Raw genomic sequence first — 72089 nt, forward strand, 5'->3', positions numbered from 1 at the left:
AAAAAATTATTTTTAATTTGCAACCTGATGGAGGTCAGTATAGATGGACTAATAGACCAAGTCACACACACTGCTAGAAGCCCAAATATTTTTTCAGAGCTAGATGCAGAAAAAAATTATTTTTAATTTGCAACCTGATGGAGGTCAGTATAGATGGACTAATAGACCAAGTCCCACACACTGCTAGAAGCCCAAATATTTTTTCAGAGCTAGATGCAGAAAAAAATTATTTTTAATTTGCAACCTGATGGAGGTCAGTATAGATGGACTAATAGACCAAGTCCCACACACCGCTAGAAGCCCAAATATTTTTTCAGAGCTAGATGCAGAAAAAAATTATATTCAATTTGCAACCTGCTGGACGTCAGTATAGAAGGACTAATAGAACAAGTCCCACACACTGCTAGAAGCCCAAATATTTTTTCAGAGCTAAATGAAGAAAAAAATTATTTTTAATTTGCAACCTGATGGAGGTCAGTATAGATGGACTAATAGACCAAGTCCCACACACTGCTAGAAGCCCAAATATTTTTTCAGAGCTAGATGCAGAAAAAAAATATTTTTAATTTGCAACCTGATGGAGGTCAGTATAGATGGACTAATAGACCAAGTCCCACACACTGCTAGAAGCCCAAATATTTTTTCAGAGCTAGATGCAGAAAAAAATTATATTCAGTTTGCAACCTGATGGAGGTCAGTATAGATGGACTAATAGAATGATGCTATGCCCAAAAGATTTTACTTCACTAGGTGCAGTAAAAAAATTGGTATTCTATACACAGGTGGTATATCTTGCAACACAGATAGGCTACTCCACTGACTAACACACTCTGCAATAGGCCAAAAAGGATTAGCTTTGCTAGATTCAGCCAAATGCTGTGAAAAAAAACTTGCACAGCACTGGCACAGACCTGCCTGGCAAAAACTGATAGGAACTGATGTAACCTAGTCCTGAAAAGGACTCCAATTACAATTAGTCTTTACTCCCACAATCTATCTATTTAAGAGCACAGACCTGCCTGATAAAAGTCGTAGGAAATGCTGTAACCTAGTCCTTAAAAGGACTGCAATCACAACTATTCCCTACTCCCAAGCTATCTGTATATTTGTGCGAAAATTGGCTTGAAATTAACAAGGTATAGCGCACACAGCAACAGCGGTGCCGTCTAACACGCAGCTGCAGCAGTGAGAAAATGGTGGCGACGGGGAAAATGGCTTGGTCTTATAGGGCAAGGACATGTGACATACACTGCCAATCACACATGCCCTTGCTTGTGTGAAAAAAAGCACTTCGCTCCGTGTGTGCGCTGCTGATAGGCTGACAGATTGCACCTCCCCACTGCAAATGCGGGAAAGAGAAAAAAAAATGGAGATCTTCATTGTTCCTGCAGAGATCCATCCCCTGCCCCTCCCCCCGCCCCGCTGTACACTCAAACTGCGTATTAACATTAATTTTCATCATTACTGAGAAAAAATCCAGTTATGATTTTGGTGCACGAACAGTTATCGAACATAACCTCGAACAGCCGAATTTTTCTCAAATTGTTCGTGTTCGCCGACCGGCTCGAACACCGCCCAAAACAGCTCGAATTTGAGATTGGCGAACAGTTCGAGTAGAACAACGCTCATCTCTAGTTGCCAGTACAACCGGTAGGTCTTCCAGAGTCTGGAATTTTTTTAAAGACTCTGCTGATAACCCCAAAAAGGCAATTTGTACCACCTGCCATGCCAGCATCAGCAGGGGTGACACAACTAACAGCCTGACCACCACCAGCATGATCAGGCACATGGCAGCAAAGCACCCGACTTTGTGGGGCGAACCCCAGGGTCCACGACCAGTGTCAGCGGGTGTCACCACTGCTTCTTCCGCTGTTGTACGTGTAATAGAAACCCCTGTTGTGACTGCAAGGCAATCCCCTGTCCATATTGCATGCAAAGATGCCCCCTCCTCTCAGTCTTCACTTGCTATGGCAGTTTCTCAAGAAACAGCATCAAAGTCCACGTCCCACCACAGCGTTCGATTGTCCATATCCCAGAGCTTTGAATGAAAGCACAAATTCACAGCCAACGACCCACAGGCCACTGTCCTGAATTCGCACATTTCACGACTGCTTGCGTTGGAAATGCTGCCTTTTAGGCAGGTGGAGACGGAATCCTTCCGCAACCTTATGGCGGTGGCCGTCCCTCGGTACTCGGTCCCCAGCCGACACTATTTTGCCCGGTGTGCCATCCCCGTTCTACACAAGCACGTGTCACAAAACATCTGCCTTGCCCTCAGCAATGCAGTTACTGGGAGAGTCCGCCTGACAACGGACAAGTGGACAAGTGCTTGTGGCCAGGAACGGTACAACTCCATGACGGCACACTGGGTAAACATAGTGTAAGCTGGGACCCAGTTGAAGCTTTTGGATGGAACAAATCCTCCCCACACCGAGGATTGCGGGCCCTATGTCAGTCAGAGTTGCCCCCACAGTGTACAGCTCCTGCGCGTCATCCTCCTCCTCCTCCTCATTTTCAGCCTCCATCTCAGATATCACCACATCAGTTACAAGCTGGATGCACTGCAGTATTGCCTCAGCCAAGCGGCAACAGGCTGTGCTGAAACTCATAAGCTTAGGTGATAAATATCACACTGCTTGTGAGTTGTGGACAGCTTTGAAAGAGCAGGCATATCTGTGGCTGAGACCGCTGAACCTACATCCAGGTATGGTCGTGTGTGACAATGGCTGTAACCTGGTGGCGGCTCTGAGGCGAGGTGAGATCACACACGTACCATGCCTGGCTCATGTGCTTAACCTCGTGGTTCAGCGGTTTCTTAAATCTTACCGCGAGTTGCCAGATCTGCTCATCAAAGTACGTCGCCTGTCAGCTCATTTTCGGAAGTCGGCTACAGCTTCCGCCGCCCTTGCTATGTTGCAGCAGCGTTTGCAGCTTCCGGCACACCCACTGGTGTGTGATGTCCCCACAAGTTGGAATGCTACCTGTGGAACCCCAGGGGTCTGGTTTCCACAGTAATGTAATGTTATGTCTGAGAGCAGGTGGGAGGTCCTTTGGTCAGGGATCCTGTGCATGCCACACCTCCTGCCCAGTCTTGGGAGGGGAAGAACTTCCCCTATATAAACCCGGGGCTGAAGCAGGGTTAGCAGTCAAGGAGAGTAGAGACAAGAAACAGCAGAAGCAATACTACTACGAGTCAGGGGCTGGCAGCTGCAGAGCTCGCCCTGACTGAGAAGCTTTCTTACCGGACCCGGCGTCCGAGGCTGTGGGGACTAACTCTTACCCAGCAGCAGAAGCCGACCGGCAGGGGATTTCAGGTCCTCAGGCCCAGAAACCCGAAGGCACGGTCACACGCGTGGGACCAGCACCGCCATCGTGGAGCGGAAGCCATTAGAAGGCCCCGAGTCACCGGCCATACGGGTGAGCACCACACGGTACACTCAGGGACGTGGGCTACTTATATCCACTTCTAGCAAGGTAGCCAGAAGAGTACAGTCAGTTTGGGAGGCCTACAACTCCGCCTGGCCAGGGGAGATCCCATCTGCTCAAGGACTGACCAGGCCCCGTTCACTAGCAAGTACTCCGGGAGGGTCTATCGTTGTTACCAGTAAAGACCCTGAATTACACCGCACCGTCTCTGAGTGGTTCCTGCTACCCCCATAATCCACATCTGCTGCCCTGAGGCCATACCCCTCCCGTTGGGGGTTATACCATCTACGCTGCACCATCCATCCACCGGCCTCAGCGGACTGTCCTGCAGCGGCAGCTCCATAGCTGCATTCAACGGGTGGCGTAGTCGTCCTACATCTACCGCTGTTACATCGCCGCTCAGTTTGACTCCCTGGGCACGGACCGGGTCACCGCCACGAGACTACAACCCTCAAGAGATCCGGCTCCGGGTAAGCTCCCGCGTGCGCAACGCAGCGCGACACAGGCCCAGGGGCGCGTCACTACCCTCCACATGTTGAGCAGATTTGTGAGCAGAAGAGAGCAGTTGTGGAGTACCAGCTGCAACAAAGCCGTCGATATTCAGGTCAGACTCCACACATAAGACCTCAGGAGTGGACCTGGATGTCTGACATATGTACCATCCTGACAAACTTTGAGGAGTCCACCAAGATGGTGAGTGGCGATGATGCTATCATTAGCATCAGCATCCCACTTGTCTGTCTTTTGTAACGCACTCTGCAGAGAATTAAAGAGGAGGCAATGCAGCCAGAGTATGATGAGATCGATCAAGAACCCGTAATGGGCGATTACACACAGCCCAGCCTCATCTCATCCCAACGTGTATTGGGGGACAATGAGGGAGAGGAGGAGGAGGAAGAACAGGAGCTGGTATCATGCGCTGTAGACGGTAGTACCTGTACAACTGTCATACAGTTGGTTCAGCGTGGGTGGCCTGAGGACACGGGGGAGGAGGAGGAGAGCATGGTCAGTCGTCATCTTGGTCAGGACACGGAAGTCTTGCCCGTTACCAGTCTGGCACGCATGGCTGACTTTATGTTACGCTGCCTTAACCGTGACCCTCGCACTGTCAAAATGTTGGGTGACAGTCATTACTGGTTGGTGACACTTTTAGATCCTCGCTAAAAGGAGAACTTTCACTCTCTCTTATTCCTGAGGTGGAGAGGTCTACAAAAATGGGGCAGTACCAGAAGGCCCTTGCTGCAGAATTGTTAAAAAAATTCCCAGCGCTAGCGGCAGAGGTCACAGTTCGTTGCCCAACCAAGGCGTACAGGCGAGATAGACGCAACTCCAATCCAGCAGAGTCAGGGGAACACTGTCAACATTCTGGGACAGTTTTCTGAGACCTGCCCAGCTTACAGGCCCTGATGCATGGGGTACTCTCACAAGTAGTGGAAAGTTTCAAAAGATGGTGAGGGAGTACCTTGCCGACCGTACCAGCGTCCTCCGTGATTCCTCTGTGCCTTTTAATTATTGGGTATCCAAGCTGGACACTTGGAATGAACTCGCTCTGTACACTTTGGAGGTCCTGGCCTGCCCTGCAGCTAGCGTGTTATCGGAGCGTGTTTTTAGTGACGCTGGGGGAATTATAACTGATAAGCGCCTGTCAACCGACAATGCTGACAATCTGACCCTTATCAAAATGAACAAGGGCTGGATTAAGCCAGACTTCTCATCATCACCAAATGACAGCAAAGTAACATAAAGTAAAATGCACTGTGTTATTTCGGGAGGTGTATTCCCATGCACCGCTTCACACCCACACATGGGTATACGCTTCATAATTTTGGCTGTATTTTGCTCTTCTCCTTATCCTCAGCCTCCACCACCACTATACCACCAGGGTGACCGTGGTCCGTGTTGCTGGCATTACAAGCTCCTCCGTCCTAATTTTTGGCAGCTTTTGCTAGGAAGGCATATGCAAAGACTATGGGAGACAAACTCCCCAATAATGGGAATAATGTTTTTAATATGCTGTACTACATGGCTCTTGTAAGGGGCATGAAAACCGTCTTGTTAAGCTACTGCGACCTCCACCACTTTTCCAAGGGGCATTGATATTGTCTTTTTATTCCACCTCGACCTACACGTTTCTTCCAAGAGGCATTTAAACCGTCTTGTTAAACTACTGCGACCTCCACTTCTCCTCCAAGGGGCATTAAAACCGTCTTGCTAAGCTACTGCAACCTCCACGTCTCTTCCAAGGGGCATTAAAACCATCTTGTTAAGCTACTGCGACCTCCACGTCTCTTCCAAGGGGCATTAAAACCGTCTTGTTAAGCTACTGCAACCTCCACGTCTCTTCCAAGGGGCATTAAAACCGTCTTGTTAAGCTACTGCGACCTCCACGTCTCTTCCAAGGGGCATTAAAAAAGTCTTGATAAGCTACTGCGACCTCCACGTCTCTTCCAAGGGGCATTAAAACCATCTTGTTAAGCTACTGCGACCTCCACCACTTTTCACAAGGGCATTGATATAGTCTTTTTATTCCACTGCGACCTCCACGTTTCTTCCAAGGGGCATTAAAACCATGTTGTTAAGCTACTGCGATCTCCACTTCTCTTCCAAGGGGCATTAAAACCGTCTTGTTAAGCTACTGCGACCTCCGCCACTTTTCCCAGGGGCATTGATATTGTCTTTGTATTCCACTGCGACCTCCACGTTTCTTCCAAGGGGCATTAAAACCTTCTTGTTAAGCTACTATGACCTTCACTTCTCTTCCAAGGAGCATTAAAACCGTCTTGTTAAGCTACTGCGACCTCCACGTCTCTTCCAAGGGGCATTAAAACCGTCTTGTTAAGCTACTGCGACCTCCAAGTCTCTTCCAAGGGGCATTAAAACCATCTTTTTAAGCTACTGCGACCTCCACGTCTCTTCCAAGGGGCATTAAAACAGTCATGTTAAGCTACTGCGACCTCCACCACCTTTACCAGGGGCATTGATATTGTCTTTTTATTCCACTGCGACCTCCACGTTTCTTCCAAGGGGCATTAAAACCATCTTGTTAAGCGACTGCGACCTCCACTTCTCTTCCAAGGGGCATTAAAACCGTCTAGTTAGGCTACTGCAACCTCCACGTCTCTTCCAAGGGGCATTAAAACCATCTTGTTAAGCTACTGCGACCTCCATGTCTCTTCCAAGGGGCATTAAAACTGTCTTGTAAAGCTACTGCGACCTCCACCACTTTTCACAGGGGCATTGATATAGTTTTTTTATTCCACTGCGACCTCCACGTTTCTTCCAAGGGGCATTAAAACCATCTTGTTAAGCTACTGCGACCTCCACTTCTCTTCCAAGGGGCATTAAAACCATCTTGTTAAGCTACTGCGACCTCCACGTCTCTTCCAAGGGGCATTAAAACCATCTTGTTAAGTTACTGGGACCTCCACGTCTCTTCCAAGGGGCATTAGAACCGCCTTGTTAAGCTACTGCGACCTCCACGTCTCTTCCAAGGGGCATTAAAACCATCTTGTTAAGCCACTGCGACCTCCACCACTTTTCCAAGGGCATTGATATTGTCTTTTTATTCCACTGCGATCTCCACGTTTCTTCCAATGGGCATTGCATTTCCTCCTAATTTTAGTCAGCTTTTGCTTTTCAATGCATAGGCGAACACTAAGGGAGACCCTCTCCCCAATAATGGGTAGAAGGTTTTTAGTATGCTGTAGTCCACGTCTGTTTCAAGGGGCATTGCAGTTCCTCATAATTTTTGGAAAGCCTTCCATTCACTGCTTAGGCCAACAGTGCACAGGAGACCCAGTTGCTATAAATGGAAAAAACGGTTTAGTTAAGGCCATCTAACCTCCATGTCACTTCCAAGGGGCATTGGAGTGCCTCAAAATTTTTGGTAGGCATTGCACTCACTGCATGCCCTATAACTTTGTAGCCTAACCACTACTTTTGGTACAGAAACATATCCTACAAGACATGTGTGGTTCACTGGCGTGATATTGATGTGAATTGTCCCTGTTCCTCCTGCTCTTTCTCCTTTGCCACCACCTCATCCATCATTCATCACCTGAAGCTTTGTTTTAACAGTAGTCATAGAACTGGGAGTAGCAGGAAAGCAACCAGCAATCCTCGGAGGAGGTAGGATATGCGCCTAAACGCTGAGCACCTCAGGTCTAGCCGCTACTACACATATGCGCTTGCATTCCAAGAAAACAAAGCAGACGCTAGCTTCTATCATCATCATCATGCTCCTCACCTTGGCACTCTCAACTCCCCTGATGGAGAAGCCAGGGCCCACCGGAGGAGTCTGGTTCTCTGGTGGGCTCGTCCAATGCTGCCCTAAAGCAAGCCAGGCTAAGAAAAGTGTGTGGGAACTTCCAAGGAGAAATAGAGGCAGCTGGGGAACATTTATGGACACCCGGCCGCCCCCAGGCGGCTGGGGACCGTGTGTGGACACCCGGCCGCGGGGCGGCTGAGGACCGAGTATGGATACCTCGCTGCCGAAGCAGCCATGAGGTAGTGGCAAACTTCGGCCTCCTCCAAACTAAAAGGCCCCATTTCAAGTGCAAGCTAGCAGTATGGTATTGCAGCCTGGGGTTGGGTGGGTGGCAGGTTGCACACTTACGCTTGCATTCCAAGAAAACAAAGCAGATGCTAACTTCTATCATCATCATCATGCTCCTCACCTTGGCACTCTCAACTCCCCTGATGGAGAAGCCAGGGCCCACCGGAGGAGTCTGGTTCTCTGGTGGGCTCGTCCAATGCTGCCCTAAAGCAGGCCAGGCTAAGAAAAGTGTGGGGGAACTTCCAAAGAGAAAAAGGGGGCGGCTGGGGACCGTTTATGGACACCCGGCCACCCCCAGGTGCCTGGGGACCGAGCGTGGACACCCCGCCACCGGGCGGCTGGGGACTGAGTATGGATACCTCGCTGCCGAAGCAGCCATGAGGTAGTGGTAAGCTTTGGCCTCCTCCAAACTAAAAGGCCCCATTTCAAGTGCAAGCTAGCAGTATGGTATTTCAACCAGGGGGTGGGTGGGTGGCAGGCTGCATACTTGCGCTTGCATTGTAAGGAATGGGTGAGATACAATTGAACACTGCCCTGGGATAAGGAATTGCATGGGGATAGTTGCAAGTCTGCATCTTCTGATGCAGAAAGGATCACTTCTGATGGGCACACTTTTAGGCAGTGACCTGGGTGTCAGAGATGCTTCCAGGGGTCTTCCCCATGCTGTTCCCATGTCTTTTCAGCACTGTATGCATGTGTCACACAGCACATGGCCAGATAAGATTGTAAAATGTTAAAATGACATTTCCCGGTGAATGCATTTGTCACGGTTGAAAGCAATACAAAAGTGCAAAAACGCATAAAAAATGCTACTTGTGAACATAGCCCAAGGTGTGGAGAAGTATTTTTGTTTTTGGTTATTTATTTTACCTTATACACAAGTCTTTACCATGGAAAGGAAGTTCCCTAACATATTTCACAGGAAAACCGTTTCAGTTTAGTTTTTGAGCGTTTTATTGTGAGCCCGTAAAAGTGGTTTAATACCTCTGACCACGTTGTTGACAGCATTGACCTGGGGGTCAGAAATGCTTCCTGGGTCAATGCCTATGCTGTCCCCATGTCTTTTGAGCACTGTCACTATCGTTTTGGGCACTTTTTAGGCTTTCTACAGACTGCCGGGGGTGCCGCCGCAAAAATTCTTCGGTCTCCTATAAACTAATATTGGACTCGTTGCTCGGGTCGAGCACCCGAGTATCACGGTGAGCTCAGCCCGAGCTTCGAGCACCTGAGCATTTTAGTGCTCTCTCAACACTACTCATCACCCTTCCAGATGCATATCAAATTGTAAGCCTCTCTAAGGTCAAGAAAACCATTTAGCCCCTTTCAACTAATTACATAGTTATGGGATGAGTAAAAGTGTGTAAGTATTCTAAACTGTGATTTTGTTCAGTTTTTTGGAGTCAAGGCAAGGACAGAAACCAACATCTTTCTTTTTTACAAAGAAAAATCCAGCAGCTACAGGGAAGGAAGAAGGAAATGACTCGCCCAGGGGGAGATATGGGGGACTCGGTACCCAGGCCTTGACCTTCTGTGGGATGTCACGGCAATCAGCTCCCGGGCCCGTACTATGGGGTCACTCTTTAAAAGGGGGTTTGTTAACAGTTTTTGTTTCGTGATGCCACCTGTGGTTCCCGGTAATGAGTACCGACGCTGCTGCAGACCTCCGGGGGTGATGGGATGGCAGCTGGGATGTTTCTGCTCCCCACAGGCGGAGCGGGCCCCCAGGGCAGAGTAGTTGATGGAAAGGATGCCGGTGAGAGGTGGTTCGGTCGGGTCAGGGGGAATGACGGACACGCACACAGCGGATTCTCTTCAGTACCTTTACTGGTGTAATGGCAGGTATGGTCCAGGCTACCTATTAGGAGGGTGCACTTCAGGACTCTCCCCGGTGAGTGGGTAGTAGGCCTCCTGGTACATTTCTTCCTTTCTCTAAAGCTTTTGGCCAGCCTGGAACTAGGCCTAGCTTCTATGCTGTTTCACTCTCTCACCTGTCTGCTTGTAGTAGAACTTTTCTTTGGCTACCACTATCCATGGATGCTGGGGCCTTCATGGTTCCTAGTTCTGTAAAATGATGGTAGCTTCAGGTTGACCAGGGATCTGGAATCCTCCTGGTATTCCGGTTGTCCCTACTGGGTGTAGAGGACCCTGTAGGCGCAGACCCGGTGTCCGGCTTGTGTCCTGGGGTGAGCTTCAGATGCTCCTCTTCCCCCTTAACTCCTCTCTTCTCTCTCCTTGCCTCAGCCACACTCGGGGCCCTCAACACAGCAGCAGAAGTGCTGCTCCTTCACTTATCTCAGTGTCAGCACACTCTCACTAGCTAACTCCACCCTCCAGTATATATCCCTAACAGGGCTCCCTCTGGTGGTATGAGGAGGAAGGGTGGAGGTGTCTGTTATGTAATGAGGGCCTCTGGTGTAGAAGTCCATCCATGCAACCTTTTGGGTTCTGTGGTACCTGTGGGTAGCAGGGTGCCACAGAAAGATTTTTTCATGGTGGTACGGTCAGGCCCAAACAAATTGTAAAGGTGCGCTTTAGGTAATTTAGCACCAACGACAAGATTTATAGCACAGTCATAAGGCTGAAGGGGAGGTAATTAGTGTTGAGAGAACATGCTCGACACTGCTCGGTACTCGTCCGTGCATCACGCTACTCGGGATGTTCGGCGAGCACCGAGCATTTCCGGGTTCCTCGGGCGGGAGATCGGGTCTCCGCCCTGCATGTTTGTCTCTCTTTACAGAGCCAATGAACATGCAGGGATTGCCGGCCAGTCACTGTAATGCTGCAGCCATGTTGGTTGTGGGCATTACAGTGATTGGCTGGCCGCACAGCGTCACCTCGAGTATTTAAAACGGTGCGCCGCCATCTTGGACACAGTCGCTCCGGATTAGACAGTGTAGGGACAGCGCTGCTGATTTAGGGAGAGATATAAACTGCGAAATAGTTAGTGTAGGGTCTGGAAAGGCTGCCAGAACAAACAAACAGTCCTTTTCAGGACTAATATCCATCCCAGATACCAGGCAGGCAGGCAGTATAGGAGACACAGTGGTTATACCAGCAAACGCTGCATTACAGTCCTGTGTGTTCCTGTTGCTGAAATTGCTGGACTTAGCACCAGGTGTCGGGGGCCAGGAAAAATCCTTTTTTTTCCATCTAAATCCTCCTTTTTTTTTCCTCCTTCACACTGTACAAATACCTGTCTTATTAACCTTTTGGTGTGTCCCCCCTGCTCCCCCCCCAAAAAAAAAGCGTGTCTCTGATTTTTCAGACACAAATATAACTGTTGAAAATAGTCTGGTGTAGGCTAGAGAAATAGAAGTGTTGTTTTGCACTTCCACGGTTCGAACCTCTGTATTATCCATTTTGGGCCATTTGTATCTAAAAAAAAAACAGTTTGAGTGTGTCGCTCACTGTTCAGCCGCAAATATCTCTATTTAAAAAAGTGTGGTATACCCCAGTAAACAATAACTGTGGTTTTGCCATCCCACAGTAAAAAATCTCTATTATTCAGGTTTTGGTAGTTTTTTCCGTAAAGAAAAACAGTAGTGTCTCCTGACTGTTGTGACACAAAAATATATCTGTTGAAAATAGTCTTGTGTAGGCCCGACATCCCAGTGTGGTTTCGCAGTTCCACGGGTCAAATCACTGTACTATCCAGTTTTGGGCCTTTGGTATCTAAAAAAAAAGCAGTTTGAGTGTGTCGCTCACTGTTCAGCCGCAAATATCTCTATTTAAAAAAGTGTGGTATACCCCAGTAAACAATAACTGTGGTTTTGCCATCCCACAGTAAAAAATCTCTATTATTCAGGTTTTGGTAGTTTTTTCCGTAAAGAAAAACAGTAGTGTCTCCTGACTGTTGTGACACAAAAATATATCTGTTGAAAATAGTCTTATGTAGGCCCGACATCCCAGTGTGGTTTCGCAGTTCCACGGGTCAAATCGCTGTACTATCCAGTTTTGGGCCTTTGGTATCTAAAAAAAAGCAGTTTGAGTGTGTCGCTCACTGTTCAGCCGCAAATATCTCTATTTAAAAAGGTGTGGTATACCCCAGTAAACAATAACTGTGGTTTTGCCATCCCACGGTAAAAAAATCTCTATTATTCAGGTTTGGTAGTTTTTTCCGTAAAGAAAAACAGTAGTGTCTCCTGACTGTTGTGACACAAAAATATATCTGTTGAAAATAGTCTTGTGTATGCCCGACATCCCAGTGTGGTTTCGCAGTTCCACGGGTCAAATCACTGTACTATCCAGTTTTGGGCCTTTGGTATCTAAAAAAAAAGCAGTTTGAGTGTGTCGCTCACTGTTCAGCCGCAAATATCTCTATTTAAAAACTGTGGTATACCCCAGTAAACAATAACTGTGGTTTTGCCATCCCACAGTAAAAAATCTCTATTATTCAGGTTTTGGTAGTTTTTTCCGTAAAGAAAAACAGTAGTGTCTCCTGACTGTTGTGACACAAAAATATATCTGTTGAAAATAGTCTTGTGTAGGCCCGACATCCCAGTGTGGTTTCGCAGTTCCACGGGTCAAATCACTGTACTATCCAGTTTTGGGCCTTTGGTATCTAAAAAAAAAGCAGTTTGAGTGTGTCGCTCACTGTTCAGCCGCAAATATCTCTATTTAAAAAAGTGTGGTATACCCCAGTAAACAATAACTGTGGTTTTGCCATCCCACAGTAAAAAATCTCTATTATTCAGGTTTTGGTAGTTTTTTCCGTAAAGAAAAACAGTAGTGTCTCCTGACTGTTGTGACACAAAAATATATCTGTTGAAAATAGTCTTATGTAGGCCCGACATCCCAGTGTGGTTTCGCAGTTCCACGGGTCAAATCGCTGTACTATCCAGTTTTGGGCCTTTGGTATCTAAAAAAAAGCAGTTTGAGTGTGTCGCTCACTGTTCAGCCGCAAATATCTCTATTTAAAAAGGTGTGGTATACCCCAGTAAACAATAACTGTGGTTTTGCCATCCCACGGTAAAAAAATCTCTATTATTCAGGTTTGGTAGTTTTTTCCGTAAAGAAAAACAGTAGTGTCTCCTGACTGTTGTGACACAAAAATATATCTGTTGAAAATAGTCTTGTGTATGCCCGACATCCCAGTGTGGTTTCGCAGTTCCACGGGTCAAATCACTGTACTATCCAGTTTTGGGCCTTTGGTATCTAAAAAAAAAGCAGTTTGAGTGTGTCGCTCACTGTTCAGCCGCAAATATCTCTATTTAAAAACTGTGGTATACCCCAGTAAACAATAACTGTGGTTTTGCCATCCCACAGTAAAAAATCTCTATTATTCAGGTTTTGGTAGTTTTTTCCGTAAAGAAAAACAGTAGTGTCTCCTGACTGTTGTGACACAAAAATATATCTGTTGAAAATAGTCTTGTGTAGGCCCGACATCCCAGTGTGGTTTCGCAGTTCCACGGGTCAAATCGCTGTACTATCCAGTTTTGGGCCTTTGGTATCTAAAAAAAAAGCAGTTTGAGTGTGTCGCTCACTGTTCAGCCGCAAATATCTCTATTTAAAAAAGTGTGGTATACCCCAGTAAACAATAACTGTGGTTTTGCCATCCCACGGTAAAAAATCTCTATTATTCAGGTTTGGTAGTTTTTTCCGTAAAGAAAAACAGTAGTGTCTCCTGACTGTTGTGACACAAAAATATATCTGTTGAAAATAGTCTTGTGTAGGCCCGACATCCCAGTGTGGTTTCGCAGTTCCACGGGTCAAATCACTGTACTATCCAGTTTTCGGCCTTTGGTATCTAAAAAAAAAGCAGTTTGAGTGTGTCGCTCACTGTTCAGCCGCAAATATCTCTATTTAAAAAAGTGTGGTATACCCCAGTAAACAATAACTGTGGTTTTGCCATCCCACAGTAAAAAATCTCTATTATTCAGGTTTTGGTAGTTTTTTCCGTAAAGAAAAACAGTAGTGTCTCCTGACTGTTGTGACACAAAAATATATCTGTTGAAAATAGTCTTGTGTAGGCCCGACATCCCAGTGTGGTTTCGCAGTTCCCCGGGTCAAATCGCTGTACTATCCAGTTTTGGGCCTTTGGTATCTAAAAAAAAGCAGTTTGAGTGTGTCGCTCACTGTTCAGCCGCAAATATCTCTATTTAAAAAGGTGTGGTATACCCCAGTAAACAATAACTGTGGTTTTGCCATCCCACGGTAAAAAAATCTCTATTATTCAGGTTTGGTAGTTTTTTCCGTAAAGAAAAACAGTAGTGTCTCCTGACTGTTGTGACACAAAAATATATCTGTTGAAAATAGTCTTGTGTATGCCCGACATCCCAGTGTGGTTTCGCAGTTCCACGGGTCAAATCACTGTACTATCCAGTTTTGGGCCTTTGGTATCTAAAAAAAAAGCAGTTTGAGTGTGTCGCTCACTGTTCAGCCGCAAATATCTCTATTTAAAAACTGTGGTATACCCCAGTAAACAAAAACTGTGGTTTTGCCATCCCACAGTAAAAAATCTCTATTATTCAGGTTTTGGTAGTTTTTTCCGTAAAGAAAAACAGTAGTGTCTCCTGACTGTTGTGACACAAAAATATATCTGTTGAAAATAGTCTTGTGTAGGCCCGACATCCCAGTGTGGTTTCGCAGTTCCACGGGTCAAATCGCTGTACTATCCAGTTTTGGGCCTTTGGTATCTAAAAAAAAAGCAGTTTGAGTGTGTCGCTCACTGTTCAGCCGCAAATATCTCTATTTAAAAAAGTGTGGTATACCCCAGTAAACAATAACTGTGGTTTTGCCATCCCACGGTAAAAAATCTCTATTATTCAGGTTTGGTAGTTTTTTCCGTAAAGAAAAACAGTAGTGTCTCCTGACTGTTGTGACACAAAAATATATCTGTTGAAAATAGTCTTGTGTAGGCCCGACATCCCAGTGTGGTTTCGCAGTTCCACGGGTCAAATCACTGTACTATCCAGTTTTCGGCCTTTGGTATCTAAAAAAAAAGCAGTTTGAGTGTGTCGCTCACTGTTCAGCCGCAAATATCTCTATTTAAAAAAGTGTGGTATACCCCAGTAAACAATAACTGTGGTTTTGCCATCCCACAGTAAAAAATCTCTATTATTCAGGTTTTGGTAGTTTTTTCCGTAAAGAAAAACAGTAGTGTCTCCTGACTGTTGTGACACAAAAATATATCTGTTGAAAATAGTCTTGTGTAGGCCCGACATCCCAGTGTGGTTTCGCAGTTCCCCGGGTCAAATCGCTGTACTATCCAGTTTTGGGCCTTTGGTATCTAAAAAAAAAGCAGTTTGAGTGTGTCGCTCACTGTTCAGCCGCAAATATCTCTATTTAAAAAAGTGTGGTATACCCCAGTAAACAATAACTGTGGTTTTCCTCTTCCACGGTTCTAATCTACTCTTTATTACCCTATTTCCATTGATAGTGCAAGTGTAAGCTATTTTACTTCATTTACAAGGCAAGGCGCGTGGCAAGGGACGTGGAAGTGGACTTTCTGGTGATGGTTCGTGCAGAGGACGGGGCCGTGGCCAAGGTGAAAATGTGCCACAACCAACAGCCACATCTTCTCGCTCCCACTTCTTGACCGAATTACTAGGAAAGCACAGAACAACACCAGTATTGAGAACTGATCAGTGTGAACAGGTTATTAATTGGATAGCAGACATACTTCCAGTTACCTGGGCACCACCACCTCCAGTCTGTCTTCCACACGGTCAACTCTTAGTAGCCGTGAGTCTCGACCGCATACTCCTCCTCACCCTGATGCTCCTTCCTTCCACCATGCCGAGTGTCGTCAGACAGCAAGTGATCCCACACTTGGACACTCTGAAGAGCTGTTCACTGGTCCATTTCCATATTTGGGCCCCTCGCCTGATACGCTTGAAGTGGTGGAAGAGGAGATCCCATGTTGCGATGCAAATATTTGAACAGCCACGGCCACAGGAAGTCGACGTTGGCAATCTGTCACAAGAGGTGGACGATGACGAGACACAATTGCCAGGAAGTGAGGAGGAGGATCATGGTGCGCAAGTGGAAGAGGAGGAGGTGGTGGATGATCTAGTAACTGACCCAACGAGGCAGGAGGACACGCAGAGTGAGGCCAACAGCACACAGGGGGAGGGAGGCAGAGTACCCCTACAGGCAGGAAGAAGCAGTGTGGTGGCCGCAGACAGAAGGCAGGCAACCGTTCCCCGTAACACCAACACGAGGGACATTGCCAGTACAAGCGCTAGGTCTTTCAGAGTCTGGAATTTTTTTAAAGCCTCTGCTGATAACCCCAAAAAGGTCATATGTTCCCCTGCCTTGCCAGCATCAGCAGGGGTGACAAAACTACCAGCCTGACCACCATCAGCATGATCATACACATGGCAGCAAAGCACCCGAATTTGTGGGGCGAAACCCAGTGTCCACGACCAGTGTCAGCGGGCGTCACCACTGCTTCTTCCACTGTTGTGCGTGCAATAGAACCCCCTGTTGTGTGTGCAAGGCAATCCCCTGTCCATACTGCATGTAACTCAGTCTTCACTTGTTATGGCAGTTTCTCAAGAAACAGCATCAACGTCCACGTCCACGTCCCACCGCAGCGTTCAATTGTCCATATCCCAGACCTTTGAACGAAAGCGGAAATTCGCAGCTAACGCCCCACAGGCCACAGTCCTAAATTCGCACATTTCAAGACTGCTTGCATTGGAAATGCTGCCTTTTAGGCTGGTGGAGACGGAATCCTTCCGCAATCTTATGGCGGTGGCCGTCCCTCGGTACTCGGTCCCCAGCCGACACTATGTTGCCCGGTGTGCCATCCCCGCACTACACAAGCACGTGTCCCAAAGCATCTGCCGTGCCCTCAACAACGCAGTTACTGGGAGAGTCCACCTGACAACGGACACGTGGACAAGTGCTTGTGGCCAGGGACGGTACATCTCTCTGACGGCACACTGGGTAAACATAGTGGAAGCCGGGAGCCAGTCGGACCTTGGGACGGAACACATCCTCCCCACACCGAGGATTGCGGGCCCTATGTCAGTCAGAGTTGCCCCCACAGTGTACAGCTCCTGCGCATCCTCCTCCTCCTCCTTCTCCTCATGTTCAGCCTCCATCTCAGATATCTCCACATCAGTTACAAGCTGGAAGCATTGCAGTACTGCCTCCGCCAAGCGGCAACAGGCTGTGCTGAAACTCATAAGCTTAGGTGATAAACCTCACACTGCTTGTGAGTTGTGGACAGCTGTGAAAGAGCAGGCAGATCTGTGGCTGAGACCGCTGAACATACATCCCGGCATCGTCGTGTGTGACAATGGCCGTAACCTGGTGGCGAGGTGAGATCACACACGTACCATGCCTGGCTCATGTGCTTAACCTCGTGGTTCAGCGGTTTCTTAAATCGTACACCGAGTTGCCAGATCTGCTCATGAAAGTACGCCGCCTGTCAGCTCATTTTCGCAAATCGGCTACAGCTTCCGCCGCCTTTGCTGTGTTGCAGTAGCGTTTGCAGCTTCCAACACACCGACTGGTGTGTGATGTCCCCACACGTTGGAACTCTACCCTCCACATGTTGCAAAGAATTTGTGAGCAGAAGAGAGCAGTTGTGGAGTACCAGCTGCAACAAGGCCGTCGATATTCAGGTCAGACTCCACACATAAGACCTCAGGAGTGGACCTGGATGTCTGACATATGTACCATCCTGACAAACTTTGAGGAGGCCACCAAGATGGTGAGTGGCGATGACACCATCATTAGTGTCAGCATCCCACTTGTCTGTCTTTTGCAACGCTCTGCAGAGAATTAAAGAGGAGGCATTGCAGCCAGAGTATGATGAGATGGATCAAGAAGCCGTAGCGGGCCCAGCCTCATCTCATCCCAACGCCATTGGGGGACAATGAGGGAGAGGAGGAGGAGGAGGAGGAAGAACAGGAGCTGCTATCATGCGTTATAGACGGTAGTACCTGTACAAGTGTCATACCGTCGGTTCAGCGTGGGTGGCCTGAGGACAGGGGGGAGGAGGGAGAGGAGGAGGAGGAGGAGAGCATGGTCAGTCGTCATCTTGGTGAGGACACGGAAATCTTGCCCGTTACCAGTCTGGCACGCATGGCTGACTTTATGTTACGCTGCCTTAACAGTGACCCTCGCGTTGTCAAAATGTTGGGTGACAGTCATTACTGGTTGGTGATACTTGTAGACCCCCGCTACAAGGAGAACTTTCACTCTCTTATTCCTGAGGTGGAGAGGTCTACAAAAATGGGGCAATACCAGAAGGCCCTTGCTGCAGATCTCTTAAAAAAATTCCCATCTGAACACGCTAGCGGCAGAGGTCACAGTTCGTTGCCCAACCAAGGCGTACAGGCGAGAGAGATGCAACTCCAATCCAGCAGAGGCAGGGGAACACTGTCAACGTTCTGGGACAGTTTTCTGACACCCGCCCAGCTTACAGGCCCTGAGGCGCGGGGTACTCTCACAAGGAGTGGAAAGTTTCAAAAGATGGTGAGGGAGTACCTTGCCGATCGTACCAGCGTCCTCCGTGATTCCTCTGTGCCTTTTAATTATTGGGTATCCAAGCTGGACACTTGGAATGAATTCGCTCTGTACGCCTTGGAGGTCCTGGCCTGCCCTGCCGCTAGCGTGTTATCGGAGCGTGTTTTTAGTGCCGCTGGGGGAATTATAACTGATAAGGGCACTCGCCTGTCAACTGACAATGCTGACAAGCTGACCCTTATCAAAATGAACAAGGGCTGGATTGGGCCAGACTTCTCATCACCACCAAATGACAGCAGAGTAACATAAAGTCAAATCCACTGTGCTATTTCGGGAGGTGTATTCACATGCACCGCTTCACACCCACACATGGGTATACGCTTCCTCGTTTCGGCTGTTTAATCTTCTTCTCCTTATCCTCAGCCTCCACCACCACTATACCACCAGGGTGCCAGCATTGCAGGTTCCTCCATCCTTATTTTTGGCAGCTTTTGCTTGCAAGGCATAAGCAAATACTATGGGACACCCACTCCCCAATAATGGGACTTATGTTTGTAATATGCTGTACTGCATGGCTCTTGTAAGGGGCATTGCTAGTTGCTCCGTCCTAATTTTTGGCAGCTTTTGCTGGGAAAGCATAAGCAAATACTATGGGACACCCACTCCCCAATAATGGGACTTATGTTTGTAATATGCTGTACTGCATGGCTCTTGTAAGGGGCATTGCAAGTTGCTCCGTCCTAATTTTTGGCAGCTTTTGCTGGGAAAGCATAAGCAAATACTATGGGACACCCACTCCCCAATAATGGGACTTATGTTTGTAATATGCTGTACTGCATGGCTCTTGTAAGGGGCATTGCAAGTTGCTCCGTCCTAATTTTTGGCAACTTTTGCTTGGAAAGCATAAGCAAATACCATGGGACACCTACTCCCCAATAATGGGACTTATGTTTGTAATATGCTGTACTGCATGTGACGCGCCCCCAGGGCCGTGTGTACACGTGTGTGGGATACCTGGTGCCGGGTCTCTGGGGTCTGTAGTCTCTGTGGTGGTGACCCGGTCCCGTGGCTCAGGCTGGTCAAACCAGTGGCAGTCTTTCTTAGGTTTTGAGGTTAATTGTCTGACTGCGCCGCCCGTGGATTGCGGTCAGGGAGTACCACCGCTGCGAGGCAGACCGCTGAGGCTGGTGTTGTGTGCGCAGCATAGAATGGGATAACTCCCCTCGGGAGGAGTATAGCCTCAGGGCAGTGAGTGTGGATGATGGGGGTGATGGTGCACGAGCGCAGCAGGAATGACTCAGAGTCTTTGCAGTGCAGTTCAGGGTCTTTACTGATGATTATAAGGTAGACCCTCCCAGGAGTACTGGCTAGCATAAGAGGCCTGGTCAGTCTGTGAGCAAGCAGGAGTTCCCCTGGCCAGGTGGAGTTGTAGGCCTCCCCGTCTGTCTGCACTCTTCCTGGCTACCTTGCTGTAAGCGGGTAGAAGTAGCCCACGTCCCTGAGTGTACCGTGTAGTGCTCACCCGTATGGCTGGTGACTTGGGGCCTTCTGTTAGCCTCCGCTCCACGACGGCGGTGCTGGTCCCTTGCTTGTGACTGAGCCTTCGGGCTTCTATGGCCAGAGGACCTGATATCCCCTGCCGGCTGATTTCTGCTGCTGGATATATAATTACTAACAGCTTCGGACTCCTGTGTCCGGTTCCTATTGTCTTCTGCCAGGGCGAGCTCTCCTCAGCTTCCAGCCCCTGGTCTTTAGCTCCTAGCTCCTACAGAGCTCCTTGCTGTTACTTTCCCTTGCTCTCACTCTGACTCTGACTGTTCTCTGACTCACTCAACCCCGCCCCAGATCCAGTTTATAAGGGCAGTATTCTCCCCTCCCAGGATTGGGGCAGGAGGATGTTGCATGTTTAAGGTATCCTGACCAGGAAACCTCCCACTTGCTCTCCGACGTAATATCTCTATTACTGTGGTGACCAGACCCCTGGGGTGCCACACATGGCTCTTGTAAGGGGCATTGCAGTTCCTCATAATTTTTGGAAAGCCTTCCATTCACTGCTTAGGCCAACAGTGCACGGGAGACCCAGTTGCTATAAATGGAAAAAAAGGTTTAGTTAAAGCCCTCTGACCTCCATGTCATTTCCAAGGGGCATTGGAGTGGCTCGAAATTTTTGGTAGGCATTGCACTCACTGTATGCCCTATAACTGTGTAGCCGAACCGCTCCTTTTGTTACAGAAACATATCCTACAAGACATATCTGGTTGACTGGCCTGATATTGGTGTGAATGGTCCCTGTTCCTCCTGCTCTTTCTTCTTTGACACTACCTCATCCATCATTTATCACCTGAAGCTTTGTTTTAACGGGAGTCATAGAACTTGGATAGTAGCAGGAAAACATCCAGCAATCCTCGGAGGAGGTAGGATATGCGCCAAAACGCTGACCACCTCAGGCCTAGCCGCTACTACATACATGCGCTTGCATTACAACAAAACAAAGCAGATGCTAACTTCTATCTTCCTCATCATGCTCCTGACCTTGGCACTCTCAACTCCCCTGATGGAGAAGCCAGGGGCAACTGGAGGAGTCTGATAGTCCGGTGGGCTCGGCCAATGCTGCCCTAAAGCAAGCCAGGCTAAGAAAAGTGTGGGAAAGGTTACCGGGACAAATAGGGGTGGCTGGGGACCAAGTATGGACACCCGGCCACCCCCTGGAGGCTGGGGAGCAAGCGAGGACACCCGGCCACCAGGCGGCTGGGGACTGAGTATGGATACCAGGCCGCCGACACAGCCATGGCGTGGTGGCCAGATTCCGCCTCCACATGCCTAAAAGGCCCAATTTAAAGTGCAAGCAAGCAAGCAGTATGGTATTGCAGCCTGGGGGTGGGTGGGTGGCGGGCTGCATACTTGAGTTTGTATTGCAAGGAATGGGAGAGGTACAATTGAACACTGCCCTGGGACTAGAACTTGCATGGGGATAGTTGCAAGTTTGCATCTTCTGATGCGGTAAGGATCACTTATGATGGGCACACTTTTAGACAGTGACCTGAGAGTCAGAGATGCTTCCAGGGGTCTTCCCCATGCTGTTCCCTTGTCTTTTCAGCACTTTATGCATGTGTCACACAGCACATGGCCAGATAAGGTTGTAAAATGTTAAAATGACATTTCACGGTGAATGCATTTGTCATAGTTGAAAGCAATGCAAAAGTGCAAAAACGCATAAAAAATGCTACTTGTGAACATAGCCGAAGGTGTGGAGGAGTATTTTTGGTTTGGGTCATTTATTTCAACTTATACACAAGTCTTTTCCCTGGAAAGGATGTTCCTTAACATATTTCACAGGAAAAAAGTTTCACTTTCGTTTTTGAACATTTTATTGTGAGCCCGTAAAAGTGGCTTAATACCTCTGACCACGTTGTTGACAGCAGTGACCTGGGGGTCAGAAATGCTTCCTGGGGCGATCCCCATGCTGTCCCCATGTCATTTGAGCACTGTTACTATCGTTTTCGGCACTTGTTAGGCTTTTAAAAGACTGCCGGGGGTGCCACCGCAAAAATGCTCGAGTCTCCCATAGACTAACATTGGGCTCGTTGCTCGGGTCGAGCACCCGAGTATCACGGCGAGCTCGGCCCAAGCTTCGAGCACCCGAGCATTTTAGTGCTCGCTCAACACTAGAGGTAATGTCTCTCCTTCTCTTTCCGAAAACACATCTCCGAAGTCTTTGAGGTACCCTGGCAGACCCTCCAGACTAGCCGAGGATTTTAGTTCAGAACTGAGACATTTCTTATAACAATCGAGGCTCCACTTAATCTTGTTCTGACACCAATCAATAACAGAATTGTGAAGAAGCAGCATGGAAGTCGAAGAACCAAGCAAGCATGTAATATATCCAAGACAAAACAGGAGTTGGATTCAGATTGAAGTGCTCCCACTTGAAGCGTGAATTCCACTATTAACCATTTAACAAACTTCTGAAGTAGTGGTGTTTTGTCAATCGCAAAAATTTGAATGGGTTTTTCGAAACTAACTGTCCCTAATCCAAATTTCAGAAGCAGTCCTGAATCAATAAAGTTAGCTGCAGACCCGCAATCTATGAAAGCGAATTCTGGCAATACCTTGTTCTTGAAGGACATAACCATATAAACCAGAACATTATCAAAGGAAAAAAGTTACCTTTTCTCCACAGCTCGAAAACTGGCAACTGCAACTTTCATCTTCAAAAACTCCACCTTCAGTAAGTGGATCTACTACGGAGAAGTATAATAGGCATCCTGCTGCTCACCACATCTTTCACGGATTCTGTGGTCCATCCATATGACCTGAGTCATGGCCTTTGCCAGAGAACAAGGGAATCATGAAGAACCAGAGGGTCCTTAAGCATCTCAGAAAGACCTTTGCTGAACTGGCACCAGAAAGCTGCATCATTCCTTATGTGACAAGCAGAAGTAGTCCTGTTGCTTCAGCTTCAGAAGCATCCAGTAACTATTATGAGTAACACAAGCACAGGAGACAGGAAGTGTTGTGCTCCAGAAGCATCCAGCAGCTAGAGGGGTTTACAAAGTCACAGGAGACAGGGAGTGTTTTAGCAGAGCCCCAGGGGGATTGTGGGGAAGCTATTTACTGTCTGGCTGGAGCCGATAAGACACGTAGTGTGTGATCTGTATCATTGAAGGAAAGGGAACAGAATTCAGGTCAGGAGTGAAGCTAAACACAGGTCAGATAGATTCCCTGAGCTAACAGTGTGGAGTATTATCAGGCAGAAAGATAAGGACTGGAAGGAATCGTGTCATAGGGATCTTCCCCCTCATCAAACCCTCCCCCCCTCCATCTCTAGGCAGGATAAAGATTGCTGTGTTCTATTGAGTCCTTGTGAAGGAAAAGCCTGTGGTTGTGTTTGCATAGAAGTGTACTGCTAAGAGATCTAATCTGTGCTTAATTATGCTACTGAAGAGACTTAGTTTACGGTGCCTTCTTTATTAAACTGTACTGTAATGAAGATTGTTGCTGTAATATCCCTGAATTGCACTGGCTGTGCTTCGGATTAAATTCCACTGTTAAACTGTTTAAAAGACTCTTGTCAGATGTGTCTGGTCAGCAACTGAATCTACTGTGTGCCTGAGAGAAGCTGCAGCCTATGGTCGCCCTGAGTAACGGTTACCCCAGGATTCCGACGAATTCATGAAACCCGTCTCGCCCTATCTGAACCTAGTGGCATGCGTGTAACACATAGAACTTCAGTGGACCATTGTCGGAACTCTGTGCAGTAGTCCTCAGCAGTGCAGCCCCTTTGTGCTAGGTTAATGATCTTTGCCTCATTGACATGGATCCTGTCAGGAATTTCATAGATCAAACCTAAAGTGTCAAAAAAGGCTTCAACAGAAAACCATTCTGAGACTTGTGAGGACAAAGAAAATGCCCAGGTCTGAGGGCCCCTTTACAGTAGAGACATGATTATCACACCTGCTGGAACTCATCCCCTGAAGACTGAGGTCACAGGATAAAAAATGGCCTACCGCTCTCCCTGAACAAACTTAACTGTTTTTTCTCTCCTGAAAATGTATCAGGGAAGGCCGTTAAAGGTTCGGGAGAGATCAACTGTACATCAGAAGGAACCAATATCACAACCAGTGCTGCCAAAGGAGGGCTATAGGAAGTTTTCATTAAACTAATTATCTGACCCTGCAACTGATAGTGCCACAATTCAAGATTCTGGAATTTCTTAGCGAGATCCTGAATCATTTGCATTAGATTTGCCACCTGGTCACTGAGCATATAAACTGAATCCATACTAGTGAAAAAGACAAATGTATGGCCAGTTGTAATGTTACGCTAGTCACTACTTACAGACACGCCGTGAGATGGGGAAGTGATGGAGTACATTTTAAACAGAGGGGTAAAGCAAAGGCACAGTCAAATCACAGTCTCAGGTCACAATTCCAAGAAGGTAGATGATCAAGACAAAGGGGTTAAGCAAATGGATGGTCAATGGAAAATATAAGGGTGGTTAACAAAGATCAAAATACTAGAACTCAAAGCACAGAGCAAACACACACCAAACTGAGCAGAGCTACAAATGGCAGAGATAAGAGGCAGACAGCCAGATAAATAGCCTGGGAATCATTCCAAACAGGAGACACCTTTAGGAAACTCAGCACATCCTGGCCCTGATTGTGCACCTAGATTGTCACTCACTACATTTACAGCTCAGCACACCCTTGCCCCAGATTAGATGGCTGAGCTGCCACTCACCACAATGAGAGGAGAAATCGTGACACAGTAGTTATAAATGTTAAAGAGAGTCTGTCAGCACAAAATGACAGATCAAACCAAGCTCAGCACCTTGTAGGAGACATAGCTCTTATAAAAATTGATTTTACTGTCACGACACAGCTGTCGGGTGACCAGGGATCGGAGCTCCTACCCTGACCCTAACACTAGGGGGCGCCCTAGCTTGCCCAATTCCACGGGACACCTCTGAAGGTGAGGATGCCATGGCCTCCTCCCTCTCCCTAACTCCTGAGATAGTCCTCCGCTTGATCTCTTCCCCCACCCAGGGAAGATGGGTGCTACTGTGCACCGAAGTACACCCATCCGACAAACAGGGCAACACAGTCTGGGGTAAACAGAAAAACTCCAGGCACAAAAAATATTCTTCCACATATAACAGAGAGAAGCACCGAGGTGTGAAGGAAGGAGTAATTAACCTAAATGGAGGAGGATAAGGAATAACCACGCATGCAAACCAGGCAACAGTCACAAGTTATTCCTCCAACACTCCTTGTCATAGATCTCCTCACTCTCCTTAGCAATGCAGTAAATTCAAGCTCTGACAAGGAACGGAGTCAGAGCCCAGATTATAAAGGGAGAGGGAGAAGTGGTTAACCAAGCTCAGCTGTGAACACAGGGAAACACAAGATGGCTGCTTAACCCCTATTCTGTCAATAGAAACCAACACATTTAAAATAAAGAAGTGCTTCTTCTCACAGCAGCAGTAGGAGTCATCCGACGTCTTCTGGCTCCAAACTGTCGCGGTAACCCCATGACATGTACATTTAGTGTTTAAATCAATGGCTGAGTTTGCCAAAATTTGTTCTTTACTCAAATATGTTATTGAGATGTTCAGTGCATGTTGGGTGTGAGCAAGTAGTTCAGTAATTAAAAGAAATGAGCAGATCATTCTCTAGCCATTTTCTTCCTCGAAGATGCCTCATACTTACAATGCATGTCAAAAGCAAGGTTCATGAGACACTCAGAAGATGTCGGGCTTATTTTTCAGCATTTTGCCATCATTTTTGTTTAAAAAATTGCTAGCGGTTTCTTCATTGTTGGATGAAGTTAAAAAAAAATTATCAGGAAAGAGACAGTAAAAAGACACCCCCAAAAACACTGGAAAAAGCACTCAGAAAAACACAAAAAAAGACACTTCAGGAAAAAATAACACAAGCGTCTTGAAACATTTCACCACTTTATCTTGATGAAAAAAATATTGTTTGCACATACTCTAAAAGCAACTTGTTTATAGAAAGATCATACAGTTTCCAGGTGAATGTATAATCCCATGACTCTATATGTTAAGATGAGGACTCATCACCTGATAATTCTTACTCACAAGCTTTGCAAATTATATAAAGAGCTCAAGAGCCAGTGTAGAGAGAAACAACTCATCCGTGAAACAAGATTACACAATGGATTCCTGTAAATACAAGATCTACCATGAAGATAGTTTTGATGCCAGACAAAATCTAGAAGATTACTTTTCAAATAAATCTGGAATGGTTTTTGGAGACGATTCCATAATATTTCCCCTTGAAAATCTTACAAAAACGTTCACAGAGGGTATGTATTTTATGAATCTTTCTACATTTAATTAGTTTTAAACATTGTTAAATAATGCAAATTTGGAAAAAAAATTTTTTTAGAAGTTTGGGTGAAAACAAGTAGCAATCACCTTACCGAGGAATCATAACAAAACTCTGGTAATTGAACATGATGAAGGTGTAGGGTCTCTGGAAAAAGTAATGGAACCCTGGAAAACATATTAAGGATGAAAAAATGTAAAATTACAATAGTAGGTGCAATTATTTACAAATCTAATGTAAGGATACACAGACACAGAATGTTTCACAAAAATCCACTTCTACATTGGCAAGAGAACTTGCATGAGGATCAGATTCACGATAATCTTGAAGTGTAACTGCAGCTTTACAGTCAGATAAACACCTTAAAGACCAGGCGATGTTTTGCTTTTGCTTTTTACATGCCATATATGTGTGTATATGTGTATATATGGCTCCAATGAAGCCAACCACAGGCTAGTCTTTATAAGAGCACCATCATGACAGGAGCAGGGGTCTTCATCAGAACCCCAGCTGTCATGGTAGCCCATTGGTTGGGGGGCTGATACTCACATGGAACAGTGCGACCCCTGCCATTTATATTCTACTGTAAGAGATTAACAACTTAACAAATGTGGATGGAGCTTGACTCCACTCGCTACTTTTAGAAGCAGATGATGGCTGAAAATCATCGCTCATCATCTGCCAGGAATGGAGCAGGCACATTTACTGAGCCTATTTAATACACTCACTCCCAACAAGTGCAGTACCTGTACGGTGCTAGTCGTTACTTGGGGTACTACAAGGGAGATGCTTTGTGATCTGCTAATTTTAAGATACTGTCTGACAAGCTGATAAGTAGAAAATGACAAAAGAAGAGCATTTCTTAATTGTTGTTAAAGGGAATGTGCCATCAGAAGATAAGTTGACCTATTGTTTCAATAAGGTTTCTGTGTTAAATGTATCTGTTTTTCAATTTTTGACAAAAAAAGTATCGCTGCAAATAATAATTAGCCAATCACATCAATAATACATTATAATCTAAAAATCAGACTTTGAAGTGACCGTCCATATAGGAGAAAGGAGGCATAAATCAGAATGTAGAAGTTTATAACAGCAAGATCTTAAGAACGCAGTTATCTCCTTCTTTCCTTTTTGATGATTGGATTTACCACCAGCCATGGGTCACTGCTAAAAAAAATTCAGTGTGCACCTACAAATTCAAACTTGGGAAGGAGAAATGACACAAAGCTCTTTATGGACAACTTACACCATTTTAATGAATAGGTGATAATATGGGCACAATTAATAAGCAAGATTTTTATCCTTTGGCAGGGAGTCTCCAAAGCCTTTAAGACTTTTGTAGACCTTTTAAGGCAAGTAATAAAATTCAAAAACACCTAAATGCTATTAGATCCTAAAATGAAAATTTTAACCCCTTTCTGACATATGTGGTAATAGTACGTCCTTGTGCCCTGGATCTATTGGGCCAGGGACGTACTATTACACAGAATGTGAATGCGCACGCACACAAGCTGTGCGTTCGCTGCCGGGTGTCAACTGATTGTCACAGCTAACACCTCGTGCTATGTGCTAGGAGCGGTGTCCCGTGCTGTCTGTGGGGGGTCCCGGTGGTTGTCATGGTGACCCAATGTCATCATGACGACATCCGGGTCACGAGACAGCAGGAAGTTAGGTAGATCGTGCTTAGTGACCGGTCTACCTGACTTGTGTGCACAGGGCTGCAGCCTGCATAGCATAGAGATGCTGCAGCAACATCTCTATGCTATACAGGCGATCTGGGTTAAAAAAATTAATGTCCCACAGTGGGACAAAGTGTAAAAGTAAAAAAAAGATTCACAAAGTGAAAAAAAATTAAAAAAATGTAAACATATTTAAAAAAATGAAAAAATAATCCCAAAAAAATAAAAATATACTGTACCGATAAATAAATATTTTAATGGAAAAAAAAAACAATAAAAGTACACATATTTGGTATCACGCATCCGGAACGACCTGACCTATAAAACTGTCCCACTTGTTAATCCCTTTAGTGAACACAGTAAAAAAAATAAAACTAAGCAAAAATCGATGCTTAATCATCATACCGCCAAACAAAAAATGGAGTAAAACGTGATCAAAAAGACAAACATAAATAAAAATGGTAGCGCTGAAAACGTCATCTTGTCCCCCAAAAAACAAGCCGCCATACAGCTCCATCAGCTGAAATAAAAAAGTTATAGCTCTCAAAATAAAAAGGTACAAAAAAATTATTTTTTCTATTAAATAATTTTTATTGTGTAAAAGAGCCAAAACATAAAAAAACTATCTAAATGTCATACCGCTGTAAATATAGTGACCCGAAGAATAAAGCTGACTTATCAATTTTACCACACGCAGAATGGCATAAAAAAAAATTCAGAATTGTTGTTTTTTGTTTATTCTGCCTCAAAAAAATCAGAATAGAAAGCAATCAAAAACTGTCACATGCCCAAAAATGGTACCAATATACCAACTTGTCCCGCAAAAAACAAGCCATCACATGACTCTGTAAGCCGAAAAATGGAAAAATTATAGCTCTCAAAATATGGCTATGCAAAAACTAGTGTTTGCAAAGAAAAGGTTTTTTAGTGTATGACAGCTGTCAATCATATAAACCCGATATCAATCTGGTATCGTTGTAATCGCATCGACCCGAAGAATAAAGTAAAGTAATCTAATCACTTATACCGCATGAGGAAAGGCGTAAAAAATAAACTCTGGGGTTATGGTTGGGCTAGGGTTAGGGTTGGGCTAGGGTTAGAGTTATGCTAGAGTTGGGGTTGTGCTAGGATTAGGGTTGGGCTAGGGTTAGGGTTGTGCTATGGTTAGAGTTGTGCTAGGGTTAGGGTTGTGCTAGGGTTAGGGTTGTGCTATGGTTAGAGTTGGGCTAGGGTTAGGGTTGTGCTAGGGTTAGGGCTAGGGTTGGGTTATGGTTAGGGTTAAGGTTGGGCTAGGATTAGGGTTGTGCTAGGATTAGGGTTGGGCTAGGGTTAGGGTTGTGCTATGCTTAGGGTTGTGCTAGGCTTAGAGTTTTGTTAGGGTTAGGGTTGTTTTAGGGTTAGGGTTGTGTTAGGGTTAGGATTGTGCTAGGGTTAAGGTTAGGATTGTGCTAGGGTTAGGGTTGTGCTAGGGTTAGGGTTTGGGTTAAAGTTGTGCTAGGGTTGGGGTTGTGTTGGGGTTGGGATTTTTTCAAAAGTAAAGAAAAAAAAATGATGACAATATGGTGACTAGTGTTGAGCGCACGTGCGGGGTGAGGACACAAGCATGTCACTCAAACACCCGCGATAATTGATGCATACCCAAGTACCCAATGCAAGTTCAAGTAGCGAGCAATTGCACTCAAGACTAATGACAACTTCTTCAATATGATGACCTAATGTTATCAAATTCTGTGTCGTACTTTTGGGTTCAAAATGTTCACTATACCCCTTGATAAAATCCTTGAGGGGTCTAGTTTCCAAAATGGTGTCATTTGTGGGGGTTTTTCACTGTTTAGGCACATCAGGGGTTCTCAAAGCGCAACATGGCGTCTGCTAATTATTCCAGCAAATTTTACATTCAAAAAGTCAAATGGCGCTCCTTCCCTTCCGAACCCTGCTGTGCGCCCAAACAGTGGTTTTCCCCCACATATGGGGTATCTGCTTACTCAGGAGAAATTGCACAACTAATTGCATGGTGCAATTTCTCTTGTTACCCTTATGAAAATGCAAAATTGGAGGCTGAAAAACATTTTTGTTGGAAAAATGTGAAAATTTTATTTTTATGGCTCAATGTTATAAACTTCTGTGAAGCACCTGGGGGTTCAATGTGCTCACCCCACATCTAGATAAGTTCCATGAGTGGTGTCATTTCCAAAATGATGTCACTTGTGGGGGGTTTCCACTGTTTAGGCACATCAGGGGCTCCCCAAACGTAACATGGCATTCGCTAATTATTCATGCAAAGTTTACATTCAAAAAGTCAAATGGCGCTCCTTTCCTTCCGAAACCTGCCGTGCGCACAAACAGTGGTTTTCCCCCACATATGGGGTATTGGCATGCTCAGGACGAGGAGCTCAACAAATTTTGAGGTCCATATTTTCCTGTTACCCATACAAAAATAAAAAAATTGGGGTCTAAATTAACATTGCTGTGAAAAAAGTTAAATGTTCATTTTTTTCTTCCACATTCCAAAAATTCCTGTGAAGCACCTGAAGGGTAGATAAACTTCTTAAACGTGGTTTTGAGCACCGTGAGGTGTGCAGTTTTTAGAATGGTGTCACTTTTGGGTATTTTCTGTTATTAAGGCCCCTCAAAGTCACTTCAAATATAATGTGGTCCATAAAAAAATGGTTTTGTAAAATTTGTTGGAAAAATTAGAAATCGCTGGTCAACTTTTAACGCTTATAACTTCCTAACAAAAAATATTTTGGTTCTAAAACTGTACTGATATAAAGTAGACATGTGGGAAATGTTATTTATCAACTATTTTGTGCGACATATCTCTCTGATTTAAGGGCATGAAAATTCAAATTTTGAAAATTGTGAAATTTTCTGAATTTTCACCAAATTTCTGATTTTTTCACAAATAAACGCAACACATATCAAAGAAATTTTATGACTATCATGAAGTACAATATATCATGAAAAAACAGTCTCAGAATCAGTTGGATCCGTTGAAGCATTCCAGAGTTATTACCTCATAAAGTGACAGTGGTCAGAATTGTAAAAATTGGCTCGGTCATTAACATACAAACCACCCTCGGGGGGGAAAAGAGGTTAAAAACCAAATGAAAGTTTTACTTTTTTAGATTAAAATGCATAAATAATTAAGGTATATCAAACTGTTTGTAAGACAAAACTAAGCATGGGCAGGGCGGGAAGTGGCAATGCCCACCTGTATAATTCTTAACCATTCGTTCCCAACTAGAAAAAATGGTGAACTAGAAGGTGAGCTTTTTTTTTTACACCTTACAGTTATTAAACTTTGAGATCTTGGGAGACACAGAACATTAGGAACATTCAATTTTCAGAAAATAACGTTGATGACAATTACATTTCCTTGCCAAGTTCAAACAAACTACCAAATTTAAATTTTGGAAGATTCATTCATCACTAGATGATATGACAAGAGAAAAATTCCTTTACATCATAGAATCATAAAGACAGATTTTAAGAAGACAATCTGCACAAAATAAGTATCCTTGAATGCAGGCAGGACTCAGAAGTGTAATTTTCCTTTTTACATATAGGGAAGTGTTAAGACTGAAGCGCTAACTCAGAAAATGAGGGGAATAAATCAACTGAACTCTCAAAATAAATGTCAAACCTGAATCATTGCTCAATATGCCCCCAGGCTTCGGACTATTAAAAATCATTAATGTTGAGCGAGCATGCTAGACACTGCTCGGTACTCGCCCGAGCATCTCACTACTCGGGATGTTCGGCAAACACCGAGCATTTTCGGATTACTCGGGCGGGAGCTCGGGTCTCCGCCCTGCATGTTCTTTACAGAGCCAATGAACATGCAGGGATTTCCAGCCAGTCACTGTAATGCCGCAGCCATGTTGCTTGTGGGCATTACAGTGATTGGCTGGCCGCACAGCGTCACCTCAAGTATTTAAAACCGGGCGCCACTATCTTGGACACAGGCGCTCAGATCAGACAATGTAGGGAGAGTGCTGCTGAGCTAGGGAGATATTTATACTGCGAAATAGGTAGTGTAGGGTCTTTAAAGCCTGAAAAATCAAACAAACAGTCCTTCTCAGAACTAATATCCATCCCAGATACCAGGCAGGAAAGCAGGCAGGCTGTATAGGAGACGAAGTGGTTATACCAACAAACACTGCATTACAGTCCTGTGTGGTGCTGCTGCTCAAATTGCTTTACTTAGCCCCAGGTCTCAGGGGCCAGGAAAAATCCTTTTTTTTTTTTAATAAATTCTCTTTTTTTTTTTTCCTCGTCATACTGTACAAATACCTGTCTTATTAACCTTTTGGTATTTCTCCCACCCACAAAAAAAATTGAGTGTGTCTGTGAGTGTTCAGACACAAATATATCTGTTTAAAAGAGTCTGGTTTCTGCCAGATAACTAGAACTGTGGTTTTGCAGTTCCACCATTCAAATCTCTGTATTATCCACTTTTTTGCCTTTTTTCCATAAAAAAAACATTTTGAGTGTCTGGCTGACTGTTCAGACACAAATATATCTATTTAAAAAAGTCTGGTATATGCCAGGAAATTAGAACTGTGGTTTTCCTCTTCCATGGTTCAAATCTGGGTGTAATCCACCTTTTTGCCTTTTTTACATTAAAAAAAACAGTTTGAGTGTCTCGCTGACTGTTCAGACACAAATATATCTGTTTAAAAGATACTGGTGTAGGCCAGAGAACTAGAACTGTGGTTTTCCTCTTCCATGCTTCAAATCTGGGTGTAATCCACCTTTTTGCCTTTTTTCAATAAAAAAAACAGTTTGAGTGTCTCACTGACTGTTCAGACACAAATATATCTGTTTAAACAATTCTGGTGTAGGCCAGATAACTAGAACTGTGGTTTTCCTCTTCCACGGTTCAAATCTGGGTGTAATCCACCTTTTTGCCTTTTTTTTTAATTAAACAAAAACAGTTTCAGTGTCTTGCTGATTGTTCAGAAACAAATATATCTGGTTAAAAGATTCTGGTGTAGGCCAGAGAAATAGAACTGTGGTTTTCCTCTTCCACTGTTCAAATCTGGGTGTAATCCACCTTTTTGCCTTTTTTACTTAAAAAAAACAGTTTGAGTGTCTCGTTGACTGTTCAGACACAAATATATCTGTTTAAAATATTCTGGTGTAGGCCAGAGAACTAGAACTGTGGTTTTCCTCTTCCACGGTTCTAATCTCCTTTTTATTACCCTTTTGCCATTGATAGTGCGAGAGTAAGCTATTTTACTTCATTTACAATGGGCAAGGCGCATGGCAAGGGACGTGGAACTGGACGTTCTGGTGATGGTGCATGCAGAGGACTGGGCCGTGGCCAAGGTGAAAATGTGCCACAATTAACAGCCACATCTTCTCGCTCCCAGTTCTTGACCGAATTACTAGGGAAGCACACAACAACACCACTATTGTGAACTGATCAGTGTGAACAGGTTATTAATTGGATAGCAGATAATACTTCCAGTCACCTGGGCACCATCACCTCCAGTCTGTCTTCCATACGGTCAAGTCTTAGTAGCCGTGAGTCTCGACCACATACTCCTCCTCACCTTGATGCTCCTTCCTCCCACCATGCCGAGTGTCATCAGACAGCAACTGATCCCACAGTTGGACACTCTGAAGAGCTGTTCATTGGTTCATTTCCATATTTGGGCCCCTCGCATGCTCCGCTTGAAGTGGTGGAAGAGGAGATCCCATGTAGCGATAGCCAAATATTTAAACAGCCACGGCCACAGAAAGGCGACGCTGGCAATTTGTCACAAGAGGTGGATGATGACAAGACACAATTGCCACGTAGTGAGGAGGAGGACCGTGGTGCGGAAGTGGAAGAGGAGGAGGTGGTGGATGATCTAGTAACTGATCCAACTTGGCAGGAGGACACGCAGAGCAAGGCCAGCAGCACACAGGTGGAGGGAGGCAGAGTACCCCAACAGGCAGGAAGAAGCAGTGTGGTGGCCGCACACAGAAGGCGGGCAACCGTTCCCCGTAACACCAACACGAGGGACCTTGCCAGTACAACCGGTAGGTCTTCCAGAGTCTGGAATTTTTTTAAATACTCTGCTGATAACCCCAAAAAGGTGATCTGTACCACCTGCCAGGCCAACATCAGCAGGGGTGACAAAGCTACCAGCCTGACCACCACCAGCATGATCAAGCACCAGACTTTGTTGCGCGAACCCCAGGGTCCACGACCAGTGTCAGCGGGTGTCACCACTGCTTCTTCCACTGTTTTGCGTGTAAGAGAACCCCAGGTTGTGCGTGCAAGGCAATCCCCTGTCCATACTGCATGAAAAGATGCCCCCTCCTCTCAGTCATCTCTTGTTATGGCAGTTTCTCAAGAAACAGCATCAACGTCCACGTCCACGTTCAACCACAGAGTTCAATTGTCCATATCCCAGACCTTTGAACGAAAGCGCAAATTCGCAGCCAATGCCCCTCAGGCCACAGTCCTAAATTCGCACATTTCACCTCTGCTTGCATTGGAAATGCTGCCTTTTAGGCTGGTGAAAACGGAATCCTTCCGCAACCTTATGGTGGTGGCCATCCCTCGGTACTCAGTCCCCAGCCAACACTATTTTGCCCGGTGTGCCATCCCCGCATTATACAAGCACGTGTCCTAAAACATCTGCCATGCCCTCAACAACGCAGTTACTGGGAGAGTCCACTTAACAACGGACATGTGGACAAGTGCTTGTGGCTAGGGACGGTACATCTCCCTGACGGGACACTGGGTAAACATAGTGGAAGCCGGGAGCCAGTCGGACCTTGGGACGGAACACATCCTCCCCACACTGAGGATTGCGGGCCCTATGTCAATCAGAGTTGCCCCCACAGAGTACAGCTCCTGCGCATCATCCTCCTCCTCCTCATTTTCAGCCTCCATCTCAGATATCACCACATGAGTTACAAGCTGGAAGCACTGCAGTACTGCCTCAGCCAAGCGGCAACAGGCTGTGCTGAAACTCATAAGCTTAGGTGATAATCCTCACACTGCTTGTGAGTTGTGGACAGCTGTCAAAGAGCAGGCAGATCTGTGGCTGAGACCGCTGAACCTACATCCAGGAATCGTCGTGCGTGACAATGGCCGGAACCTGGTGGCAGCTCTGAGGCGAGGCAACATCACACACGTACCATGCCTGGCTCATGTGCTTAACCTCGTGGTTCAGTGGTTTCTTAAATCGTACCCCGAGTTGCCAGATCTGCTCGTCAAATTACGCCGCCTGTCAGCTCATTTTCGCAAGTCGGCTACAGCTTCCGCCGCCCTTGCTGTGTTGCAGCAGCGTTTGCAGCATCTGGTACACCGACTGGTGTGTGAAGTCCCCACACGTTGGAACTCTACCCTCCACATGTTGCTAAGGATTTGTGAGCAGAAGAGAGCAGTTGTGGAGCACCAGCTGCAACAAAGCCGTCGATATTCAAGTCAGACTCCACACGTAAGACCTCAGGAGTGGACCTGGATGTCTGACATATGTACCATCCTGACAAACTTTGAGGAGTCCACCAAGATGGTGGGTGGTGATGACGCCATCATTAGCGTCAGCATCCCTCTTGTCTATCTTTTGCAACACTCTCTGCAGAGAACTAAAGAGGAGGCATTGCAGCCAGAGTATGATGAGATGGATCAAGAAGCCGTAGCGGACAATTACACACAGCCCAGCCTCATCTCATCCCAACGTGTATTGGGGGAGAAAGAGGGAGAGGAGGAGGAGGAGGAGGAAGAACAGGAGCTTGTATCATGCACTGTAGACGGTAGTACCTGTACAACTGTCATACCGTTGGTTCAGCGTGGGTGGCCTGAGGACAGGGGGGAGGAGGAGGAGGAGAGCATGGTCAGTCGTCATCTTGGTGAGGACACGGAAGTCTTGCCCATTACCAGTCTGGCAAGCATGGCTGACTTTATGTTACGCTGCCTTAACCGTGACCCTCACGTTGTCAAAATGTTGGGTGACAGTCATTACTGGTTGGTGACACTTTTAGACCCCAGCGACAAGGAGAACTTTCACTCTCTTATTCCTGAAGTGGAGAGGTCTACAAAAATGGGGCAGTACCAGAAGGCCCTTGCTGCAGAACTGTTAAAAAAATTCCCATCTGAGCACGCTAGCTGCAGATATCACAGTTCGTTGCCCAACCAAGGCGTACAGGCGAGAGAGACGCAACTCCAATCCAGCGGAGGCAGGGGAACACTGTCAACGTTCTGGGACAGTTTTCTGAGACCCGCCCAGCTTACAGGCCCTGAGGCGCGGGGTACTCTCACAAGGAGTGGAAAGTTTCAAAAGATGGTGAGGGAGTACCTTGCTGACAGTACCAGCGTCCTCCGTGATTCCTCTATGCCTTTTAATTATTGGGTATCCAAGCTGGACACTTGGAATGAACTCGCTCTGTACGCCTTGGAGGTCCTGGCCTGCCCTGCCAATAGCGTGTTATCGGAGCGTGTTTTTAGTGCCGCTGGGGGAATTATAACTGATAAGCGCACTCGCCTGTCAACTGACAATGCTGACAAGCTGACTCTTATCAAAATGAGCAAGGGCTGGATTGGGCCAGACTTCTCATCACCACCAAATGACAGCAGAGTAACATAAAGTCAAATCCACTATGTTATTTCTGGAGGTGTATTCCCATGCACCGTTTTGCACCCACACATGGGTATACGCTTCCTCATTTTGGCTGTTTTTTGCTCTTCTCCTTATCCTCAGCCTCCACCACCACTATACCACCAGGGTGACCGTGGTCCTTGTTGCCAGCATTGCAAGTTCCTCCATGCTTATTCTTGGCAGCTTTTGCTTGGAAGGCATAGGCAAAGACTAAGGGAGACCCACTCCCCAATAATGGGAATAATGTTTTTAATATGCTGTACTGCATGGCTCTTGTAAGGGAAATTGCAAGTTCCTCCATCCTAATTTTCGGCAACTTTTGCTTGGAAGGCACAGGCAAAGACTATGGGAGACCCACTCCCCAATAATGGGAATAATGTTTTTAGTATGCTGTACTGCATGGCTCTTATAAGGGGCATTAAAATTGCCTTTTTAAGCTACTGTGACCTCCACGTCTCTTCCAAGGGTCATTGATATTGTCTTTTTATTCCACCTTGACCTCCACGTCTCTTCCAAGGGGCATTCAAACCGTCTTGTTAAGCTACTGTGACCTCCACGTCTCTTCCAAGGGGCTTTAAAACCGTCTTGTTGAACCACTCTGAACTCCACGTCTCTTCCAAGGGGCATTAAAATTGTCTTGTTAAGCTACTGTGACCTCCACGTCTCTTCCAAGGGTCATTGATATTGTCTTTTTATTCCACTGGGACCTCCACCACTCTTCCAAGGGGCATTGATATTGTCTTTTTATTCCACTGAGACCTCCACCACTCTTCCAAGGGGCATTAAAACTGTCTTGTTAAACCACTCTAAACTCCACATCTCTTCCAAGGGGCATTAAAACCGTCTTGTTAAGCTACTATGACCTCCACGTCTCTTCCAAGTGTCATTAAAACCGTCTTGTTAAACCACTCTGAACTCCACAGCTCTTCCAAGAGGCATTGAAATGTTGTTTTTAATTACCTCTAACCTCCACGACTTTTCCAACGGGCATTGCATTTCCTCCTAATTTTAGTCAGCTTTTGCTTTTCAATGCATAGGCAAACACTAATGGAGACCCACTCCCCAATAATGGGTAGAAGGTTTTTATTACACTGTAATCCACGTCTGTTTCAAGGGGCATTGCAGTTCCTCATAATTTTTGGAAAGCCTTCCATTCACTGCTTAGGCCAACAGTGTACAGGAGACCCAGTTGCTTTAAATGGAAAAAACGGTTTAGTTAAGGCCCTCTGACCTCCATGTCACTTCCAAGGGGCATTGGAGTGCCTCAAAATTTTTGGTAGGCATTGCACTCACTGTATGCCCTATAACTGTGTAGCCGAACCGCTCCTTTTGGTAAAGAAACATATCCTACAAGACATGTGTGGTTGACTGGCCTGATATTGATGTGAATGGTCCCTGTTACTCCTGCTCTTTCTCCTTTGCCACCACCTAATCCATCATTCATCACCTGAAGCTTTGTTTTAATGGGAGTCATAGAACTGGGATAGTAGCAGGAAAACATCCAGCAATCCTCGGAGGAGGTAGGATATGCGCCAAAGCGCTGACCACCTCAAGCCTAGCCACTACTACATACATGCGCTTGCATTACAAGGAACAGAATCTAAGGAGATGGATGGCCTCATGATCATGAATAATTTACTCGTTGTGTAGGAGGCCGACCACTGCTGCTGTCTACCTTCTGAACTTTGTGTTGAAGCATGATTGACCCAGGACCCGCAATCCTCTATGTCTGGAGGACGTGTTGCATCCCAGTGTCCAACTGTGTACCGGCTACCACAATATTAACCTAGTGTGAAGGCATCAGTGAGATGGACCTTCCCTGGCCACATTCACTTGTCCACGTGTTTGTGATTAGGCTGTCCTTCCCACTAAATGCACTGGGGACGGCACAGGTAATGTTTTGGTATGCCCGCTTGTGTATAAGGCGCACCGGGACAAATAGGGGCGGCTGGGGACCGCTTATGGACACCCAGCCGCCCCTATGTGCCTGGGGACCGTTTGTGTTGGCAACAGGCCGCGGGGCCGCTGGGGACAGAGTATGGACACCGGGCCGCCCCCTGGCGGCTGGGGACCAAGCGTGGACACCCGGCCGCCGGGCGGCTGGGGAATGAGTATGGATACCAGGCCACCGACGCAGCCATGACGTGGTGGCCAGATTCCACCTCCACGTGCCTACAAGGCCCAATTTCAAGTGCAAGCAAGCAGTATGGTATTGCAGCCTGGGGGTGGGTGGGTGGCAGGCTGCATACTTGCGCTTGCATTGCAAGAAATGGGGGAGGTACAATTGAACACTGCCCTGGGACAAGGACTTGAAGGGGGATAGTTGCAAGTCTGCAATGACAGGTGCAGGGCGGGAGGCATCTTCGCATGTGCCATGAACATGGGGTTGGCGTGCACACACTACAGCGGAATAGGCTGTCCTTGCCACTAAATGCACTGGGGAGGGCACAGGTAATGTTTTGGTATGCGTGCTTGTGTATAAGTTGCACCGGGACAAATATGGGCGGCTGGGGACCGAGTATGGACACCCGGCCGCCCCCTGGTGGCTGGGGACCGAGTGTGGACATCCAGTCGCCGGGCGGCTGGGTTCTGAGTATGGACACCAGGCCGCCGACGCAGCCATGACATGGTGGCCGGCATCTGCCTCCACAAGCCTAAAAGGCCTCATTTCAAGTGCAAGCAAGCTAGCAGTATGGTATTGCAGCCTGGGGGTGGATGGGTGGCAGGCTGCACACTTACGCTTGCATTCCAAGAAAACAAAGCAGATGCTAACTTCTATCATCATCATCATGCTCCTCACCTTGGCACTCTCAACTCCCCTGATGGAGAAGCCAGGGCCCACTGGAGGAGTCTGGTTGTCTGGTGGGCTCGTCCAATGCTGTCGTAAAGCAGGCCAGGCAAAGAAAAATGTGGGGAAGGTTACCAGGACAAATAGTGGCGGCTGGGTACTGAGTATGGAGACCTCGCTGCCGAAGCAGCCATGAGGTAGTGGCCAGCTTCGGCCTCCTCCAAACTAAAAGGCCCCATTTCAAGTGCAAGCTAGCAGTATGGTATTGCAGCCTGCGGGTGGGTGGGTGGTTGGCTGCATATTTGCGCTTGCATTGCAAGGAATGGGGGAGGTACATTTGAACACTGCCCTGGGACAAGGATTTGCAGGGGGTTAGTTGCAAGTCTGCATCTTCTGATGCGGCAAGGATCACTTCTGATGGGCACACTTTTAGGCAGTGACCTGGGTGTCAGAGATGCTTCCAGGGGTCTTCCCCATGCTGTTCCCACCATGTATTTTCAGCACTGTATGCATGTGTCACGCAGCACATGGCCAGACAAGGTAGTAAAATGTTAAAATGACATTTCCCGGTGAATGTGTCACGGTTGAAAGTAATACAAAAGTGCAAAAAAATGCTACTTGTGAACATAGCCCAAGGTGTGGAGGAGTATTTTTGTGTTTGGTTATTTATTTTACCTTATACACAAGTCTTTACCCTGTAAAGGATGTTCCATAACATATTTCACAGGAAAACAGTTGTTTCGTTTTTGAACGTTTTATTGTGAGCCCGTGAAAGTGGCTTAATACCTCTGACCACGTTGTTGACAGCAGTGACCTGGGGGTCAGAAATGCTTCCTGGGGCGATCCCCATGCTGTCCCCATGTCATTTGAGCACTGTCACTATCGTTTTGGACACTTTTTAGGCTTTCTACAGACTGCCAGGGGTGCCGCCGCAAAAATGCTCGGGTAGCCCATAGACTAACATTGGGCTTGTTGCTCCGGTCGAGCACCCGAGTATCACGGTGAGCTCAGCCTGAGCTTCGAGCACCCGAGCATTTTAGTGCTCGCTCAACACTAAAAATCATAGTTGAGATGCTGATCAAAGTAGCTTCCCATGTGACTCAAAGCAAAGCAAAGCTGGCATCCATGGAAGTTCTCGAAAAACTTCCAAGTTTTTTTGTTGTTGCAGGACAAATGCATCTAAAGACTGAAGTGGAACATCAGCTGGACAATCTGATAAGATTCTCCTGCTTGAAAGATCTAGATATTCATGTGTAATGACAGTGGAATTGCAAAGATTGTGCTGGTGGAAATCACAGAAGAAAGAGAAAGATGAAGAACTGCAATTATTATTGAAGCTTTAAAGTTAAGCCAAAGTAAGCAGAGGGTGAAGCTAGCCAAGAAAAATAGGGGGCTGGAACCCTCCTGATATTCATGACATATAGGGGACCATGGAAAATAAAATAATGCACCCTACCGTAAGTAATGTGTGCTCATAGGGTGTTACAAATATTTTAAGCTAAACCATTGAGGGAGGTCTAAAAGTTTGTAAGTTTTTCATCTTAACTTTTGGGAGGATGTATGGACTTTCCAAAAAAGGAATCTGCAGATGTCTATCCCAGAGTGGTCTACATTACCGACTTAAGTCTATGTAGGCTATATGCACAGTTTAATGGAAACAAGGCAGCAAACTGGAAAATAGGTATGGGCAGGTGGATACTTTGACTGAAGTATACAAGCAGGAGGTCAAAGCAGGCTACAAATGGCAAAGGAAGGGAGGACTAGCAGTGAGTGGAAGTCTAGGCACAATTGACACCAACTGTGGAGACGTACATCATTCTTCAGATACAAAATTCTTGATGACACTAAGATTTGTATAATTGCCTCTGGATCTTTGTGCTCTATAATTTCATTGGCTGTAAACTCTGCATCTGGACCAGTTGATGAAATTGGGGTTCCAGAGGTCTTCTTGGAGCAGCTACTGAGAACCAGAGGTTTAAGAATTGATACATGAGAAGAATTAGGAATTGGCAAAACTGCTGGAATGTGCAGTTTATAAGATACAAAAAGCAAGCTTGTAACATGGATGTACTTATAGGACAACCAGACCCAATCCTGGTCCTTGTCCTCAAAGATGAAGAAAGGTAAATTTTAGCATGAATTCTCCAATGTGATTTTTGTAGTCCATTTGTACCAATGTAAGCAGATTTAACTGCTTCAGTATTTGATGCACCCATTCTGCTTGCCAATTGCTCATTCAGCAGCAGAACTATGCTGTATGCTATATATACTGAGCCCGTGCCATGTAAGTGTAGTAAATGTATGGCAGGCCTTATTACTTTAGTGATCTTCCAGCTGTGCAGTAAATGGATATATAGTATATATGCATGGGTAGAAAGGGATTAGAGGTGTATATACTTTGAAAATTATGTTTTAATCTTCCCTTCCAGTTTTAAAGGGGCCGTCCGCTACCTGAGCAACCCCTTTTTAATGAAATTGTCCCCTTTTTAAAGAAAAACACCATATACTCAACTCCCAGACCATTCGAGGAATGTCAGCAACGGATCTTCCATGACATTTGTTATGCCACATGAGGTCCAATATTGGGCTGCTGTGTTCTCTGTTGTTGCATTTATCCAACATTTGTCCAAAGGAAGTAACAGCGCAGCAGCCCTAAAGTGGCCACTGATGGGATGCAAGCGTTTTTGATATACAAGGGGGCTAATTCATTTAAAAAGGGATTGTTCAGGTAGTGGATAACCTGTTTAGGAGATGTATAATGGAAGTACTGAATATACAGTGGTGTGAAAAAGTGTTTGCACCCTTCCTGATTTCTTATTATTTTGCATGTTTGTCACACTTTAAAGTTTCAGATAACAAAACAAATTTAAATGTTAGACAAAGAAAATGCCATTTTTAAATAAATGTCTCTATTATTAAGGGAAGAAGAAATTCAAACCTACCAAAATTACCCCAAGAGTGCAACGACGACTCATCCCAGAGGTCACAAAAGGCCCTACAACAACTTTCAAAGAACTGCAGACCTCACTTGCCTCAGTTAAGGTCAGTGTTCTTGACTCCACCATAAGAACGAGACTGGGCAAAAATGTCATGCATGGTAGAGCTCCAAGATGAAAACCAGTGCTGAGCAAAAAGAACATAAAGACTCGTCTTAATTTTGCCTGAAACATCTTGATGATTGCCAATACTTTTGGGAGAATACTCTGTGGACTGATGAGACGAAAGTTGAACTTTTTTGTAGGTATATGTCCCGTTACATCTGGCGTAGAAGTAACACTGCATTTCAGAAAACAAACATCATACCAACAGTAAAATCTGGTGGTAGAAGTGTGATGGTCTGGAGATGTTTTGCTGCTACAGGACCTGGAAGACTTGCTGTGGTAACTGGAACCATGAATTCTGCTATCAACCAAAAAATCCTGAAACAGAATGTTCGTGACTTCAAGCTGAAGTGCACTTGGGTTATGCAGCAGGACAATGATCCAAAACACCAGCAAGTCCACTTCTGAATTACTTAAGAAAAACAAAATTAAGACTATAGAGTGGCCTATTCAAAGTCCTGACCTTAATCAGATCGAGATGATGTGGCATGCCCTTAAAAAGGCGGTTCATGCTCGGAAACCTCCAATGTGGCTGAATTTCAACAATTTTGCAAAGATGAGTGGCCAAAATTCCTCCTGAGCATTGTAAAAGACTCATTGGCAGTTATCGCAAATGCTTGATTGTAGCTGTTGCTGCTAAGGGCTGCCCAACCAGTTATTAGGTTTACTGCGCAATCACTTTTTCACACAGGGCCCTGTAGGTTTGGATTTCTTTTTCCCTTAATAATAACGACCTGCATTTAAAAACTGCAATTTTTGGTTACTTGTGTTATCTTTGTCTAATATTTACATTTGTTTTGCGTTATGACACATTTAAGCGGGACAAACATGGAAAAAAATAAGAAATCAGGAAGGGGGCAAACACTTTTTCACACCACTGTAGATAATGATGAATCATCACTTTTTTCTCTTGTATGCATATAACAGTATTCTGATATTTTTTCTGCAGGTCACATTCAAGGAAACATTTTGATTGAACTCAGTGCTGGTTCCACAATTCATCATCTCTATGCAGTCTGTGAATTTTTCAAGCACATCATTGTGCTGAAGACCAATGACAGATGCATCATGGAGCTGAAAAGATGGGTGGACGAACGTACAGGAGCATTTGAGTGGGACCATGCTGCGAAACATCATGCGGACATAGAAGAAAAAAGGTGAAATTTACTGTACTGGTACTGTACCAACAACATGAAAACATGTAGAATTCGGCATATCTTCCTCCAACCGTATTTTAAAATGTCATTCTATTGCAAATGAAATTTCAGCTGTTAGTAATAAGGTCTACTTTTATCCACTGTAACCAAAATTCTTAATGAGTTATTCTGAAAGGACACAACAAGGCTATGATCACATCACATTTGGGTCAGAGGTATAATCGGGAGAATCCAATAAGTATAGCTCTGCATTTACCTCCATGTATGCCACTTATTAGCCATATATTGATATGAATCACTCATTAGCCACGATTTAAAAAAAGAATATACCAATTGCAAGGATTCACATTCACAGGTAGGTTTTAGATTTATCACAGGCATCGGATTCTTGTGTCCAGACAATGTGAAGATTATTGAACTCCATAAACTTGTACAGCTCTTTAAATGAAACCAGCCTTTATCACTGAACATACATAATAACAAAAATCACAGTGCTTTTTCCAATGAAAGCAAAGCAACAAAGGGGTCTCACCCAGACTCTGTCCCACCTGGCTTTCCTACATACCCTCCCCCTCTGCTCAAAGCCATGATTGGGCACCATCTGTGCAGTTTTCCACTCTTTTGTTTGCAGTTAAAAAAGTTTTGCTAAAAGAGATTATTACATTGTTTTGGCCCCTGTTGAGTGAATGCGGGTTTATGGATACTTTTAGTATATATATACAAATGGAGCTGCCAAGGCATGCATCACACATAGTCTTTCAAACATGGTGTGAATATAACTTTGAAAACGAAAACACAGTGCATTAATCTTGGTAAAATTTAAACCTTTTCCAAAAACTGAAAACCGATAGTCAGGTGCTAACTGTTGGGCCCTAATGCTTTTCTATTTATAAATGGCTGTGACTCAATCACATACTTCATGTTTCCATTTTTTTTCAGTGACCAGTTTCAGGACAAAGATGGAAAAGTGAGAACAGCCCTTCGTCATGTTATGAAATGTGACCTCGAGAAAGAAAATATTGTAGAGCCAATCGATCTACCACCTGCAGATTGTATCATCATTGCTTGGTTGTTAGAATTCATAAGCAAAAATCATGATGAACTCAAAAATTATCTTAGGAAAGTCTCAAAGTTGCTGAAACCTGGAGGACACCTCATATTTATGGGGATTTTAGATGCAACATATATTACAGTAGGGAAAGACAAGTACCATATTCTCAAATATGATGAGGATTTTGCCAGAAAAGCTCTAGTTGAAGAAGGTTTTGTTGTTGATAACTGCAAGGCTAAGAAGAGAACGAATGTGAGTGACCTCATGGACTACAAGGGCATGCTATTCATTGCAGCTCACAAAGAGAAGTAGAAACTTATAAATTAGGTCTTAATGCCAAGAGATTCTATGAAAAGCTTTAAGGTTAAATAATCATAAAATACCTACACAAACCTATAAATGTATAAAAATATAACTGCTTAGCCTTTAGTATAAGAGGAGCTGTTTGGATGTATTCACTGGGCAGCACAGTGGCTCGGTGGTTTGCACTGTAGCCTTGCAGAGCTGGGGTCCTTGGTTTCATATCCCACCAAGGACAAGATCTGCAAGGAATTTGTATGTTCTCCCCGTGTTTGCGTGGGTTTCCTCTGGGTTCTCCGGTTTCCTCCCACAATCCAAAGACATACTGATAGGGAATTTAGATTGTGAGCACCAATGGGGACAGCGATGATAATGTATGTAAAGTGCTGCGGAATATGTTGACGCTATATAAAAATAAAGATTATTATTAAATATAATTTATATGATTAAAACACCAATTCACTGCTGGATGCAGACAGGCACCAATGGTTTACAGTACCAAAAATGTCACAAAAATGCAAAATACAGATGAACATCCATGAGGAGAGCGGATGTCTAATATTCTAAGCACATACAAAAAAACCAAACGTGTATAAGGTGACAAAGGATTATGTGTACTGCTATATACTGGTTAACAATTGTCTACTGAATTTAATTGCTTTTCTGCTTTCCATCTGTTTTATATGAATAATGAAATAAAGCAAATCATATCATAGTTAATTGTTTGTGTCCTTTACTAAGGCGAGATCTTTGTTGCTTACTGGTTGTAAAGTTTTATAGAATTTGATTTATCAGTAATAATTATATTGAGTTAGATGTACCATGTGAAAGTAACTGCACATAAGCAGGGCCATATTAACCTGTGACCGGTCTCTAGGTTTTTATATATTTTGGCCCCCTCCAGCACCTAAATTTTTCTCTCTTCTACAGCTTTTATCAGTTGTATATCCTGACTTTTCCAACTACATATTGGCTATAATTTGTGATTTATATGCCAAAATGGAGAACCAGGGAACGGCACTATCTTTGTTACCGAGTGAGATCAAGGTGCAGGAAGTTCAGGTTGCTTGTAAGTAAACATTTTTTATTCACACTAATATAAAAAAAATAAAAACTATACACACAACGCGTTTCGCTGTTTGCCTCCTTCTTCAGGTGTATGGAGAAAATTAATTTGAGCCTGCTTTTATAACTCTTTCCCAGAGTGAGAGAGGAGATACAAAGGGAATCTCTAAATGCTTTTTAATAAAATGCTGCTACTGCAGAATTATAAATCATGGAGCTAAAGAAATTAATTCTAATAGTATGGAAGAAATACATAACATCTCATAAAATCTAACATGAAATTCAGATCACGTGATTTATGTGGTAACTTGTGTCTGTGGTCTACAATATGTGGGTCGTACGACCCAGACTCTGAGATCACACATGAATGACCACAGACATAATGTGAAAAATGTTTTTTTTAAACAAAGTCTATCTAGTGATGAAGCACAATAAAAACTTTGATTGGGTCAAAGTTACACCACTGGAAGAAATCAATATAGAGTCACTAAATAGAAAAAAAGACATTGAATGCTAAAGAAACATTTTAGATATTTAAATTGCAAAGTTTTTTTTTATATTGTCTGAACGCTAAACTAGAACCAATTTGTTCATCAACATTACAGATTAGTTTTATTATAGGCTATAGGCTGAAGACGCTACCAGGAGACAGGCCTGTACACCAGTGGACATGGAGGGGGCCGTAGGAGGGCAACAAGCAGCAGGACCGCTACCTCTGCCTTTGTGCAAGAGAGAACAGGAGGAGAACTGCCAGAGCCCTGAAGAATGACCTCCAGCAGGCCACAAATGTGCATGTGCTTGCACAAACGGTTAGAAACTGACTCCATGAGGGTGGTATGAGGGCCCGACGTCCACAGACGGGGGTTGTGCTCACAGCCCAAAACCGTGCAGGACGCTTGGCATTTGCCACAGAACACCAGTATTGGAAAAGTCGCCACTGGCGCCCTGTGCTCTTCACAGATGAAAGCAGGTTCACACTGAGCACATGTGACAGACATGACAGAGTCTGGAGATGCCGTGGAGAGCGATCTTCTGCCTGCAACATCCTTCAGCATGACCTGTTTGGCAGTGGGTCAGTAATGGTTGGGGTGGTATTTCTTTGGAGGGCCGCACAGCCCTCCATGTGCTCGCCAGAGGTAGCCTGACTGCCATTAGTTCCCGAGAAAAGATCCTCAGACCCATATGCTGGTGCGGTTGGCCCTGGGTTCCTCCTAATGCAGGACAATGCCAGATCTCATGTGGCTGGAGTGTGTCAGCAGTTCCTGCAAGATGAAGGCAATGAAGCTATGGACTGGCCCGCCCGGTCTCCAGACCTGAATCCAATTGAGCACATCTGGGACATCACGTCTCGCTCCATCCACCAACGTCACGTTGCACCACAGACTGTCCAGGAGTTGGTGGATGCTTTAGTCCAGGTCTGGGAGGAGATCCCTCAGGAGACCATCTGAAACCTCATCAGGAGCATGCCCAGGTATTGTAGGGAGGTCATACAGGCACGTGGAGGCCACACACAATACTGAGCCTCATTTTGACCTGTTTTAAGGACATTACATCAAAGTTGGATCAGCCTGTAGTATGTTTTTCCACTTTAATTTTGGGAGTGACTCCCATTTCCAGGCCTCTATTGGTTAATAAATTTGATTTCCATTGATGATTTTTGTGTGATTTTGTTGTCAGCACATTCAACTTTGTACAGAACAAAGTATTCAATGAGAATATTTCATTCATTCAGATCTAGGATGTGTTATTTCAGTGTTTCCTTTATTTTTTTGAGCAGTGTATATATATATATATATATATATACAGTACAGACGAAAAGTTTGGACACACCTTCTCATTTAAAGATTTTTCTGTATTTTCATGACTATGAAAATTGTACATTCACACTGAAGGCATCAAAACTATGAATTAACACATGTGGAATTATATACTTAGCAAAAAAGTGTGAAACAACTGAAAATATGTCTTATATTCTAGGTTCTTCAAAGTAGCCACCTTTTGCTTTGATGACTGCTTTGCACACTGTTGGCATTCTCTTGATGAGCTTCAAGAGGTAGTCACCGGAAATGGTTTTCACTTCACAGGTGTGCCCTGTCAGGTTTAATAAGTGGGATTTCTTGCCTTATCAATGGGATTGGAACCATCAGTTGTGTTGTGCAGAAGTCTGGTGGATACACAGCTGATAGTCCTACTGAATAGACTGTTAGAATTTGTATTATGGCAAGAAAAAAGCAGCTAAGTAAAGAAAAACGAGTGCCCAGCATTACTTTAAGAAATTAATTTCAGTCAGTGCGAAAAATTGGGAAAACTTTGAAAGCATCCCCAAGTGCAGTGGCAAAAACCATCAAGCGCTACAAAGAAACTGGCTCACATGAGGGCTGCCCCCGGAAAGGAAGACCAAGAGTCACCTCTGCTTCTGAGGATAAGTTTATCCAAGTCACTGGTCTCACAAATTGCAGGTTAACAGCAGCTCAGATTAGAGACCAGGTCAATGCCACACAGAGTTGTAGCAGCAGTCACATCTCTACAACAACTGTTAAGAGGAGACTTTGTGCAGCAGGCCTTCATGGTAAAATAGCTGCTAGGAAACCACTGCTAAGGACAGGCAACATGCAGAAGAGACTTGTTTGGGCTAAAGAACACAAGGAATGGACATTAGACCAGTGGAAATCTGTGCTTTGGTCTGATGAGTCCAAATTTGAGATCTTTGGTTCCAACCACCGTGTCTTTGTGCGACGCAGAAAAGCTGAACGGATGGACTCTACATGCCTGGTTCCCACTGTGAAGCATGGAGGAGGAGGTGTGATGGTGTGGGGGTGCTTTTATGGTGACACTGTTGGGGATCTATTCAAAATTGAAGGCATACTAAACCAGCATGGCTACCACAGCATCTTGCCACGGCATGCTATTCCATCCGGTTTGCGTTTAGTTGAACCATCATTTATTTTTCAACAGTACAATGACCCCAAACACACCTCCAGGCTGTGTAAGGGCTATTTGACCAATAACGAGAGTGATGGGGTGCTATGCCAGATGACCTGGCCTCCACAGTCACCAGACCTGAACCCAATCGAGATGGTTTAGGTTGAGCTGGACCGCAGAATGAAGGCAAAAGGGCCAACAAGTGCAAAGCATCTCTGGGATCTCCTTCAAGATTGTTGGAAGACCATTTCCGGTGACTACCTCTTGAAGCTCATCAAGAGAATGTCAAGAGTGTGCAAAGCAGTCATCAGAGCAAAAAGTGGCTACTTTGAAGAACCTAGAATATAAGACATATTTTCAGTTGTTTCTCACTTTTTTGTTAAGTATATAATTGCACATGTGTTATTTCATAGATTTGATGCCTTCATTGTGAATGTACAATTTTCATAGTTATGAAAATACAGAAAAATCTTTAAATGAGAAGGTGTGTACAAACTTTTGGTCTGTACTGTACATATATATGAGTATTTGTCATATAATGTCCTACATCTAACTAGCAAAGTACCAATATATATACCATATATATATGTAAACATTCCCCTGTTTATCTTTTTCCACTTTTATTATGTCTATTTTACATTTTATGCATTTTTTTCTTGATTTTTTTTTTTTAATAAATATAAATAGAGCAGACGTATATTTTTATGTTGATGAGATACAATTTAGCTTTTCAATATAATTGGAAGTTAATTAGATTGCATGTTTCGTGCAAAAAATGGTTTATTTTATTATTTTGTTTATAACATTTATATGTTTTTAGTTTTTTTTATATAAAAAAAACTGAGAATAATGCAGAATAAATCACTCCTCCTCTTTTGTATCCCCTCCCTCTCTCACTCTGGGAAAGGGTTATATAAGAGGGGTCAAATTAATTTTATTCATACACCTGAAGAAGGCTGCAAACAGCTGAAACGTGTTGTGTATAAAGTTTTAATATGTGTTATATCAGTCTGAATAAAAAATGTTTACTTACAAGCAACCTGAAGTTGAACCTTGATCTCACCCGGTGGCAAAGACAGTGCCATCACCTGGTTCTCCGTTTTGGGATCCACACTGTGGGATTCTCCTGTTCAATCCCACCTCACCAGGTTGTGCGCAGTCTTTCACAGTTTCATTCATACTTCAAGCGGGAGTTGTGCCTCTTAATTAGAGATGAGCGAATGTTTCAATATTCGGTTCGGATTACGATAGTTGAATTTGCAATATTCATCAATTTGTTTGTCGAATATTCGCCGAACATAGCCGAATGCCATTGGATTCAATGGGGGGCAAAAACAAACGCATATACAACACCTTCACATGGCCCCAAAAGCTTCCAAAACACATCAAATTAGGGGCAGATACAAGGAAAGTGCCCTCCATTGACCCAGAGTACAAGTAGAATAATTATTATTATTATAGCGACATTTATTCCGTGGCACTTTACATGTCAAAAGGGGTCACCGACTGGTACAAGAGGAGAGAGGACCCTGCCCACGAGGGCACACAAACAATCTAAAAGGGGTGGGTGAGGATACAGTAGGTCAGGGTACAGCTAGTCATGCAGTGGTATGCTGGAGAGAGGGATACTGCAGATTGTACGCTTGTCAGAAGAAGTTGATCTTCAGCTTCCTTTTCAAGGTTTTCACGGTAGGCGACAGTCTGATGCATTGGGGTACAGAGTTACACAGTAGGGGAGATGCACGGGACAAATCTATTGAGAGCCTAAATGAAGGTAAGCTTGCAGGAGTTCACAACTGAGCAGGAAAAAGAAGCAGATGCGGTTGATGGGGTGGCTGATGGTTGTTGAGGTCCACATTTTATCGCAGTGAGATTACCAGTGTAATGCATTTAATTGCGCATGTCAAGGTTCAGGCATGTAGTAGTCAAATTATTGTCCTTTTTCCCTTTACTAAATTTTTTCTTGCAAAGTTGCCAGATAATGTGAGTTAGCTCATCCTTTGCGGTGTCAAAAAAGGCCCAGGCTAGACAACCTTTGCCGCCCTTGCAAGCTGCAGACTCGCGAACGGTGCTGGTCACTGCCGCGGTTGTGGCTATGTATTCAGTGCTCATCGCGGTTGCATCACTCCATGTCTGCGCCTTAGGATGCAACGTTACCTCCTCATCCTCTTACTCCTCCACCTCCTCAGATAAGCTACTCAGCTGTGTGCCTGTGTTCACACCAGTAGTGTCGCTACCGGGGGGCAGGGTTGGCGGTCACCCCGGGTCCCGCGCTCTTAGGGAGCCCACCCGGAACTACACTATTGTAACTGTAGCGGCGTGAGCAGCACGCCGCTACAGTTACACTCCGGGAAGAGCAGGGAGACTCGATGTCCCTGCACTGCCTGGTGGCTGCTATTGGGCCCTTGAGCAGGAGGGGGACCCCGATGCCAACATCGGGCCTGCCAAACATTCACCGCAACCACAAGCTCAGTGATGGGAGAGGGAGCAAAGCTCCCTCTACCATCAGTCCTCATAGCGTCCTCTGTCTCTGACATTACTGATGTCATCACTTGGCACCCGGCCCGCTGTGCTGAAGATGTGTGCGGGCCGGGTGCTCAGAGCAGTGGGGGAACCAGGAGGAGAGAGAGGTGAGGATTGTGCTTATTTATTTTTTTCTTATGGGGGGGATTATTCTACAGACTGCCTATGGGGGTGGGGGGATTATGCTACAGACTGCCTATGGGGGCGGGGGGATTATGCTACAGACTGCCTATAGGGGATGGGGGGATTATTCTACAGACTGCCTATGGGGGAAGGGGGGATTATGCTACAGACTGCCTGTGGGGGGTGGGAGGATTATACTACAGACTATCTATGGGGGCATTATCCTACTGACTCTGCCTATGGGGAGTGCATTATACTATATTGAAGACTATCTGGCGAATTATACTATATGGAGGTTAATTATACAGTGTGGGGATTACAGTTAGGGTCATACAGTGTGGGAGATTATGTAGGGTCTTTGCACAATGTAGGTGCCATCATACAGTGTGAGAAATAATGTGGGTTCTTTGTATATTGTGGAGGTCATCATACAGTGTGGGAGATAATGTGGGGTCTTTGTATAGTGTGCGGGCCATCATACAGTGTGGGAGATAATGTGGGGTCTTTTCACAGTGTGGGGTCCATCATATAGTGTTGGAGACATAAGTTTGGAGGCTACTAAGGGGTCAGTATACTGTGTGTTGGGTACTATACAGAGAGGGAGCATTATACTGTGTATAGGTAAGCATCATACTGTGTATAGGGGAGCTGTACATGGGGGGAGACTCAGAACATTATTAAATGTTAAGTGGGCACTTATCGTTATAAGGGAGCTCAGGTTATTATGACTGTCAGAGGGGCACACAGAGGGCACTATTACTTTCTAGGGGGCAAAATGTGTTCACTGTTTTCTAGGACACTTGCACACTGCATTACTATGTTCTAGAGGGTTGTTTTACCATCTTGAGAGCACACAGAAGGTACAGCAACAGAGGCTCAGTATTGGGGTATCAGCAGGAAGAGGTGTTTGTGCAGGTTGGGAATAATTGAGGATGGGGCTTGCAATGTAAGGAGTCAAATGTGTCTTTGTTGTGATCTCTGCAGACCTGAGACTCTGAGTCCTGGATGGAGAAGTCGTCGTGTCGGTCTGGGCAAGATGGAAAAGACGAGAAAAGTGAACAATTTGATCATAAAGAACATCAGCTCTAAGTTACTATATATACCTGTGCTGTGATCTATTATATGTTCTGCAGTACTGGTATCTAGCAATATGTCATCATATGGCGGTAATAGCAGTGCTGGTCTTTGTATAGAGATTATTTTCAGTAACAGCGCTGTCATCTGCTGAGTTTCTCCTACATCCACTATCTGGGTGCGCCACTATTTTTGTAATCAGGGTTACCTGGTTAGGGGCCTTCTCAGAAGTTTTGCCCCCCCTAACCAAAACGCTAGCTACACCTCTGGTTCACACCAAGTGGGATCTACAACCTCATCATCATTCAGTGTGTTATCCCATTCCTCGACCTGAGAGTCACCTTCCTCCTCTTCTTGCCCTGACAGCACAGTACAGTCTGCGTGACCCTCAGGTATCTGAGTCTTATCAGGATCACCTCCCTTCCCCCGGGGGTAAATGTTTAGTGATGAGAGTCAGGAAGCTGCTTGGACCCTACTTTTTTTTCCCCCTGTATGTAGAACAATATTTGCACCAAAGAATTTTAGGCTGAGATATAACCTGCTTTATATACCACGGTAGTAAGAAAATTTTGAGTTTATCATGTCTGTGTACCCCTGTGTAGAGAACAATACCTGCACCAAAAAATTAATTTCACTAGAGTATAACTATTATAATAGAGACCAAAACCTCTTCCACTACAGCCAACCCAGCAGATGGAGACCCAATCAGGATTGTTCACATTTCCCTAAATTAGGGCCTAACACCACCAAAGTGGCATAAATATCGCCACAGTAGAAGTAGTATAATGGAGACGAAAACCTCTTCCACTACAGCCAACCTAGCAGATGGAGACCCAATAAGGAGTGTTCACATTTAAAAAAAATTAGGGCCTAACACCACCAAATTGGCATCAATTTCACCAGAGTAGAAGTAGTATAACGGAGACCAAAACCTCTTCCACTACAGCTAACCCAGCCGATGGAGAACTAACCAGGAGTGTTCATATTTCCTTCTGGCAGTTATCCTAAGTGGCAGTTGTCACAGTGGCTCATGGAAATATCCCAGAAATGTAGAAATGTAGTTTCACGTTGTTTATTTTTCAGTGTTGCTATCACTTCTGATCTGACAATCTATCTGTTTATTCACAGGTATGTTCCCATCCTGCAATTTCATCCTGCATATTCATTGAACACGCCATTGAAATGTGTATGTCTGTTTATACTGGTATTGTCCTCTTCCTATTCAATTCCCTGCTGTGTTGGTAGCAAGTAGTGTTGAGCCACCCCCGTAGTGTTCGAGTTCGGTTCGGTTCGTCGAACACCCGTGTGTTCGCCGAATTGTTCGTCGAACTGTTCGTCGAACACCTTCGAACACCGTTAAAACCAATGGCAGGCAAACAAAAACACATAGAAACACATAGAAAACACCTTCAAAGGTGTCCAAAAGCTGACAAACTGCTCAGAAGACACAACTAACACATGGAAAAGTGACAAGTACATATAGTCATGCGAAAAGAAAAGAGGTGGAGGAGTAAAAGGAGGGGGAGACACAGATATAGGCATGTCATGCCCTTCTAAAATCCAAAAAGTGAGAAGCCGACACGTTCAGTCCGCTCCTGCCCGTGCCACCTCCATGTCGCCGGGTTTGTGCCAGAGCCGCGGTGAACCCTGACGGCCAGCCCCCCTCTCCCAATACTGGTGCCTGTCCGCTGGTGTGTCGAGCGAGTCCCCCTGTGGTGGAGGCAGCTCTAAGCTTTTTCATTTAAATTGTCTCTCTAATTTGAATGAATACACTTTAAATCCATTTACAAGGATCTATTGGAGGGCAAGTCTCATGCCAGCAGCCGCGTAATTCCAGCTCCAGTAGCGTCCACTAAAGCTGCTGCAGTTAAAAAGCTTTTATAAGGATCGAGCTCGGCTGTCCACCGCAAGGCATCCTACTGCCAGTCCCAGCCCCTATGCCTTGGGGTGCCTCCTGATGCGCTTCACTGAGTATCCCGTGGTCCCGAAGCATTTCCTTTGAAAAAATTAAGTGTCCAAACTACAGGTGGTGTAGCTTGCTTAACAGCCGGGATAATCCGCTGACTAGCAGACACTGCTACTAGGCACAAAGTATTTCCTGGGCTAGATGCAGTTAAAAATTTGTAATTAGATACTCTCGTTGGATGCTGAGAAAGCATTCCATAGAGTCTCCTGGCACGCCATATATGATTCTCTTAAAAAGCTTGGGGTAGGGGTCTAGGGGACCCTTTTATAGCCAAAATCACGGCCCTGTATCGCAATACGTCACCTAGGCTGAAGATAAATGGAACTGTAGCACCCTGAGGGCTCGGTTGCTACAGAGGTATTGCACCTCACCCAGAGGTGTGATATCTCACTCTCAGGTAAGGATGGAGTGTGGATCAGGACCCGACACCTGCATGCATTACACCACATTGCCGTGGGGCAGGGCGACCAATATGCCCCTGAGATGGGCACGACAGTCCCTGTCCCTGGCTGGAGTGGGGGGAGGGAACACTGAGGAAGGGGAACCCTGTAGTGCAGGAGCAGGGAGGAAGCAGTTCCTGGGTGAATTGAGAAGGGAGTATAAAAGGTGGGCACCATCTTAGTTCAGTGCAGAGAAGTCTGAGCAGAAGTGGCAGGGAGCAGGGGCTCTGCATGAGCTCTGATCCGGAGGCGGGCCTAGTAACAGAGGCCCAGGCCTGGAAGAGGGAGAAGGAAGGAAGAGGAGCGGAGAAGGCTCCAGGAACGAGGAATGAAGGGATCCCAGGGGTGCGGACAGGCGAGTCGCCACCGCATGCCCGAATCCACCTGCGTGGAGGGGTCAGGCCAAAGGGGGAGACCGGTCCCCGAAACTAGTGGAGGCAGGAAACGACCCTCAGCTAGAAACCGGAGGCTGTGACATTTTATGTGGCGCAGCCCCTCGCTACACCCGCTAGGAAGGCACCACATAGGGTCAGGGAAACTGGCGCCAAGTTTACCACGAGGAGGCCCGAGGCAGCCGGACAGAAGGGTTGGTAAGAAAGGCCAGACAAAGGACACACAAAGGGGGTCCTGTGAAGCGCTCCAAAGTTATCTGGGAGTTGTCTGAGCCCCTCACCTGGTGAGCACAGAACGACGTGGGCAGCCGTTACCTGCAGACGTGGTCTGGATAATAAGAACTGTGAGTAAAGGCCCTGGACTGCATCACTGACTCCGTGTCGTTACTGCTGCTGCCCTGCACCATCACCCTCATCCTCCGCATACACTGCCCTGAGGCCTTACTCCTCCTGAAGGGAGTTATGCTACGCTCTGCTGCACCCACAACACCAGCCTCAGCGGTCTGCCCTGGAGCGGCGGTTCACTCTGACCGCAATCCACGGGTGGCGTAGTCGGATATTTAAACATCAAAACCACATAAATAGTTCCGCCACTGAACCGGGTCGCCGCCACGGAGACTACAACCACCAGCATCCACCAAAAAGGGTCCGGCTCCGGGTGTCCCAAGGCCCAGGGGGGTGCATCAGAACATTTTCATCACCTTTCACAATCACCAATGGGACAAGGCAGGGATGTCCTCTGTCCCCTCTCTTATACATCCTAGTGACGGAGCACCTGCTCTCATCAATTCGCCATAACCCCAATATTAGGTGGATTGAGGTGGGAGGCACCGAGTACAAGTGCTCTCTATTTGCTGATGATGTCCTAGTATATATCACTCAATCACATATATCCATCCATGCTGTTATGGCTGAAATAGATCACTTTGTTACATGGTCAAATTTTAAAATCAATGCAGCGAAGTCTGAGGCCCTCGATGTCTCCCTTCCCAAATCCATATAGGATTCCATCCAGTCCAACTTTCCCTTTGCCTGGCCCTCAAAGGGTATCAAATACTTAGGAATTCCTATTCATAGAGACCTCTCCCATCTATGTTATCTTAATTTTGGGCCCTTTATTGAACAACTCCATACAGACCACGGTTGGCAAGTTAGAACTGTAAGATTCACTACGTGAACCACTGGTGTTTTCCAAATTATTATGCAAAAAGTGTTTCGGAGTGATAAGGGAAGAATTTGTTTGTTTGTCAGTTAAACTCATTGATGGTGATGTGTGTCAGGGCTCTTTATATCACTGTAAGCAATTGCAGACACCTGTGCTAATTAGTTTGGCAGGTGTGTCCAATGAAAGGCAAGACTACTTAAGAAGGCTGTCTCACATTATTAAGCAGTCTACATTTTCTGCCAAAATGGAAAAGAAAAAGGATGTGTCGGCTGCTGAGAAGCAACAAATTGTGGAGTGTTTAGGTCAAGGCATGACTACAATCAACATTGTGCGATGATCAGGATGAAGTGTCTTGGCAATCAAGAAGTATGTAGCTGATTCACAGTACACACGTGTGCGTGCTGATAAGGGCAAATTGAGGACTCTTTCCTACAGGCAATTACGTCAGGTTAAAAGAGCAGCGGCAAAAAATCCTTGTCATAGCAGCAGACTAGTTTTTGAAGCTGCTGGTGCCTCCAACGTCCCCCGAACAACAAGATGCAGGGTCCTTCAGAGGTTTGCAGCTGTGCATACGCCATCCTGTCGACCTCCTCTATCCACTTCACACAAGCAGAAACGGCTCCAGTGGGCCAAACATTACATGAAGACTGATTTCAAAACTGTTTTGTTCACGGATGAGTGCCGTGCAGCGCTCGATGGTCCAGATGGATGGAGTGGAGGGTGGCTGGTTGATGGACACCCCACGCAAACACGGCTACAGCGCCAACAAGGAGGAGGTGGAGTAATGTTTTGGGCTGGAATCATGGGGAGAGAGATTGTCAGCCCCATTAGGATCCCTGAAGGCGCTAAAGATGAACTCCATAATGTATGTGGATTTTCTCAAACAGCACTTCCTGCCATGGTTCAAGAAGAAGAACCGTGTATTTCACAGCAAGATCATTTTTTTGCATGATAATGCACCATCTCATGCTGCACATAAAACATCTGCATCTCTGGCTGATATGGGCATAAAAGGGGACAAACTTATGGTGTGACCCCCATGCTCCCCTGACCTCTACCCCATTCAGAACCTCTGGAGCATCATCAAAAGGAGTGTCTATGATGGCGGGAGGCAGTTCACATCTAAGCAACAGCTCTGGGAGGGTATTCTGTCCTCATGCAAAACAATTGAAGCAGAAACCATCCAAAACCTGACAAATTCAATGGACGAGAGAGTTCCGAAGCTCCTTTCGAACAAGGGGTCCTATGTGAAAATGTAACATCACCTAGAATAAAGTTTTGAGTTGAAAACTGTTTGATTTCAGTTTCTAATAACCTGCTAATGCTTATAATTTCAAAAATGACCATTTTTTTGGTCTTTATTAAAATGAAAAGGTTGATCGAAAAATTTGGGGGATCTAAGAGTGTGGCAACCCAGTAGTCATGATTACTTCGAATTCTGACAATATGAGGGTCATGTTGCAGGTAGTGCAGCAAGAAGGCACTTATGTGTCTTGCGCATCTCGGAGCCCCAAAATTTTTTTCGGGGCTAGATGCAGCTAAAAATTATTATTAATTTTAAATCTGTTGGAGCTTAGTATAGATGGCCTAATAGGATCAGTGCTGCACACTGCTACAAAGCCCAAATTATTTTCCAGTCAAGATACAGATAAACATGATTAGTAATTTGAAAGCTTAACTCGGTTGGTAGGGTGATTTTAACCAATCATCAAGCTTTTACTCTCCCCAGGATGACACAGGGGTAGAAAAGCCATTTCGGTTCCATGATTTGTTCATCTTTATGAACGTGAGTCTGTCTACATTATCAGTGGAGAGCCGCGTGCGCTTATCTGTCAGCACACCACCAGCAGCGCTGAACACACGTTCAGACAGAACGCTGGCTGCGGGGCATGACAAGATCTCCAAGGCGTAAGTGGCTAGCTCCGCCCATTTATCCAGATTGGAAGCCCAAAAAGAGCAAGAGTCCAGTGACACAGTCATGGCTTCAATGTTTACTTGGAGATACTCCTGTACCATCGTCTCTAGGCGTTGACTATGTGTCAGACTTCTTGTCTCCTGTGGCCTTGCAAAGGATGGGCTAAAAAAGTGGTGAAATGATTCCGCAAAATTGATGTTACCAGCAGATACTGTGGTTCTGTTACGGTTTGAGTGCTGAACACTTGACGGTCCCACGGTTGGCAAGTTGGAACTGTGAGATTCACTACGTGCACCACTGGTGTTTTGTGGAAAAGCACATGTAAGATTCTGCAACAGTCTCTGCTGATACTCCTGCATGCGTGCATCCCTTTCTATGGCAGGAATAATTTCTGCAAATTTACTTTTGTACCGGGGATCTAACAGTGTGGCAACCCAGTAGTCAGGATTGTTTCTAATTCTCACAATTCGAGGGTCATGTTGCAGGTAGTGCAGCAAGAAGGCACTCATGTGTGTTGCGCATCCAGGAGCACCAAGTCCCTGTTGTGTTGGTGGCGAGGTAACAATCATGCTTCCTTCCTCTGTCCTCTCCCCCCAACCTCGCACAACAGAAATGTGATCAAGGTCTCCCTCATCTGATGAGTCTTCCATCAGTTCATCCTCCACTTCTTCCTGGGCTCCTGCACCTTCCTCACTAGTTTGGCTGCTACCATGCACCCTGGTAAAACCATCTCCCCCACCCTCACATGCCTGCCGCCTTGGTGCTGCCGACCGTCTGGACCTTGCAGATGTTAGCCCTTCTGCATACAACTCCTCCTCCTCTACTTCCTCCACCTCCTCTTGTGCCACCACCTGACTCCGAATTCTGTTTAACATGTGCTCCAGCTTGTAAATCACCGGAATAGTCATGCTGATAATGGCATCGTCAGCACTAAACATCTTCGTCGCCATTTCAAAACTGTGCAGAAGGGTGCATAGGTCCCTGATCTGAGACCACTCCTCCAGCGTGATTTGCCCCACCTCTGGATCTCGTTGGCCCAGGCTATACGTCAGAACGTATTGCACCAGGGCTTGTCGGTGCTGCTACAGTCGCTGCAACATGTGCAGAGTTGAATTCCACCGGGTAGGCACATCGCATTTTAGCCGGTGAAGTGGCAGGCCCAACGACTTCTGTAGAGATGTAAGTCGCTGAGCTGCGGGATGCGAACGGCGGAAGTGAGCACACAGCGACCGTGCCCTCTGCAGAAGGCTATCTAGTCTGGGATAGTGGGCTAAAAATTGCTGGACAACCAGGTTCAACACGTGAGCCATACAAGGCACGTGTGTGACATTGCCCCGGCGAAGGGCCGCACCCAGGTTTGCAGCATTGTCGCACACGGCCTTCCCTGGTTTCAGGTCCAGTGGAGACAACCATTCATGAAATTGGTTCTCCAGAGCTGACCACAACTCCTCAGCTGTGTGACTCACATTTCCCAGACATTTCAAAGTAAAAACCGCCTGATGACGTTGAGCCCTACTGCCAGCAAAGTGAGGAGGTGTGCAGGATCCCTTCTGCGCAGTTAGAAAGCTTGTGGCATGACCAGACAGGCTTTGGGTGCAGGTGGAAGGCTGAGAGGAGGTTGAGGAGGCAGAAGCAGTGGAGGAACTTTGACATAAAGAGGATTGACGCACAACTCGTGGGGACGGCAAGACTTGGACAGCAGCCCCTTGTCCTGCTGTCACCATAGTTACCCAGTGCCCAGTCAGCGACATGTAACGCCCCTGTCCATGCCTACTCGTCCAAGTGTCTGTGGTGAAATGCACCCTGTCACACACAGAGTTTCTCAAAGAAGCGGTGATGTTGTGTGCGACATGCTGGTGGAGCGCAGGCACACCTTTCTTTGAGAAGTAGTGCCGACTGGGCATCTGGTACTGGGGCACTGCGACGGACATAAGGTCTCGAAAATCCTCTGTGTCCACCAGGCGGAAAGGCAGCATTTCTGTAGCCAAGAGCTTGCAGATGGTGAAATTCAACCTCTTAGCTTTCTCATGGCTAGGAGGAAATGATCTTTTACTTGTCCACATCTGAGGGACTGAGGGCTGGCTATTGTGCTTAGACGGGGTTGATAAGGGTGTCCCCGGCAAACTGCCGGTCTGTGAGGAAGATGCAGGCGGACATGTTAGGTTGCCTTGATCCAAAGGTGGTGCTATCGATGTCGGACAGCGCTCAACACCAGCTGGTGTTACCACCTCCAAAGAAAATGATGACCTGCCAATCACGCTGGCTGTTGCGGGTAAAGAGGTGGCAGGTCTGCGCCCCAAAACAGGTGTGACTGCTGTCCCCCCAGTCACAGAGGATGAAGAGGCCGCGGATGCACAAGATATGGCAGACGGTGGTTGGCCCGGCCGGCTAGGCCGCATTGTAGCACACTGAGCTTCCCACTGCAACTTATGCTTCATGTCCATGTGCCGGTTCATGCATGAAGTACTCAAACTATGTATTTTTTGGCCTCTACTTAGCTTCTGCTGACAAATGTTACAGATAAAACGAGTTGGGTCATCTTTATCGATCTGAAAAAATGCCCAGGCTATGCAAGGCTTAGCACCCATGCGACCTGAAGAGCCACCATGACTTGTGGTGAGAGGCAGAGTTGTGTTTGAGGATGCAGTTGTTGACGTGCTTCCAGTACTACGTCTCTGTCCAGGAAGGCGCAACCTGACCTCGTCGTCACTAGCATCTTCCTCCACCTCCTCTGCTGACCTCATCTCTTGGCTGACTGTGGGTTGACAGTAAGTGGGATCTCCAACCTCATCATCATCACCCTGTGCGTTATCACACCCGTCGTCCTCAGAGCCAACCTGTTCCTGCCCTGACAAAAAACTAAAGTTGTCGCTCCAATCAGGTATTTGAGTCTCATCATCGTCTTCCTCATTGTCTCCACCAACAGGAGTTACAGTTTGGGAATGAGGGTCTATATTATGGTCAGAACCTTCTGCGTCTGGTCCTGGATCCGACTCATAAAGATTCTGGGCATCAGTGCAGATCATTTCCTCGTCTGGATTCACAGAAGCGCTGGAGTCGACCTCTGATTCCCAGGCTATAGTATGAGTAAACAGCTCTGCAGACTCAACCATCTGTTCTACCTCACACTCAGACGGGCAGCTGGAGATTTGGGAGCTGTGAGGAAGCAAGTGCGATTGGGGTGACACCTTTGAGGACTGGAGTATTTGTGATGTTGAAGTTGATGTGGAGGAGAGCCCACTTAAAGGAGCACTTGATATCCGTTGAAGCACCTGCTGTTTTTGTGCCTCATCTGGAATTTGTAGCGATTGGCGTGGCCATAAGAAAGGGATCTTATCACATTGTCCGCTAAAAGAAGTAGACATTTTAGTTTGGCTGGAAGATGGTCTTTCTTCTGCAGATGTTACTGTTGCTTTAACACCTACCCCACGGACACAACCTTTTTTCCCCTTCCCAACATGCCTATTCCCCTTTCCACCAGCAGCAGGCCTTTTTCCACTCATTTTGGTGGTTAACTAATTCACAACTCTGGAGTTGTTTGCACAAAAAAACAATGGATGGGAACCGAGCAGAGCTGAGTGGCCAAACTGTGGTATTAGGACAAAACTATTGGCTGGGTTAGATGCAGAAAAAAATTATATTCGATTTGCAACCTGATGGAGGTCAGTATAGATGGACTAATAGAACAATTCCCACACACAGCTAGAAGCCCAAATATTTTTCCAGAGGTAAATGCAGAAAAAAAATATATTCAGTTTGCAACCTGATGGAGGTCAGTATAGATGGACTAATAGAGAAAGTCCCACACACTGCTAGAAGGCCAAATATTTTTTCAGAGCTAGATGCCGACAAAAAATTATTTTGAATTTGCAACCTGATGGAGGTCAGTATAGGTGGACTAATAGAACAAGTCCCACACACTGCTAGAAGGCCAAATATTTTTTCAGAGCTAGATGCAGAAAAAAATTATATTCAGTTTGCAACCTGATGGAGGTCAGTATAGATGGACTAATAGAACCAGTCCCACACACAGCTAGAAGCCCAAATATTTTTTCAGAGGTAGATGCAGATAAAAATTATTTTTAATTTGCAACCTGATGGAGGTCAGCATAGATGGACTAATAGAGAAAGTCCCACACACTGCTAGAAGGCGAAATATTTTTTCAGAGCTAGATGCAGATAAAAATTATTTTTAATTTGCAACCTGATGGAGGTCAGTATAGATGGACTAATAGAGAAAGTCCCACACACTGCTAGAAGGCCAAATATTTTTTCAGAGCTAGATGCAGATAAAAATTATTTTTAATTTGCAACCAGATGGAGGTCAGTATAGATGGACTAATAGAGAAAGTCCCACACACTGCTAGAAGGCCAAATATTTTTTCAGAGCTAGATGCAGAAAAAAATTATATTCAGTTTGCAACCTGATGGAGGTCAGTATAGATGGACTAATAGAACAAGTCCCACACACAGCTAGAAGCCCAAATATTTTTTCAGAGGTAGATGCAGATAAAAATTATTTTTAATTTGCAACCTGATGGAGGTCAGTATAGATGGACTAATAGAGAAAGTCCCACACACTGCTAGAAGGCCAAATATTTTTTAGAGCTAGATGCAGATAAAAATTATTTTTAATTTGCATCCTGATGGAGGTCAGTATAGATGGACTAATAGAGAAAGTCCCACACACTACTAGAAGGCCAAATATTTTTTCAGAGCTAGATGCAGAAAAAAATTATATTCAGTTTGCAACCTGATGGAGGTCAGTATAGATGGACTAATAGAACAAGTCCCACACACAGCTAGAAGCAAAAATATTTTTTCAGAGGTAGATGCAGATAAAAATTATTTTTAATTTGCAACCTGATGGAGGTCAGTATAGATGGACTAATAGAGAAAGTCCCACACACTGCTAGAAGGCCAAATATTTTTTCAGAGCTAGATGCAGATAAAAATTATTTTTAATTTGCAACCTGATGGAGGTCAGTATAGATGGACTAATAGAGAACGTCCCACATACTGCTAGAAGGCCAAATATTTTTTCAGAGCTAGATGCAGAAAAAAATTATATTCAGTTTGCAACCTGATGGAGGTCTGTATAGATGGATTAATAGAACAAGTCCCACATAGCTAGAAGCCCAATATTTTTTAGAGGTAGATGCAGAAAAAAAATATATTCAGTTTGCAACCTGATGGAGGTCTGTATAGATGGATTAATAGAACAAGTCCCACACACAGCTAGAAGCCCAATATTTTTTCAGAGGTAGATGCAGAAAAAAAATATATTCAGTTTGGAACCTGATGGAGGTCAGTATTGATGGACTAATAGAGAAAGTCCCACACACTGCTAGAAGGCCAAATATTTTTTCAGAGCTAGATGCAGAAAAAAATTATATTCAATTTGCAACCTGATGGAGGTCTGTATAGATGGATTAATAGAACAAGTCCCACACACAGCTAGAAGCCCAATATTTTTTCAAAGGTAGATGCAGAAAAAAAATGTATTCAGTTTGCAACCTGATGGAGGTCTGTATAGATGGATTAATAGAACAAATACCACACACAGCTAGAAGCCCAATATTTTTTCAGAGGTAGATGCAGAAAAAAAATATATTCAGTTTGCAACCTGATCGAGGTCAGTATAGATGGACTAATAGAGAAAGTCCCACACACTGCTAGAAGGCCAAATATTTTTTCAGAGCTAGATGCAGAAAAAAATTATATTCAGTTTGCAACCTGATGGAGGTCAGTATAGATGGTCTAATAGAACAAGTCCCACACACTGCTAGAAGGCCAAATATTTTTTCAGAGCCAGATGCAGATAAAAATTATTTTTAATTTGCAACCTGATGGAGGTCAGTATAGATGGACTAATAGAGAAAGTCCCACACACTGCTAGAAGGCCAAATATTTTTTCAGAGCTAGATGCAGAAAAAAATTATATTCAGTTTGCAACCTGATGGAGGTCAGTATAGATGGACTAATAGAACAAGTCCCACACACTGCTAGAAGCCCAAATATTTTTTCAGAGCTAGATGCAGATAAAAATTATATTCAATTTGCAACCTGATGGAGGTCAGTATAGATGGACTAATAGAATGATGCTATGCCCAAAAGATTTTACTTCACTAGGTGCAGTAAAAAAATTGGTATTCTATACACAGGTGGTATATCTTGCAACACAGATAGGCTACTCCACTGACTAACACACTCTGCAATAGGCCAAAAAGGATTAGCTTTGCTAGATTCAGCCAAATGCTGTGAAAAAAACTTGCACAGCACTGGCACAGACCTGCCTGGCAAAAACTGATAGGAACTGATGTAACCTAGTCCTGAAAAGGACTGCAATTACAATTAGTCTTTACTCCAACAATCTATCTATTTAAGAGCACAGACCTGCCTGATAAAAGTCGTAGGAAATGCTGTAACCTAGTCCTTAAAAGGACTGCAATCACAACTATTCCCTACTCCCAAGCTATCTGTATATTTGTGCGAAAATTGGCTTGAAATTAACAAGGTATAGCACACACAGCAACAGCGGTGCCGTCTAACACGCAGCTGCAGCAGTGAGAAAATGGTGGCGACGGGGAAAATGGCTTGGTCTTATAGGGCAAGGACATGTGACATACACTGCCAATGACACATGCCCTTGCTTGTGTGAAAAACAGCAGTTCGCTCCGTGTGTGCGCTGCTGATAGGCTGACAGACTGCACCTCCCCACTGTAAATGCGGGAAAGAGAAAAAAAAATGGAGATCTTCATTATTCCTGCAGAGATCCATCCCCTGCCCCTCCCCCCACCCCGCTGTACACTCAAACTGCGTATTAACATTAATTTTCATCATTACTGAGAAAAAATCCAGTTATGATTTTGGTGCACGAACAGTTATCGAACATAACCTCGAACAGCCGAATTTTTCTCAAATCGTTCGTGTTCGCCGAACGGCTCGAACACCGCCCAAAACAGCTCGAATTTGAAATTGGCGAACAGTTCGAGTAGAACAACGCTCATCTCTAGTAGCAAGCTTTTCTTATCTCCTGTCTGTTTAATTCACCCCATTTGCTTAATTCTTACCTGTCTCCCTGTGCCTCCTCCCTTCTATTTTCACACTGGCTTCTTTCATGTGGCCCTGGTCTCTGACCACGGTTTCTGCTATTTATCCTAAGTGGCAGTTTTCAAAGTGGCCTATGGAAATATCCCAGAAATGTCCCAGAAGTGACCAGAAGGGATCATTCACTAAGGTACTTGCTCTACTTCTTTTCTGCTTTATTTCACTTGATGATTTGTGCTCTGTCTGTACAGTGTAGATGTTTGTATGTCTTGCATAGTAATGCCTGCTGAAGTCTCTTGCTAATTTTTATTCAAGAAGGAAAACTGGCCCTACACATACTTCCAATATATCCAGATCTGGCTTAAAGAGAATACATGGGCTGAGGCACTTGTGAAATTGATTCTATATCCAAAATATGCACGCTGTCTTGCCAGATAAACATGGCAATACGACAGAGCAGGAGACGGGCCAGCTATGCCAGATATTCAAGCAAACTTGCTCTTTGTTCAGTTGCACTACAACATCTAATTTCCATATCTCTTTGCTTCATATATGTCCTAATTGCTGTTTCCTTTCTTCTCTAGCGCCCTTTGACATATTCTACACAGTCTCTCTAAATCAGTCCCTCTCTCCTGCCCTCTCCCATGTACAACACTGAGGCCTGACTGACTTTTCTAAATCACTCCAAGCCATCCACTACCATCATACAGCGCACAAAACGCTCACGCAATTCATTGAACCACCTGCTCTTTCTCTTCTGTTTTCTCCTCCTAGTTGCTGGCGACATCTCCCCCAACCCTGGGCCGCCACACACTAGTATATATAACTCTCACCCTGCTGCACACAAAAGCTTCTCCTTTTTGCTTTAACTGTGCTCTTTGGAACTCATGCTCAGCCCACAATAAACTCCTCTATATCCAAGATTTCTTCCTTTCAAATTCCCTTAACCTTCTGGCTCTCACTGAAACCTGGATCCAGCAGTCTGACACAACTGCCGCAGCTGCTCTCTCATACGACGGCCTACAATTTTCACATACCCCCAGACCTAAGAGTAAACAAGGTGAAGGTGTTGGTTTGCTCCTTTCACCACAATGTGCTTTCCAGGTCATCCACTCATTTCCCTCACTTAGGTTTCCTTCCTTCAAAGTCCGCACTGTTAGACTCTTCAAACCCTCCAGGCCCCTCCCATCAGTTTCTGGGTCACTTTGCCACCTGGCTTCCACCACACTTCCTATCCTGTAATATTCCCACTCTCATCATGGGGGATTTTAACATACCCATTGATAAGCTTCTTTCCCCATCTGCCTCTCATCTTCTTTCTCTAACAACCTCATTCGGCCTCTCACAGTTTACTAACTCTCCTACACATGAAGATGGGAATACTCTGGACCTGGTATTCTCACGACTCTGCTCGCTGCATGACTTTACTAACTCCCCTATACCACTCTCTGACCACAACCTTCTTTCTTTCTCTGTCAAGGACTGTCTCCTCACCCGGGACACCCCCACTTACCTTACACACAGAAATCTACATGCCATTAATAACCAGCGACTTATGAACAATCTACAGTCATCTTTAGTAGAGATGAGGAAACATTTCAATGTTCGGTTCAGGAAAGTTCGACAAACAAATAGACATTCGCCGAATTTATTAGTCGAATATTTGACGAACATTTCTGAATCCCATAGGAGTCAATGGGGGGACCAAAAAAATGCATATACAACACCTACAAACGGGCCCAAAAGCTGTCAAAACACATCAAATTAGGTGGTGTAGACACCAGAGAAGTGCCATCAATTGACTCAGAGTACAAGTACTATAATTATTGTTGCCATGAGAGCCCCATTTATTCCGTGGCGCTTTACATGTCAAAAGGGGTCACCAACTGGTACAAGTGGAGAGAGGACCATGCCTGCGAGGGTGCACAAACAATCTGCAAGGGATGGGGGAGGATACAGTATGTCAGGGTACAGCTAGTCGTGCAGAGGTATGCTGGAGCGAGGGTTACCGCAGATTGTACGCTTGTCAGAAGAAGTCGGTCTTCAACTTCCTTTTCAAGGTTTCCATGGTAAGTGACAGAGTTACCCCAAGATGCACCGGACAAATCTTGTATGCGATTGTGACAAGAAGAGATAAGAGGGAAGTAGAGAGGGAGATCTTGGAATGATGGGAGGTTGCGTGCAGGTAACTAGTACAGGGAGACTAGGTCACACATGTATGAAGGAAACAGGTTTTCGATGGCTTGGTATGCTAAAGTTAGGCTTTTCAACTGGAGAGTGTGGGCAACAGGGAGCCCGCACAGGGATAAGCCTGGGAATAGCGGGGTGACAGGTGGATTAATCGGCCAGCACACTTTAGGATAGATTGGAGGGGTGCGAGAGTGGTAGAAGGGAGGCCACAGAGCAGGAGCTTGTAGTAAAAGAGGCAGGAGATGATGAGGGCATGCACTGGTGTTTTTCTAGATGCATGGTTGAGGAATGTGCGCATCTCCGAGATACTTTGGAGTTGGAGGCAGCAGTAAGTGGAAAGGGCTTGGATCTGAGGTTTGAAGGACAGATCAGAGTCAAGCTTTACGGACTGGGGAGAGTGGGCAGCCATTCACTATGATGGATACGTCAGTTGGGGGGGGGGACAATGCATTCCTTTTTAGCCATGTTAAGTTTTACAAATCTAGCAGAGAAGAAAGATGAAATACAGGACACACATTGTGGTATTCTGGTTAGTAAGGAGGTGATATCAGGTTCAGAGAGGTAGATCTGTGTGTTATCAGCATAGAGGTGATACTGAAAGCCATAAGACCATGAGCTGTCCAAGGCCGAAGGTGCAGATGGAGAAGACAAACCTCAAAAGAAAGGTATGAAGGGACTACAATATTATCAAGTGTAATTCATATATATTATAACATTCAAATACAGACAAATAAAAACAGACAAGACAAACAATTAAAAATGTATAAAACATAAATAAAATACAGCTCAGGAGGGGGCAGGGGAATGCTCACAATAAATAAATATTGCACATGGATCTCCTATATAAAGGAGTATATATATTTTTTGTGTGCCAGCCAAATTTGATTAACAGTAATTGAATATATAGTAATTAAATATACATGATCATCTCTAAAAGCAGCAAAAAAATATAAATAAATATACATATTAACCCCTTAACAACATTTGACGTACTAATACGCGTCTGTGCCCTGGGACTTAAGAGCCAGACCCGTATTAGTACGTCATGGCGATCGCGCGCGCACACAGGCTGTGCGGGCGCGATCGCCGCCGGGTGTCAGCTGATTGTCACAGCTGACACCCGATACTATGTGCAGGGAGCGGTCCTGCACTGCTCCCAGCACATTAACCCCCGCGATGCTGCTATCGAAGTCGATTGAAGTCGATCGCAGCATTGCGGGGGCAAGGGGAGGTGGTCGCAGATACTCACCTCCTCTTCCGGCTTCCAGCGCTGTCTGCAAAGGCTTCCCGGGTGTTGCCATGACGAACCGATGTCGTCATGACAACATCCGGGTCACCAGACAGCAGGAAGATTGTTTGGACATGCGCAGTTCATCTCCAAACAATCTTCTCCCTGTCCAGCGCTGACAGCCTGCATGGCACAGGGATGGTGCTGCATTCCTGTGCCATGCAGGCGATCAGAGAAAAAAAAGTGAAAGTCCCAGAGTGGGACAAAGTAATAAAGTATATAAACTTTCAGAAAGACAAAAAAACTAAAAATAAAAAATTGCAAAAATATTTAAAAAAAAATAATCCACCAAAAATAAAAATATAATGTACCCATCAAAAAATATTATTATAAAAAAAAACAAAAACAACAATAAAAGTACACATATTTGGTATCGCCGCGTCCGGAACTACCTGACCTATAAAACTGTTCCACTAGTTAACCCTTTCAGTGAACACGGTAAAAAAAAAAAACGAAGCAAAAAACAATGCTTTATCACCATACTGCCAAACAAAAAATGGAATAACACGCGATCAAAAAGACAAATATAAAAAAAAATGGTACCGCTGAAAACATCATCTCGTCCCTCAAAAAACAAGCCACCATACAGCTCCATCAGCCAAAAAATAAAAAAGTTATAGCTCTCAGAATAAAGGTATGCTAAAAAATATTTTTTTCTTTAAAATTGCTTTTATTATGTAAAAGTGCAAAACATAGAAAAACGATATAAATGTGGTGCCACTGTAAACGTACTGACCCGAAGAATAAAGCTGCCTTATCAATTTTACCACACGCGGAACAGAATAAAAAAAAAAAAAAAACAATTCCTGAATTGTTGGTTTTTGTTTATTCTGCCTCCCAAAAATCGGAATAGAAAGCGATCAAAAAATGTGACGTGCCTGAAAATGGCACCAATAACAACGTCAACTCATCCCGCAAAAAATGAGCCATCACATGACTGTCTGCCAAAATCTGGAAATATTATAGCTCTCAAAATATGGCGATGCAAAAACTAGATTTTACAAAAAATGCGTCTTTTAGTGTGTGACAGCTGTCAGTCATAAAAACCTCATATGATTCTGGTATTGCTGTAATCACACCAACCCGAAGAATAAAGTCGTCTAATCACTTATACCGCACGAGGAATGACGTCAAAAATAAACTCTTGAGTTAGGATTGGGCTAGGGTTAGGGCTGGGTTTGGGGTTAGGGTTGTGCTAGGGTTAGGGTTGTGCTAGGGTTAGAGTTGTGCTAGGGTTAGGGTTGTGCTACGGTTAGGGTTGTGCTATGGTTAGGGCTGGGGTTGGGGTTAGGGTTGGGGTTAGGGTTGTGATGGTGTTGGGATTTTTTTCAAAAGTAAGAAAAAAAGATGACGATATGGCGACTAGTGTTGAGCGCAAGTGCTCGCTACTTGAGTTTGCATCGGGTGCTCTGGTATGCATTGAGTATCGTGGGTATTTGAGTGACATGCTCGAGTCTCTGTCCCATATGCTTCGCGGCCAAAAAAACTTTACGGGGATTGCCTGCCATGCACGAGCGATCCCCGCATGTTTTTTTTTGGGTGTCTAATTACCGTGAAACATGCAGAGCAGGGACTCGAGCCTGTCACTCGAGCACACGCTGTACATGGTGCATACCTGAGAACCCGACGCAAACTCAAGTAGCGAGTAGAGATGAGCGGTGTTCGACTAGAACTGTTCGCCAATCTCAAATTCGAGCTGTTTTGGGCGGTGTTCGAGTTGTTCGACGAACCCGAACGATTTGCAAAAAATTCGGCTGTTCGAGGTTATGTTCGATAACTGTTCGTGCACCAAAAGCGTGTCCTGCATGTCTGGCGCTATTTAGAGCACCAATCATGCAGGGATTGTCTGCCACTCACTGTAATGCCACAGCCATGGTGGTTGTGGCATTAGAGTGATTGCCCAAATCGATGGGAACAGTGCCAACAGTGAAACATGAAAAGCCGGCAATTCAGCAGCGGCATACACCTGTACCCGACAATTTAGAACCGAAAGAATAGAGCTTCACACATAGATTAGATAGATATAAACATGTCAGCCACATATATACGAAGTACAGTGAAAGTGCTGCTTACTGTACTTGTCATTTAGCGTAAAGGATTTATCAAAAAAAATAATAGTGTTTTCATGCACCGTCTCTTTAAAAAAGCCGGCCGGCAATTCAGCAGCGGTACCCGACAATTTATAACAGACAGAATAGAGCTTCACACATAGATTAGATAGATAGAAACATGTCAGTCACATATATAAGAAGTACAGTGATAGTGTTGGTTACTGTACTTGTCATTTAGTATTAAAATAAAGGATTTATTATTAAAAAAATTGGCGTGGGGTTCCCCTTAATTTTAGGCTCTAGCGGAGGTTAAGCAGACGGCTGGGGCAGATGTTTGAAGCCTGGGAAGGGGGTAATACCCACGGAGCTTCCCAGGCTACTAATATCAGCCCCCAGCTGAATACATAGCCTTTACTAGCTATTAAAATGGGGGACCCCCCCAAAAAAATGACGTGGGGTCCCCCCTAATTTAATAGCTAGCAAAGGCTAGGCAGACAGCTGGGGGCTGATATTAATAGCCCAGGAAGGGAGCCATGAATATTGGCCCCCTCCCAGGCTAGAAACACCAGCCGTCAGCCGCCCCAGAAATGGCGCATTCATAGGATGCGCCAATTCTGGCACTTAGCCTCGCTCTTCCACGCTGCCCTGGTGCGGTGGCAGGGGGTTGGGGTTGATGTCAGCTTATAATGCCAGCTGACATCAAGCCCAGGTTAGTAATGGAGAGGCGTCTATAAGACACCCCCATTACTAACCCCATAGTCAAAGTTAAAAAAAACACAAACACCCAGAATAAAGTCCTTTAATTGAAATAAAGACACAATCCTTTATTGTTCTAAATTAAACCATACTTACCTTCACGCCCATTCCAGCTGAAGCCAACGATCTCCTGCAATAAAATAAAAATAATAAAGCAACCTCATCCTTACCTTTCCATGGTTCCCACGACAGCTTCAGCTCTGCTACATCGAGATGGCAGGCTGGACCGCAGCA

At 45.1% G+C, this 72089-nt stretch overlaps 1 protein-coding gene across 1 annotated transcript; it reads left to right on the plus strand.

The window, feature by feature from the left end:
• The first annotated feature begins 26005 nt into the window (after positions 1 to 26005).
• Positions 26006 to 45540, plus strand: LOC141171650 (indolethylamine N-methyltransferase-like). The gene is made up of 3 exons (XM_073655316.1): positions 26006 to 26233; positions 43377 to 43584; positions 44524 to 45540. Exons 1-3 carry the CDS (start codon positions 26083 to 26085, stop codon positions 44945 to 44947), a joined length of 783 nt encoding a protein of 260 aa, XP_073511417.1. The 5' UTR covers positions 26006 to 26082; the 3' UTR covers positions 44948 to 45540.
• Positions 45541 to 72089: the final 26549 nt, after the last annotated feature.

Source organism: Phyllobates terribilis, unplaced genomic scaffold (genome assembly GCF_046119375.1).
Source record: "Phyllobates terribilis strain yellow unplaced genomic scaffold, ASM4611937v1 Scaffold_12__6_contigs__length_324123572, whole genome shotgun sequence".
Classification (NCBI taxonomy): domain Eukaryota; kingdom Metazoa; phylum Chordata; class Amphibia; order Anura; family Dendrobatidae; genus Phyllobates; species Phyllobates terribilis.

Excerpts from the sequence above, each read along its gene's own strand:
- LOC141171650 (XM_073655316.1), top strand. The coding sequence starts at position 26,083 with ATGGATTCCTGTAAATACAAGATCTACCATGAAGATAGTTTTGATGCC. Across the intron at positions 26,234-43,376 it reads TACAAAAACGTTCACAGAGG|GTCACATTCAAGGAAACATT; the intron begins GTATGTATTTTA and ends TTTTTTCTGCAG. Across the intron at positions 43,585-44,523 it reads GCGGACATAGAAGAAAAAAG|TGACCAGTTTCAGGACAAAG; the intron begins GTGAAATTTACT and ends ATTTTTTTTCAG.